Source organism: Gouania willdenowi, chromosome 11, assembly GCF_900634775.1.
Source record: "Gouania willdenowi chromosome 11, fGouWil2.1, whole genome shotgun sequence".
Taxonomy (NCBI): domain Eukaryota; kingdom Metazoa; phylum Chordata; class Actinopteri; order Blenniiformes; family Gobiesocidae; genus Gouania; species Gouania willdenowi.
This window is the reverse complement of record NC_041054.1, coordinates 29,514,964-29,587,052: the sequence shown is the minus strand read 5'-3', so window position 1 is coordinate 29,587,052 and position 72,089 is coordinate 29,514,964. Positions and strand designations below refer to the sequence as shown.

The 72,089-nt window shown below is 38.6% G+C and overlaps 2 protein-coding genes, 2 long non-coding RNA genes and 1 pseudogene across 6 annotated transcripts; 3 read left to right on the top strand and 2 right to left on the bottom strand.

Annotated features, from left to right (window-relative positions):
- Positions 1-518: 518 nt before the first annotated feature.
- Positions 519-636, bottom strand: LOC114472716 (uncharacterized; annotated as a pseudogene).
- Positions 637-22,576: 21,940 nt separating this feature from the next.
- Positions 22,577-24,308, bottom strand: LOC114472504 (uncharacterized). Of its 2 annotated transcripts, none has more exons than XR_003675127.1 (3): positions 24,036-24,308; positions 23,899-23,961; positions 22,577-23,821 (listed from the first exon to the last, which is right to left on the bottom strand). It is a non-coding gene; the product is annotated as an uncharacterized LOC114472504 (long non-coding RNA). The 2 variants fall into 2 exon arrangements; XR_003675126.1 differs by having other exon boundaries at positions 22,577-23,468.
- A 21,492-nt stretch (positions 24,309-45,800) lies between these two features.
- On the top strand, positions 45,801-50,472 carry LOC114472491 (homeodomain-interacting protein kinase 1-like). 2 transcript variants are annotated; one of them, XM_028461795.1, is made up of 7 exons: positions 45,801-45,911; positions 47,514-47,680; positions 48,116-48,307; positions 48,772-48,953; positions 49,067-49,304; positions 49,394-49,483; positions 49,820-50,472. In XM_028461795.1, exons 1-7 carry the CDS (start codon positions 45,872-45,874, stop codon positions 50,357-50,359), a joined length of 1,449 nt encoding a protein of 482 aa, XP_028317596.1. In that variant the 5' UTR covers positions 45,801-45,871; the 3' UTR covers positions 50,360-50,472. The 2 variants fall into 2 exon arrangements, with proteins under 2 accessions (XP_028317596.1, XP_028317595.1); XM_028461794.1 differs by lacking the exon at positions 45,801-45,911 and having other exon boundaries at positions 47,168-47,680.
- Positions 50,473-53,136: 2,664 nt separating this feature from the next.
- LOC114472505 (uncharacterized) lies at positions 53,137-55,325 on the top strand. Its single transcript, XR_003675128.1, has 3 exons — positions 53,137-53,229; positions 54,888-54,977; positions 55,213-55,325. It is a non-coding gene; the product is annotated as an uncharacterized LOC114472505 (long non-coding RNA).
- A 5,399-nt stretch (positions 55,326-60,724) lies between these two features.
- LOC114472496 (zinc finger protein 436-like) lies at positions 60,725-68,301 on the top strand. Its single transcript, XM_028461800.1, has 2 exons — positions 60,725-60,988; positions 66,978-68,301. The coding sequence occupies exons 1-2, from the start codon at positions 60,725-60,727 to the stop codon at positions 67,635-67,637; spliced, it is 924 nt and encodes a 307-aa protein (XP_028317601.1). The 3' UTR covers positions 67,638-68,301.
- The last annotated feature ends 3,788 nt before the right edge of the window (positions 68,302-72,089 follow it).

Here is a 72,089-nt window from a genome sequence, read left to right as displayed (position 1 = left end):
CACACTTTGAATTCTCCAAACCATGGCTGCCACTTCATTTTTACTGTACTGTCTTTATTATATATGATGTATATTCATTCTACCATTGTCCTGTCTTATATGTAATATTTAATTATACAGATTGTTTTATATATATATATATATATATATATATATATATATATAAACAGCTGTTAGACCATTTTTCAGTGTGTGTATATAAAACTTGTATCATTATGTCAGCTATTATTATATGTATTTTGTTAATAATAATAATGCATCAATTTTATATAGCGCTTTATCATCGACACTCAAAGACGCTTTACAGAATTAAGGCATTATTCTTTCACTCCACATTTAGTGATGGCAAACTACTATTGTAGCCACAGCTGCCCTGGGGCAGACTGACGGAAGCCATAGTGCGCCATCGGACCCTCCGACCACCACCAACACTCACTCACACACGACATTCATACTAATGTAGGTGAAGTGCCTTGCCCAAGGACACAATGACAGATACCACTGCAGCGACTGCCACCCCACTGTGGCACCTGGAATTCTCAGTGGTCTCCCATCCAACTACTAACCAGACCCAGACCTGCTTAGCTTCCAAGATCTAACGGGATCGGGCAATGACAGGCTGGTATGGCCATATCATGGATATATTCTGACTTTTTTCTTACTTTATATCTATTTTTATACATGTGTGTATATATATATATATATATATATATATATATATATATATTTATCTTATGTTTTTTTGTTTATTATTACTCCCACAAATCACACACACACACACACACACACCCCTGGATCTATGCTGTCGGGTTGTCTGTTCCTGTGTATTGTCTTGTATGTTGCAAAGCAAAATGTAAAAAAAAAAAAAGAAGAATTTTCCAAACCACTCGTACAACCTCCAACTCATGGTGTCACATGTTCAGATCCCATCAGCACTTTCTCAATGCTTTCAGCTTTGATCAAATGCTTTTTTACGTCTGCTGTTTCAAACATTTCCTTTTTGCTCATATTGGTTCTTACTGGTTCACTCTGGAATAATCTGAGCCCCAAAATATTTAGAGGCTCCTTCATCACATCAGTCATTACATGAAAAACACTTTCAATTGTTATCACAACATTTCAAACAGATTTGATGAATTTTCTCTTTGTGTTTCTGAGATTCTTCTGATTGGATAAATGTCTGGATTTATTGCTAATGAAGGGAAATGTTGGAAGCTTTAGTTCAACCAATCATCTTCAAGCTCTCTCAAATGGCTTCACATTTTGTTTCCTGTGAAATTTCATGTATATCTATAGGAAGAGCAAAGCACAATGTTCCCATTAGTGAGATGGAAAACAATCAGAATATAAGGCTGATCAGCCTGAGAGAAGAGGAAGAGTCAGACAGTGAGGAAGAGGAATGAGAGCCCACGTTTCTCAACATGTTTCTGATGTCAGTAGAGATACAATTGTACAAATTGTTGTGACTTCAGACCTTTGCTTTTCAGTCAGAGCTGTTTGTAAATGTTTCATCTAAGCTTTACACGACCAGGTTTTTGGGCTGATCAGTGTGTTTAAAAAACAATCACCGATGGCCAATCACATGAATTAGGGTGTTTTTTTAGGTCTAGGTTTCACTCTGTAGTGGATCAAACTGTTTACGTTGGACATAGTATGAAAATAGTTGAATCACTGTGACCAACGTGGACAGAAGTCTGCGTCTGTCAGAGTTTTAATAGCGTGCAGCAGCAGCTGAGTAATCACAGCTGTTGCTGCACTAGTCCGTATGGCTTCAAATGTAACCAAGTCCATATTTCTAGAGCAATATAATGTTTCACCTTATGGGGGCGCTGCACTTATTCCAGGGTTAGAAGCACATAAGAGGAAAAGCACTTACGCACACCGGAGAATGCGCGCAAGGGCAGATTTGAATGGGAACACCCACATTTCAGGGCTGCTCCACCCACAGTGCGTAACTGAGATGAAGGCGCGCAGTGACTGACTTAAGTACAGGGGGAGAATAGCGCACGGCCAAAAACATTTTGGACTTACGCGCATTGGAGAACAGAGCTCATAAAGAACGCTACGTCACCAAAAGTCTATTCCATGTTTTCCCTGTGACCCTGCCTGCAGTCACTTTGGCAGCAGGTGTATAGCAGAACGTGATAAAACAGCATTAAGAATAACGTGACGGATGAAGAATGGACATTAGAAAGTTTTTCAAGAAAGTAAGTATTGATCACTGCTGGTAGTAACAGTTAGTTAGCTCTAGCCCCAGCTAACGGCCAAAAGTCTCATGTAATTAACAAACCAAATGGTCCGTGTTAGAAAAATAAAACCTGGCTTGCACATTATAGACAAAGTTACAACGCAGCTACTTAGCTAGCTAGTTAGCCTGTAGTGCATTGTGAAGGTCCTGGTTGTTTATAGGGTTAAGTGGGTTTTTTTTTTTTTGAGGTGACTTCATTCTGGAAAATTCTGGAAGTAGATTTGTGTCTTTATTCAGTAAGAAAAGAAAAAACAAATATTTGAAACCCAAAGAATTGCATTTGAACACTTTTTTTTTTCCTTGATTGAAAATGTTTTTTTTGAATAAAGACACAAATGTACTACCCATAATATGGCTCAAATACAAAAACGATTACGTTTTCAATCAAAGTAAAAAGTGTTCAACTGCAATTACTTGGGTCTCAAGTATTGAACACTTTTGTTTAATTGAATAATAAAGACACAAATCTACCTCCATAGAGCATCAGCTTTGTTTCTCACTTTACGCATTGATGAGCTCAGGAGCTGAGTTCATTCACATATGATTATCATCAGTGGATAATAATAAAAAAAAATTCCCCCGTGACCCTGAAATAGGACAAAGCAGGTCAGAAAACGGATGGATGGATAATAATAATACATTAATAATATTCACTCCACCCTCCTATTGACCTGTAGGAGTCAGGGCAGAGGAGCACAGAGAGTAAAAGGAGAGACACCTTTACTGGAAAGGTGAGTAGGAGAGTAATGACTAGAAAGCAGAGAAAGGCCTGAACCAGATATTACTTTCATTTGATTAACATTTTTCAGGGCTTGAAATTACAAACATTTGTGTCCAATTTTGATCCGTGCGACTTCAAATTATTTGGGAACAAACAATTATTGTGTTGTGAACAAAAGTCATGGCATTAGCCTCCATGTTTAGTGCACTGCGTCGGCTGCATTCCTGGCTGCGTCAAACAATGCGACAGAAAAAACTTCACAGTCTTGCAGTCATGTCTGTCAGAAAAGACGAGCTTCAGCAACTCAGTCACAACAGAGTGATTGACAGATTCACTGCCCCTAAAAAACCTGACGGCATTCTTTCATCTACAAAGTAACTTTCAATTGTAGCCATTTTTTTTATTAATGCTGTTAAAATACTGTTACTGTGTTTGTTGTTGTTCTTCTCGATTAAAAAAAACAGACTGAAATTATAATGAATAATTTCTCAGTATTTGTTAGTCATTTGTAAAGTTTTGTGCTTGTGTGCAATATTCGCTCACATTCTTTGCATCTACTGTCCTTAAAACCTAGTGACGCCCCCACGGCTGAGCCCATCACATTAATTGCATAAAATGCAAAATTTCGGCCGATCCGATATAGTCGATCAGATCGGTGTAAAGCCGAGTTGTACGTCACTTTGGAAAAACGCGTGAAAATCTGAAAAATACATGTGAAAATTGTGGATCTATTTGTAAATATTTTTGAGACAAATCTCTCCTCATAGTCTAAAGCCTGATATATGCTACTGCACCAGGACTTGACGTGACGCAGAGGTGGGCCAGCTGTTAATTTTATTGTTTTTTTAGAGACTCTGACATGAATGCACATATTACTCTGTAGTTACTGTCCCGAGCAGCGGCTGCTGCTGTCGGCTCATCTCCACCACAAGCACACTCAGATCTCTGTGATCTCAGCCTCATTCAAAAATGTATAATTAACTCACCTTGAATAAGCTTCTCTTATCTTTACACGCGATTTATCCTGTCTGTTCTCGCTCTGTCTGAAACAGGTTTGTGTGTGCGGTGATGCAAATCAAAAGCGATCCGTTCCTTCTAAGTGTTTGTGACTTTATTCTGTTGCTTCTCCACCTTGGTCTGCCTTTTTCCGCTTGATTTTTTGTGTTACTGTTGTGCCTAACGCCGTTATGGGGACTTCTGCTGAAACGTCCGCAAGCACGTTTACTACCGATGGTCCCTGAACGCGCCTGACTTCAGTCGAGCAGCCAATAAAAAAGCCTAAAACAGCTCATGGAGCACACGTTTGTAGAAAGATCTCTGATTGGTTGACATCCAGATTTCTTGGAGTGTCACACTCCTGGATTTATAAACTTCATCTACAAGGCCAGGAGAAGGAAACGATATTCGCTGTCCACTCAGAACACTTTGGACAATAACTGAAGCAAACTCTCACATTAATGTTGGAACATTGTATGCTGCAGATTGCCTGACTGGGTGTGCCACAAACTTGTGATTATTACTGTGCTGCTATGGCTTACAAATACAAACCCTTAACCGTGTGTGTGAGTGTTTGTGTGTTGTGTGACCTCTGCCCTGTGTCCATCTGCAGCCCTCAGAGAAGCGTGGAGTTCTTATTGTCACCAAGATAACAGAAAGGACAGAGAGTGAGGTAGGAGTTTCTTTCAAACCTGCTACACTTTCCACTTCTGATCCTCACTGACTCATTCTGTTGTTTGTTGTGACAAATAGGAAAAACTGGTCCTCGTCCTGGACTGTGTTGCAAAGTTTTTCATCATTTTTGCAAAAGGCCACGAGGGAAGCACTAGCTGGGTGTGTATCCCATAATATCTCGCTTTCTAACACTACTGTATATACACTGTATGGCCACAAGTATACGCTCGCCTCCCTTACGCATATGAACTTGAGTGACATCCCATTCTGAAACCATTTTTCATGTGGCGTTATGTGGGTGAGCGGTTTGCTGATGTCAATGTTGTGGATGGAATGGTCCATGGTGGCGGTGGGGTTACGGTATGGACAGGCGTACGTTATGGACAACTAACACAGGTGCATTTTATTGATGGCATTTTGAATGCACAGAAATACCATGGCGAGATCCTGAGGCCCATTGTTGTGCCATTCATCCACAACCATTACCTCATGTTGCAGCATGATAATGCACGGCCCCACGTTGCAAAGATCTGCACACAATTCCTAGAAGCTGAAAACATCCCAGTTGTTGAATGGCCAGCACACTCACCAGACATGTCACCCATTGAGCATGTTTGGGATGCTCTGGATCGGCGTATATGACAGCGTGTTCCAGGTCCTGCCAATATTCAGCAACTTCACACAGCCATTGAAGAGGAGTGGACCAACATTCCACAGACCACAATCAACAACCTGATCAACTTTATGCCAAGCAAATGTGTTGCACTGCATGAAGCAAGAGGTGGTCACATTAGATACTGACTAGATCCCCCAATAAAGCCAAACTGCACATTTCTGGGTGGCCTTTTATTGTGGCCATCCTGAGGCACACCTGTGCAATAATCATGGTGTCTAATAAGTGTTATGGCAATTATTATATTCATCATCATATCGTCAAATGTGTGTTCAGGTGTACAATTTGTCATGTCTTAATACATGATGACTGCATTACTCTTTGCACTTTTGAACAGCTGAGTCATGTTAGATTAAACAGTACAGATTGTATTGTATCCACAGTGCAACTCACTGTGTCTGCTGAAGGCCAAACTCAAACTCACATGCAGATATAGACGGACACACACACTATCAAGGACAGATAACATTGGCGCCCAACCTTCCTCATAATATACACATCTTCATCATCCTCCAACATTTACACTGTTGGGAGCATCTGACTCCCTCCTTTTCTTTCTTTCAAGGTTGGGACCTTTTCTCATATCTGTATAAAGCTAAAACTGTGAAACTGTTGGGGAGTCATGAATATCCTGAGCTGGACACAGGACCTTTTGAACCATCCTGTTTAGTACCTGCTTACTCCAAACAGGATGGAACACTTCTTCTTTTTTACTCCTTTTTTATTTAGTTTTATAATAAATCTTTTTTTATAAAATCATCAATGCTTCGACTGGACTCCATCATTCAACCAGAGCATAAATCATGTCTCCAAATGAGGTCAACCGCAAATTTGCCGTGACATCAGTATCTTGATATGCTACACCTGTGAGGTGGGATGGATTATGTCTGCAAAGGACAAGGGCTCACTAACACAGATTTAGACACATTTGTGAACATTTGAGAGAAATAGGTCTTTTGTGTTTATAGAAAATGTTTTAGATCTTTGAATTCAGCTCATGAAAAATGGGAGCAAGTTTTGCGTTTAAATTTTTGTTCAGTGTAGAATTTTTTTTGTTATTTTTTGATAATGGGATTTTTTATGCTCTAGAGGCCATTTTTTGACATATCTTACTATTAAAAATTGACATTTTTTTTTGTTGATGCAGATTTTACAGCGTCGACCCCTAACAGAACCACAGCAGAGCCCCCCTGTATTAATTAATAATACAGTAGGTATTAGGTCTGTGTGTACGTCTGAAAGCATGTTTATCACTGTACTCATCAGTGAGTTAGTGACACACACTTTGAAATAGTTTTTTCTGCTGATTAGTGTTTATTCTGAACAGTAAACCTCTTTAATTTATAATCAACTATGTAATTTGGATTACTGTAATTGGACATTTCTTAACTTGTAAGGACTCTTTCAAACACAATGTTTTTATTTATTTTATTTTATTGACTTGATTTAAGTAAAATGAATTCTTTGTTTAAACCTCAACCACCTGCAGGCAGGTTAGCAACAGCTTTTTAAAGATACTTATTTACACTCTTTATTCACTATTAATGTTTTGTTCAAGACAACTTACACTTTAACTTTGTGATGGGAACCACTGTTTTTATTCACAGGGAGCAAACATTATGTCAGGAACAGAATCCATCACAACACTTAACAATGGTGGTAGTCATAGAAGGGTTCTGTGACCAAATCTTTGGCCCAATTCAGAACCAATTCGGTTCTGTGGCCGAAGTCTGAGTTTACTCCCTAAAGTCAGTTCCAGTAGCTGAAGCCGGAGTCTTTAATATAAACTGTAATTCTACTGCCTTGTCCTAGAGCCTTAGCACTGACCTCCTTCAAGCTCATTGTCTGCCTCTAACTCATACTCGGGTTCACTCGCGTCCCAGCATGAAAAGTAAACCTTTTCCAAATGCACTTCTTCAGAAATCAAACTTCCTTGAGCTTCGGCCTCTTGTGACATCACAGATAGGTTACTGGCATTTCCACCAACCCAAAATCGGATGCTGGGCAAGTGTGAAAATAACAATGTTTAATTAAAGATGATGGACCAACTTGTGTTGCTCCTTGGTATTCACGCTGCTCCCACTGCTGGTGCAAATGCCATTATTGATCATGAAATCTTTGTCCTAAACATTTTGTGGCTTAGGGGCTAGATTTCCGGTGGCTTACCGCCAATTCTGGACTGGCGTGGCATAACATATATATTTGGGACAATGCATCATCACAAAAAATTTAGGTGCTTTGATGCATACAATCAAACCAAAATGGCAATACTTAATAATATAGTAGCGATAAACGGCCCTCGCCTTTGCCGCGCCGCCTTTGTTGCGCCGCCTTTGCCGCCACGTCTTTTTCTGACCCGCCTTCACCGCGCCGCTTTGCCGTGCCGCCTTTGCTGCGCTGCTCTCACTGCGGTGCCTCTAGTTCATACAAAGACATAATATAACAGTGAATTTTATACTATCAATGCATTATTACTGATTTGTTTAGACAGAAATGTACTATTGAATTATAAACTTAGATATATTTATGATTTTTGTTGTTGTACTAACAAATCCAAGAATATTGCTGGAGTAGTAGTAGTAGTGGGAATAGTATTAGTAGTAGTAGTAGTAGTAGTAGTAGTTGTAGTTGTAGTAGTACTAGTAGTGTAGTAGTAGTAGTAGTAGTAATAGTTGTAGTAGTACTAGTAGTAATAGTACTAGTAGTAGTTGTAGTTGTAGTAGTAGTAGTAGTAGTAGTACTAGTAGTAATAGTACTAGTAGTAGTAGTAGTAGTACTAGTAGTACTAGTAGTACTAGTAGTAGTAGTAGTAGTCGTAGTAATAGTAGTAGTTGTAGTAGTAGTAGTAGTAGTAGTAGTAGTTGTAGTACTAGTAGTAGTAGTAGTAGTAGTAGTAGTTGTAGTAGTAGTAGTAGTAGTTGTAGTAGTACTAGTAGTAGTAGTAGTAGTTGTAGTAGTACTAGTAGTAGTAGTAGTAGTAGTAGTAGGAGTACCACTTCTCTAGATGATCTCCAGTGATTTTAAGCCCGTCAGTGAAACGCCCTAGGAGGAGTGCATTAAAATTCGTTTGCCCCATATTAAATTTTCTTCACTCTGTAGGGGGCGCTAACGTGCCAATGTCCGTTTTTCCACATTTGACGCAAATCGGAGTTCATATGTGCAAATGGGAGTTCATATGTGCAAATCGGAGTTCATATGTGCAAATGGGAGTTCATATGTGCAAATCGGAGTTCATATGTGCAAATGGGAGCATTTTCCAAAAATTAAATATTTTGTCATTTTTGCCCAATATTCATGGCTCAGCCCTGCAAACACCGTAAAAGTTATCTTTAGATGATCTCCAACGATTTTGAACCCCGTCAGTGAAACGTCCTAGGAGAAATGCCTTAAAATACAACGTGAGCGAAAAATGTAATTTTGCAATTTTTAATTTTCAATTCAAGATTCTGGACTTTCTGTGTATTTTTTGGCGTGGTCTTAATACATTTTTTTACTTGTCTTGTCATGGTCTATTTCTGTGTCAATTTTCATGATTCTACGATGAAATTTCTTTTTTGGCAATTCTAATCTCGTAATGCATTTTTGGCGTACTTGGGGGCGCTGGCACGTCAAATTTTTGCATTTTTAAAATTGGAAATAGCCAGAAATTAGAGAAGCACGTGATTGAATTTTGTTTAAATTGTTCAGACTCTACATAATGGTTCAGTGGGTGAAAAATAGGTGAGTTGGTTCTGACACCTGGAAACGAAGAAAGAAAGAAAGAAAGAAAGAAAGAAAGAAAGAAAGAAAAATAATCCAACCCAATAACAATGTTTCCCCCTTTTAGAGTACCATGAACTACACATTTTCGGAAAACACAGGGGCATGCCTACGACATGACAAGGGTCCCTGATCACTGACAGGCCTAATTAGGAATGGGGGCTTCCGTGGAAGACAGAGGTGGAGGGCCTCATCGTCCTGCTTCACAGCACCGTTGCGTGGACGCCATTGCAGAGCCAAAAATCCCCTCTGGGACTACGGGCATGTCCAGGATGTCGCTCTTCTCTCCGTCAGAGAGGCTAGCGAGGTCGAGCAACCGTGCTCTTTCCTGAAGCACCATAGTGCCCATAGCTCTCCCCGTGGCCTGGACTGCACATCGCTGGATGTGGTGACATATGTCCATGACGACCGACATCTCCTCAAACTTGGCTGGGTTCTGAGTCAGCCCAAAGTCCTCGTATAGCTCCATCTGGTAGGCCGTCAGCAGGGATAGGGCATTGAGCGCTCTTGTTCACCTTGTCAGTCAGGGCAGACTGGAGACGGTTCGTCTTGAACGGCAGGCTCGGCTTTCAGGGGGACACTGTTGAGAGTCCCGTTAGAAGGTTTGGTACAACGAGCGGCTCCATCGGAGGAGTCTTGAGCAGCCCGAGGCTCTCCATCGCCTCGCAGTCGAGGGTCGAAGCACCAGGCAACATGCTTCCAGGAGCGCACCACTTCCTCAAGCAGCTCAGGAAAGACGGGAAGATGTTAGCTTGTCGCACCTGTGGCTGCGGGGAGTCCCTAACCCTAACCCTAACCCTCGTAGCGGGACCTGGTGGACTTGGCTACGACAGTGGGCCAAGGGATGGCCAAGTCCAAACTGGGGAGAAAGGAAGCTGGTGTGCTTCCCTCATTGTACATTTTGTATTATTTTTGTAAATATCTATTATTATTATTATTATTATTATTATTATTATTATTATTATTATTATTATTATTATTATTAATAATAATAATAATAATCTTACTTTATCTTCTACTACTGTAATGTGTGTGTATCTGATCCTTATTTTTTTAACAATCTTTTACTTAATTATACACTTATTTAATGTTTATTCTTTCTTTCGTCTTGTTAAATGTTTTATTCTTCATTTTTCTCAAGTGGCTGTAACGTAAGCATTTTCCCCCTGGGATGAATAAAGGAATTCTGATTTCTGTTCTGAGAGGCAACAGAGGCAGCAGGCTGTGCTGCTCACGCTGGTTTGACGAAGATGTTGTGCTCCTCTTTATCCTCTGATATAAGGAGCTCAGAGGTGGCATCTTCCTTATCCTCGTAGTCCAGTACAAGGACGTCATCCTCGTGCGGAAGGACAGTGGCCAGGACGAGCTGGGAGCCCCAGCTGGTACCAGAGGCCACTGTAGTCTCCATCGGAGTCCCCTCTTCTTCAACCGTTGTGACGGCAGCGTTGTCTGGGGGAAGGTGGAGGTCAAGCGCAGACAGACTAGCTTGGCGTGCTCGCCGTCTGTGGAGACTCTGAACTGTGAACACCACACAGTGTCGACAGGCATGCTCCAGCCCGAGCAGACCTGGTTTGTGTCCCTGCTCGATATTTTGTTCCCGCATCCACAGAGTCGGGCTTGGGAGTCTCCAGACCCTCTGGTGTGAGTAGCCATGGCCTCCATCCCTGGCAGCAGGTGCGCAGGCAGGGAGTGGCGGTGGTTATCAGGATTAGTTTTCATTTTTTTTAAAACCCAAAATAGTTCCAAACTTCTGGCTTTAGCTGCGGCGGGTTATCCAGTGGAGCACCATCTGCATCTGCCATGTTTGCACTGAAAGCTTTGCTCTGCTATTGTCCGAATACTCGGGTTGAAGTAAAAATGTAAATAAAATAAATTTAGATTTTTATAAATGTTAATGAAATCAATCCAAAATCGATGAAATCAATTTTTTTACTCAGCTATACTTGGAACCAGTTTGATAAATTGCTTGCATACATTTTTTTAAATGTTTGAAAAGTACACTGACTTAAATGATCTTTTATCAATTATTCTCATTTAGGACGATGATTGAAGTAGGTGAATTGATTTGTTTTACTGGTAAATAACTTGAAAATAGTCTTAATGATCTGAATGAAAAAAATGTGATAAAATCACAATTGTGATTTCACAAAGAAAAAATTGTGATGGTTTTTTTTCCATATTGTCCACCCCTACGATAGATGGTTGGGAGCGTGTGTTGGATCTCACCTGAGTTTTGTTCTCTTTGTGTTTGCGGTTTACAGGCAGCTAGTGTGACGGCCCAGTGTCAGCTCGTCTTTTCAGGTTCAGAGTTTGGACAGAACGCTTTTAGTTAGAGAGTAGAGAGTGTTGGGCACAGCATCTAGTTACTACTCGTCTTACTCAGGTCTCTGTGCTGTTGACCAGCCTGTCCTGATGCTGCTTGTAAAGCGTAACCTCTGTCTATGTAATCAGATTCCATAAGCCCCCATCCTGTCTGTGTATTACTGAGCCCTGTATGTGGGTCCATTCCTCTCTGTTACCTGGTCGTGACACACACTCACGCACCCCTACAATGCAAATGGTGACTTGCTTTTTGTCAAGAGAATGCCATTGGTGAAGAGGCTTGTCACTCAAACATTACTGACCAATGAGGAAGCTCCGCCCACCATGGAACATTTGTGTCAAAATGGTTTAAGAAAAAAAAAAAGCTTCAAAACTTTTTTCACTTAAAAAAAACGTTTTTTTGGGGCTCAAGACTGAATCTTGTTTATTTTATATCTGATAATAACTTACATAAAGTTATGGTTGATAAATATGTCTCGGATTTTCTATAATTAAACCAGATCAAACTTGATTATTTAATCATTACTTGCTGAGAGTAGTACTAACAGGATATTTTGGTGTCACAATAATTACATTACTGTCTAATGGGACCAGCTTTGTCTGTGAACATGTGAAATATAATTTAAAATATTGCGTTTCACAAGTTGAATGAATAGTGACCAGTAGGGTGGGGAATCGTTTGGATTTGAAGGATTCTGATTTCGATTCCTGTTCAAAACAATTCTCAATTCCGATTCTTTGAGTTATGCAGGTCAACAGGTCACAGCCTTCACAGGAGAAATTTTTAATGTGAAAAAGCCTTTACACAGGCCATTTTTATTAATTCACTGAGTTGATATAGTTTAATTTGGTTGCTGTACTGTAGTTAGGGTATTCAATTACAAAGGCCCCCAACTGTAACTGTAAAACTTAAAGCTGCTGAAAGAAAACTACAAACAAGTTGTCAGCAGTCTAAAAAACAAAGAGCTACAGGTAGATGTGAAACAAAACAAAACAAACTCAAACCCTGCAGCAGTCATGTGACAAATCAATCAACAGTTCTAGTTGAGAAAGATTAAGTTAATTTTGGACGACTTGCAGCGATAACCGGCTGGTGACGACATAATCCAAGATGGCGGCAGCCCGGACTACAGCCGATACTATTTAATAAGAGCTTTAAAAAACATAGAAATAATGAAAAGAGTGGATGGACCGAGGCATAAACATGCGGACTTTCAGACAAACACACACGGACTTATTAAATTCTATACGTAAGTTCACAGTGCATTAGTGAATAGATCCAACATGGCTGCTGCTATGTTCTCTAACGTAGCAACAGCTACAGTCAGGATGACGGCGCTAGAGATGATGATGATAGAGAAACTTTCTTTTGAGGAAAAACAACAGCTTTTAAAAGATGGAGACCAACACCTGAGCTACCAGACCTTCAGCAAAGGTAAGGTCAGAACATTGTTGGTATTTTCTACAGTGAATGGAACAAAAGGAAGGATTGACTTTGTGGATGCTCCTCACTGAGGCTGTTCTGTGTTGTTGTTGTTGTCATTTTCTCTGTGTTTCTGTGTTTCCAACACAAACAACAGATGTGCTGCCGTGTCATGAGATGTATCTTAGAGTATGGAGGCTATATTAAATAATTGTTTATGTTTCTTTTATGGTGTTTTGCGATGATTTTGTTTGATTAACACTTGCCAGCAGAAACATATGAAATTGTCAATAGTGGTCTCGATTTGCAACGTGCCCATCCAACCCGAGTGATCACGGCACGTCACTGGTAGGGCCCCACAAAGCTACTGGGGGCCCCTGAGGCTCCTGTAGGCTACAGCCTCATCTGAGAATCAAAAATTGCTTGTCTATGTAACCAGAGGCGGGTTTAGGAAATCTTGGTTAGGGGATCAGACTCGAATTATGGTGGCACACTAAATTTTAAATAATAAAGCAACCATTTAAAATGCCAGTTAATAATACTGTTTACCCTAAATGATATAATGATTTTCAACATGGGCGTTTCCCCTATGTGTTAAAACAACAAAGCATGTTAAACATTTAAAGAAAAAAAACTTGCATGTGATTTGTAGTTAATGCTATACATTTTTTCAGTTTATCTGCGTGTAGATCAAATACCAGCTCTGAAGGTTCCTACGCAGTATAAAGGTTTAAATATCCATGCAATTAAAGTGATGAATGCATGACTATTTGTTTTAAAAGCATAAAATTAGTTTATCCTGACAAAAAACTATATGTATTTGTTAAGTTAACTCATAAGAGCCGACTGCCAAATGCCAACCACTGCAATCGAGCCGTAAAGGTGAGTTCACACCGAACGCGACTGTAGCGACTGCAGTCTCATCAATCGCCCCTGATGAGTCGCTTGAACATATTGGTGCTTTCCATATGATCACTCTATTGCTCCAGTGACGTGGTGACCAGGGAACAGAGTGTGTGCGTGTGCGTGTGCGTGTGCGTGTGTGTAGAGCCGGAGAGAGAGAGAGAGAGAGAGAGATCTGATCACTTCTTCTCCGGCCGTATGTTTACAGCACATATAGACAGCTCCGCTTTTACAGTTTAAATGATCAACTTATGGAGTTACTAAAGAATGAGTTCACTCAGAATGTAAGCGTATTCAAGAAGTTAATCGCTTTAATTTTGCGCCGATAAATTGAGGAAGTGTAGTACAGCCCTCTACTGCTGCCGTCTCTCTGTAGTGGGGGAGGGGCTGCTGCCTCGGAATTACAGACAAAGATATATAATATTCAATTTACATATGTACATAAAGAAAAAAAACTTTTACTTTAAACAACAGATTTAATGATTTAAAATTATCCAAAGTTTCCACTGCTCTTTTGTCTTATACTCCATGTAAAGAGGTCTTATATTAGTCTATTTTCTTTTTAAAGTGATGGAATCTTTGTGTCTTTAAACTCCAATTACATTTATGTTCATAATATCTTCCCTACAATATAAACAAGTTCAAAATATAACTAGTTTTTAGAGTTTGTGTCCACTGTATCCAGAATAATAATAATCTTTCTCAACAAGAACTGTTGATTGATTTGTCACATGACTGCTTCAGGGTTTGTTTGTTTTATTTAGTTTCACATCTATCTGGGCTGCAGCTCTTTGTTCTAAACTTGTGTGTAGTTTTTTTTCAGCAAGTTTACATTTTACAGTTACAGTTGGGGACCTTTGTAATTGAATACCCTATAGTTACAGTACAGCAACCAAAATTAAACTGTATCAATTGTGTGAATTAGGGATGAGTGATTTTGACAAAAAAAATTATCAAGATAATTTCCACTATTTATCACGATAATGATAAAAATCACGATAAATAAAAACTATAAAAAAAAATAAATAAATAAAAAAATCCCAACTTAGTGTAAACAGGTTTTTTACAAACACAAATAAATCTTAATACATCAACACTAGACACATTAAAAAGGCTACAATATCTGCTGACTCAAACAGCTCATGAGCTGATATTTTATGGAATATATTTGTGCATTTGGATCACTATTAGTGTTATTGTATGTAATTCATTTATTTCCTCACTTGAAATAAAATTATTATAAAAAAGCACATTAAAAGCACAAATAACTTCAATAGTGTTTTTACTGTTGATGAAAAATATTAAAAAAAAATATTGCGTTTCACAAATTGGGATGAATGAATAGTGACATTAGTTATTATGCTAATATTTATTTCACACAGCGTGTGACATGTTTAGCTTTTATTCTTCCATACAAGTGTTAAATCTGACCATAAACAAATTGATGGATCTGTGGTTTTATGACAGTAAGACGTGTTCTTTTTACTTGGTTTATTATTCCTTAGCTCAGTCTGTGCGTCGGTGTGTTAGCTTAGCATAGTTAGCTTTAGTTGAGTTTCCAGTTCATAATAGTTGCTACGGGTTCATCTCTGTCCCCGTGTTTGTGGAACTTTGGGTGGATCTGACGGAGGAACTTGACTCGGTTCCCTTTGTTGGATGGTTATCTGGTTTTAACCAAGTAGTGGTCCATGATGTATCGTAGCATAGTAGCTTCTGGTAGCTGTGACGAACACCTAGGGTTGCCAACCGTTCCGTAAAAAACGGAATCGTTCCGTATTTAGAAAAAAATGGATGCGTTCCGTATTAAAGTAAGAAGGAACGCCATTTGTTCCGTATTTCTGTCAGAGCCAAAATGAGCAAACATTAATCAATGAACGAGAGAGGACGTTTTATTTTGAAACTGCACAGTATGCCAATTTCCTACTCTTGTGTTTTGTTGTCACCAATGAGATACGGGCACTTACATTCCCACTCAGCTCATTGGTCAAGATAGGCTCACTTCCTTGTAAGGAAGATGTGTCGGCGAAACAGAGAAAAACAAAGCAGCATGGACGACACCGGCTCGGAGAATATACAAGATTTGCCAACCAGTACTGCTTCTACAAGCACTGACAGTGCTACACCTCCCAGGAAGAAACAAAGACGTTTACAAAAATATCGAGTTGAATGGGAAAAGGATCACGCATGGCTGGGGAAAGTGCATGACAATGAATATAAAGCAAACTGCATAATATGTCGGCGCGTATTTTCAATTGCCCATGGTGGCATTCATGACGTGAAACAGCATGCAAGTGGTACTGGACATGTCGAAAGACAACGGGCCAACCAAACAAGGGGAAGCCTTGACCGATTTGTTGTTCATCAGGCAACTCCAGAGGCAGATGTGGTAAGTACTTCTGGTTATAGAAACGTGCAATGAATAAATGTCAGACTCAGCATGTTATTGCCAGCGATATTACAATAGGCTTTAATGATAGTCTACAGTAGGCTATCATTAATATTTTATAATACTTTATAAATAAAATGTGATTGATTTATTGAATATAATTGCAATTGGTGGATTAATGCATAAAATGTATTTCCAAAAATAACTACAAATACATAGATAGGCTAATTGATGAGCACAAAGACCTTATACATTTCTAATAAGTTCAAACTTTTCATAGATATTTTCATATGCATATGCATATTTTCATGTGCAGACAGATATATATTAATTGCATGTTGGTAACCCTTGATGTAACAGAGTTATTGATTATTGTAACAGAGTTATTGAATATTAGTTATTCTGTAGATATAATATGCTTCTGTTTGTTAACCTGGGTTTAGTAATACACGTCGACTATAGGCTAATAAGATAATTTATTTTTTTCCTTCTTGATAGGTGACTGCTGCAGAGGTAGCTCATGTGTACCACACAGTCAAACATGGTTTAAGTTATAACTCAGCCGACTGTGCACTCAAGTTGATCACCCGAACGCTGAGTGACTCCAACATTGCCAAGAAGATGTCCTGTGGGAGGACAAAAGCTGAGGCAATTGTGAAAGATGTCCTGTCTCCAAAGGCGATAGAAGCTGTTATCAAACAGTTGAAAAGAGATGGTAATCCACTACCATTCTCTCTTCATACAGATGCCTCAAACAAAGGCAATCGCAAGATGTTTCCCTTGGCTGTACAGTTTTTCACACCAGAGAATGGGATAGTCAACAAAGTAATAGATTTTGTAGAAAATCCAGATGAGTCTGCAGAGGGAATAGTCAGATCAATCCAAAGCTCCCTTGACAACACAGGTTTATTCCTTGATCATGTGTCTGCATTCAGTGCTGATAATGCAAATGTCAATTATGGTGTCCACAATTCTGTCTTCACAAAATTGAAAGAGATCAACTGTGAGATACTTCGTGGCAACTGTCATGCACATATCATTCATAACACAGTGAGAAAAGCTCTGGACCAGCTTTCAGTGGATATTGAAAATATTGTCCTCAAAGTTTATGGCTTCTTCTCCATCTCTGCCAAAAGGAGAGAGTCTCTGAAGGAGTTCTGTGAGTTTTGTGATACTGAATTCCACGAAATCCTGCGCCATGTAGTGACCAGATGGCTGTCACTGAACCCTGCAATCACCCACCTGCTCCAAAATTGGATGCCACTAAAATCATATCTGATTAGCATTGGTGAGGAATGTCCAAAGCGTCTTCAAACATTGCTGAGGTTGAGAAAAGACGCTCCTGGACCAGAGGAGGAGGCAGACATTGTAGAAGTGTACCTTCTCTTTTGCAGTAATATCATGTCCTTGTTTGAGGAGGTGGTGAAGAAGCTGGAGACAAACGTAACTTCGTCTGTTGACCTTTATTGCATCATGGAATCCTTTCTGAGGAGACTAATTCAGAGAACAGATGATGGTTTCTACGGTTATCTCACACGACAGAGGCTCCAGCATCTCTCACCATCTGAAGCTGATGTTGCCAAGCAGGAGTTTACTGCCTTCTTAAACACTGCCATTAGTTACATCCAGAAGTGGTTTGACTTTTCAGAGGAAAACTGGCTTTTTCACCTGCAGCCCCTCTCTTTAGAGTCTGGGAAGATATCTTTTGATGAGATGGAGAAGATCACTGAGCGGCTTCACATGGTTAATAGGTAAGTTAGATACAAAATGCAAATGTAAACCATGTTTTACTATTGTTGATGATTATGAAAGTCCATACAACTCATAGAAATATTCAAATAAATACATGTATATACACACACAACTTTCTACACATATAATTAATTTAGTTAAATAAACTGCAAAATACTGTATAAAGTTCTGAAATGTGTTTTATTTCTGTATTGACCACCTTATGGCCTGTGTACCATTTATGACTAACACAACCTTTCTTCTCCTCTGAAAGACTTAACATCTCCATGGACAGCCTCTATGAAGAATGCATGACCACAAATAACCTTCTTGCACACCTCACCACAGTGGCCCAAGAAAAGGAACAGTGGCAACGCAAGGGAACAGCAGAGAGGTGGATGCAAGTTCTTCAGGCAACTGATCTCCCCAACATTCAGGCTGTTGTATCCTTTGTCCTCAGCATCCCATCTTCCACTGGGTTTGTAGAAAGGATTTTCTCCTTCATGAAAAGCAAATGGACAGATGTGCGGAACAAATGTTCCATTGAACTTATTAGGAGTGAGCTTATTGTCAGCCTCAATTATGACATGTCTTGCTCAGAGTTTTACTCTGCAGCACTGAAAGACAAACAGCTCCTTGCTGCAGCAAGAAGTCAAAAGAAATACCAATGGAAAAAGTAGGTTATGTACCACTGAGCTCTTAGGATCCCAAGGTCATTCACATTTCTGTTTCAATACAAATGAACATTCCAGGCATTTCAGGTAAAAAGGTTTTTTTTGGCACAGTGCAATGGTTCTTTGAAATTGTCTTTACCATTTTGTACATTAACAGTCCTGTATTGCACACTGTTTTAAGTTAAAGAGGACTATTTTTTCTTAAGAGAAACCTTTTTTGCATTTTGCACATTCAGTCTTCATATCCCACTGTTTTTAGAACACGAGGACAATTCATTATTTAAAGGAAAAACTTTTTGTTTCTGTTTTTTTTGTTTTGTTGCTAGTTTGCACATTTTACAAGCTTTTAGAACTATTCAGAATAATTTCTGTTACAGAAATTATATTTTTTCCAGTGCAATAAATAGATAAATGTTGTAACAACAATTTATTTCTGTGTATTCCATGGAAGGAGGGGGGGGGGGGTTACATGGTGGATTTGGGTGGGAGTTGTGCCGGGGGTCCTTGCTGTTGGGCAGGGGTGTTCCTTATTTTTTTTGTAGGGAGTTGGCAACCCTACGAACACCTCACACACACACAGACGGCTGTGTGTGTGGGGGGGCGATGGCTGTGCACACCGTGCAGAGATTCCGTAAACAACGGTCCGCTCCAGAGAATAAGTTGTTGACAACAAACAGGTAGTTTTGGCCTGTGGTACGTGTTTTTTTTTTTGGGCATTCTTGGCTAAATTGAGGGACAAATGGCCTGTGGCCCTTGCTAATTTCCGACATGGGAATTTATCGTTTAGGCGCCAGGCGCGGCCAGGGACCAGCCACACTCCCCAGCAGTCCAGGGGGCGACCCCCGCCGCACGCTAGCCCGAAGTGCCCCCCCACCCCAGCCGCAACAGGGAGTGGCCGGGCAGGAGAGAAGCCCGCGCCCGTATCAGGGCCAGCACAGGCTCGCAGGGCACCACGATACAACACCCTCTACAGGGAGGCAGCCCCGGACCCCCCGACAAGAAAGGACGCTATCAGTTCCAGCTCTTCTAATAAATAATTCAGTTTTTCTCATTCCTACTGTTGCTGACTATTGTTCTTTGTTTAAGTATCACTGGGTTAACGTTTTTCTAACTTTCTACACTACAAAATAAGTCATGAAAATATGTATGTTTTGCACTGATATTGGATCTGCCAATATGCAAAGTTACAATATCGGTATCATATCTGAAGTAATAGTTGTATTGGGACAGCCCAAGTTTAAAAAAAAGTGCAGAAGAAGGAGGAGCTCTCAGGTAATCAGCCAATCAGATTGTTCATTGCTCCTGCAGAACAAAGTCAAACCTCAAAGTCAAACTGTTTCCACTGAAGACCTTCATTAACAAATCCATGGTAATTTAAATTCTTCAGCAACAAAATCAAAGCATTTTCCTCCACATCATCTGATCTCTGAACTAACTGATTATTTTAGTCAATTTCAAAGTGATACACTGCAAAGGATGGATTGATTAATATTTCTAGATCCTTCTCGTTCATTCTGTCTCTTCCATTCCATGCTGATGTTACAGGTGAATGGAGGTGTCTGAAGGAGGATTGAGGAACCACTCAGCCGTGACAGCAAACATGGACTGCTCAGAAAAGGTGAGTGGAAATGAGTGGATAAAAGTCTTTCAGCAAACGTGGAACCAAACCAGTGAATGTGGAACCAGTGAAGGACACCTTTAAAGCTGAACATAAGCTGGAAATCTGGTGAAACATGTGACCTCCAATTGCTCAATGACACAGACAGGAAGTACAACAACAGATCAACCATAACATGATGAGCCCTAATAAGAATATATTCTTTAAGTAAGTAAGTAAACACTAAACTTTACCATCATATATATTAAAAAACATGACCAAAAACTCTGTTTTAACTCTGTCAGCAGTGATGCACTTTCAGTGTGAGCTCGTGTATGTGAGGGATTGAGAACGAACAGGGAGACAGGCAGACCTGATTGGTTAAAAAAATTGGATTGTTTTTTTTTTCCATTGGCTGAAGTTATTACAGATGTACAGCTGCTACAGTTGAAGGATTTTCTTCATTTTTTTTATTTTCTTTTTATTTATTTTATTTATTCAGTTCATTTCCGACATGGTTACAATCACAAAAATTCACTTTGACATACAGAGCAGAAATCACACCGTTTTTTTTTTGTCTTTTTGCATGCCGGAAAGGGAGACGGAAAAAGCAGTTTGCTTATCTAAATCCGTCCCCTGTTTTGAACACAGTAAATTTGACATCAAAGCATGTTTCTTTCCTGGTCGAACATTCTTATCTTCTTCATACCACAATTATGTTTTTTTTTTGTCCCTTTTTTGTGTTGGATGTGTTCTCATCTGCAGTCCTTGTTCCTGTTATTACTCCTCCTCTTTCTCGTTGTTATCTGTATCCCCTCGGGCTTTCTTTTCCAGGCGTTGTTTACGTTCCTCCAGCTCTCCACACGAAAAGTTCTTCTTCTTTCGAAGTACCTTGATATCCTCGGAAAGCCGTCTCAGCATACGATACATCAGAATGGCACATACCCCCATCATTAACAGGCCAAAGATTATGACCCCTAGCAGATAGATGTCTTCCACATCTTCCACTGACAGCAGAGAGAGACAGAGCATCTGGCTTCTTCCCTGTGCATCCATGACATATCCACTTGGGTATGTGTCTTTTGGACACGCTGGTTCGTGCTGTAGTGATCGTCTCTTCGTGAAGATTGAGTCGATGGCGTTCAGTGACCAGTTGATGAGTTCCATGTCGTCGCTGTTTTGATCTTGTATGCGTGTAGGAATATCCTCCGTGTCTTCTCTTTAAATCTTATCAGATTTTCGAATTGTTTTGTCTCTGCCTCAAGGATATTCCAGTGGTTGATAGCTTTATACACAGTACTGTTTCCATATGTTAGATTTAACCCTGTCTAGTCTAACCACATTATTATTTCTGAAGTCATAGGCTTTTTGTTTGTATGTGAAACGTTTTTGTATTTGATGTGGTAGTTTTTTTAAGTGAAGCCCTAAATGCGTGTATTTGTGTGTTGTAGTGTATTATTTCTTGCAGTTTTAGGTATTTTGACTTCTCAAATAAATCGTTTGTGTGCGTTGTGTGGTGCTTTATGTAAAATTCTTATAGCTTTTTTTTGTAGTTTAAATAATGTTTCAAGATACGTTTTGTAGTTATTACCCCATATTTCGGAGCAGTAATTTAAATGCGTTGCTATGAGTGATGAATATATTGTTCTAAGTGATTTGGTATGTAGGATTTGTTGAAGCTTCCATAGGATGTAACTGCTTTTGGCAACTTCATTTTTAACCATTTGTATATGTTTTTTCCAAGTCAGCTTCTCGTCCATCCACACTCCTAGTACCCTATATTCTTTTACTTGTTCTATTATTTCCATGTTTAGTTTCAGTCTTATATCTCCTGTTTTTTTTCTCTTTCTGAAATTGATGAATTTTGTTTTGCTAACATTTAGGGCTAATTTATTTACATCTAACCAAGTTTGAATTTTTGATAGTTCTTCATTTGTTGACTCTATTAGAGTTTTAATGTCTTTACCTGAGCATAGGATGGTTGTGTCGTCTGCAAACAACGTTAGTTTGAGACAATTTGAGACTTTGAAAATGTCATTTATGTATAAAATGAACAGTTTTGGGCCCAAAATTGAACCCTGTGGAACACCACATTGTATGGTTTGGCATTTTGATGTGTGTTCTTCAAAGTCAACATATTGTCTCCTATTTGTCATATAGCTTTTAATCCATTTTAAGGCATTGTGCTTTATTCCGTAATTTTTAAGTTTTTCTTCTAGAATATCATGATTAATTGTGTCAAAGGCTTTTTTTAGGTCCAGAAAAATTCCGAATACAAATAGTTTTTGTTCTAGTGCATCTCTGATATTCTCCGTGGTGTCAATCCTTTTTCAGAGAACAAAAGATCTTAATTTCTGTCAGGACATAAATACATTTTCAACCAAAAACTAAAAAGGTGTGTCTGGAGAAAATCACCAACCCTAGCTTTAATTTCAGGTATTCCAAAAAAAAAAAAACTGGTAAAAAAAAAAAAAAATCTTCATAAATGTCATTACTAACAATTCTTTATTTTCAGTGGGTTCTTCTGAACATGAACTGCCCTGAACATGAATGCAACATTGCCAAACATGAACATTTCTTCTGAACATGGCTTCTCTTGCCTACTTCCTTCTGCCAGAGACCTGGCAGCGCTTCCTCTCACATAGCTGAGCTACATTTGGCTTGTGCTCATCACCAACCTTTCTCTTCACTGCAGGCTTTGAACATGACATGATATCGGCTAATTGCTGTCACTCTCCTAATATAGTTTTTTTTTTTTAAGCAATAAAGTTAAAATCACGTGTTTAGCCAACCAGATGCACGGAGAATGTCATTTCTGCTTTTTCTTCCGGCGACAAGAAGGCGGATAATGAACCACTCGGCAGCAATTGCCTTTTCTTTTGCGCTCAGTGTTCATGTATGTTGTGATGACATGAACATAGTGACATTTGTAGATGGTAGAAAGTACCGAGATAGAGAGCGGGAAAAAAAAAGCGATCGTCAGTGGGGCATTTACTATCCGTCGGGACAGTGGGACATTAGCCGATTATAGCCGATATAAACCATGTGTAGCAATGCTTGAGGACAATGCCACCCTTGACAAGATGGGCACAACGTCCAGAATAAAACCCACAGGCAGAGAACGTGGTTCCAATCAATTAAAACTACGTTATAAACAATAATTAAAACAAACTAAACACAGGAAAACAGATGGTACGAGGACCTGCAAAGGAAAGAAAGACAGGGCTGGGGCTTACCACGACAGCGGTAACAAAAAGGGGAGGATCCAAACTCAACAACACCCGTGAGACAGCAACCAGACAAAGTGAAACACACGGAACCACCACCACGGAACCGCTGTCGCCTACAGGCTCCCAGCACCTGGCAAACAAGAAGAAAAAACAATCAAACATACAGAAATGGCAGCCCTCATACCATCAAAAAAACAAATGAGCACAACCCAAATAAACCATAAAAACAGCACAAATGGAAAATAAGAATGAACAAATATGTCAAAACTCAACACCTTGGGTTATGAAAACACAAATTATAAGAGAAGTAAATGATAAAACGTTGAATCTGCGGCTTTAAGCAGCTACTGTCCCAGGCACAGAAGGACAGAGTCACAGCAGCCACAGACACCAACTTGAGAATGTCACAGTGATGTGAATGAGATAAAGAGGAGAGCCAAAACAGCAGCGTGGACTCAGAAATAGGCAGCTGGCGACCACATACTGTAAAATAAACATATCAATAAATCAAGAACTAATCTAAAAGAACAACTACAAGTTTGGGCTGAAATTGTACTTACAACCCGGCTGTAATCACGCTGCAGGAGGAGGTAAACATACGGCTCAGACTCCACAAAGGAGGGCTGGAAAAGAGTTTTAAATTAACTTCTCCAGACCATCCTCCGCTCACCATAAGGCAGACAATCCAGCGACCTACCTGCAGGATTAGTACTGCGCACACACACAAGCTCCGGGAAGCAGCTCCGCTCCCAGCCACACCACTACAACGGAGGGAAACCGGGGTAAACACAGCGCCCCGAGGATCAAAAACAGTGCATACATACCTTGCCCCACACACACACACACACACACACACACACACACACACACACACACACACACACACACACACACACACACACACACACACACACACACACACACACACACACACACACACACGTAAACTCCGTGAAGAGGAGACAGAAGAAGAGGCCAGCTGGGTGCATTTATATGCAGTGCACTAATTACTGAGTGGCCGCACTGCCCCCCTGTGGTAGGGAGAGTAACTCCCTCTTGCCACACATGGGACGCAGCCACAGAGGCTTTTATTTTCTATAATAACCTTTCACCCTTAACAGCCACTGTTCTTTCTAGGGAATGCATTTAGTTTGGTTCCTTCTCTGTGTTTAATCTCTAACTGTTCTACAGGACTCTGGAAGCCAGAACAAAGTGACATCTCAACGCTCTCAGGACGAAGAAGCTCAGCCACAACAGAGAAACAAAAGTTCCCACTCCACAGAGCAACGAGTTGAACAGCAGAGCCAAGCTGGAGTTAAAGCTAAACATACATGTGACCAGTGTGGAAAGGCCTTTACCTTTAAATCAAACCTCAATAGACATCAACGAATCCATTCTGGAGAAAAAACATTCAAGTGTGATCATTGTGGAAAGGCTTTTAACAGGAAATCAGACCTCACTGTACATCAACAAATCCATTCTAGAGCAAAACTGTTCAGCTGTGACCAGTGTGGAAAAGCTTTTAACCGGATTTCTAACTTAATAAGACACAAAGTTGTTCATACTGGAGTTAAAAAGTTTAAATGTGACATGTGTAGAAAGGCTTTTGCTCAGAAGGAGCACCTGAAACGGCATCAGCTTGTTCACAGTGGAGAGAAACCGCACACGTGTGATGAATGTGGGAAGAGTTTCAATGATTCTGGACACCTCAGTCGACATGTCCTCATTCACGGTGAAATCAAAGCGTACAAATGTAAACAGTGTGGAAAGACTTTCACACAAAGATCAGATTTAACGATGCACATGCAGACTCACTCCAGAACAGAGTTGTATCGCTGTGACCACTGTGGAAAAATATATAAACAGAAAAATAACCTCACTGAACACCTGAGATCTCACACTGGACATGAAGTGTGTCCCTGTGACCAGTGTAGCAAAGTTTTTACAACATATCAACAGTTAAAATATCACCAAATCAGCCACTCATCAGAAAGACCTCATAAATGTGACACATGTGGAAAATCTTACAAGTGGAAATCTCATCTTAATCACCACCAACGTATTTGTGACAAGAATATGTTCAGATGTGATGAGTGTGGGAAGACTTTCAGAACTTCATCTGTTCTCCACTCACACCTCTGTGTGGATGGAGACATGGAGCAGGAATCATCTTCAGATCCCAGCGACACACGGATGGTGACGACACCTTCTGGTTCCAGTGTTGGACTGAAGAACCCAGAGATCAGGATTCACACATAAACCTGCTGTCAGCTGGAAAATGGACACCAACAGTTCAGAAAGTTGTTGATCTTTGAAGACCCGGGGTCTCATTTATAAAAGTGTGCCGAGGTAAGGACACTTCAGCTGGCGTACGATAAAAACCAGGAAGTCTGTAGGAAGTTTTTTTTTAACGATTTATAAACAAGGGCGGTAGTACGTCCCACGCCTTTTTCCGTTTATAAATCACAATCAACTCGAAAATTATCGCACGTGAGGATATTCGGTGACAGTGAACATTACAAATGATAGAAAAGCAGATTGTATTGTGTTGCCTCATCAGACTGTGACAGGTGAAAAATAAACGATCACACATAAAAGCGGAGGAGAAAATGTGTATCACCCTCCATAGGAAGAGTGTCTGTTCAACAGGTGGAGGAAAGGGGCGGAGCTCAGCTTCACAAAAAGCTGGAGGGTCAGTGGGGATTGGGGATCCCCTCTGTGTAACGGAAGTGGGACACACACACAGATGCACTATATACGTATGTGCGAAAAACATAGGATTAAACGCCGCAGAAGCTCGTCTTCCTCCCACTGGAGCCTCTTCCTCTCTCCCGCAGCACCTTGTCCTCACGGGGGGTCCTGCCTCTGGCTGGTCTTTGAAGATCCTCTCCCTCCGGTGTATCAGCCAATTGTTTGTCGGTTTGGTGCAATGATCATGTGATTTTGATTACAATTATTATATTAATATAAAACTGTATTTGTAGGCGCGCACGCGTCACTCACTCCCTGCGGGCGTCAGTATAATTTTTTGCAAATGCATTCTTCAAATAATTGTGTTGTGAAATGTTCAATGTGTTCGATTATTTCACACAAATTCTATCAATTTTACAGAGCTGTCTTTAATTTCAACCTTCCCCTGTTGGCGTCAGAGTTTCCCGTTTCTCATGATTTTGTGCGTACGGCAGAGTCAGAGCTGCCTTGGAGGTGCGCATATTATCTTATATTGTCAGGGTTTTTTTTTTTATAAATCGCAAACTTTGCTTATATGTGGAGTACGCTTTCTTTTGTACGTACACAGCGTTTATAAATGAGGCTCCTGGTCTGAAAGAAAATATCAATACAATGATCAGTTGGAAAAGAAGCAGGAAGAAGTTTCCCTTTGTTCAGTTTCTATATTTTCTATAGCTGCTGTATTCATACATGATGGTATACAAATAATAATAATTATTATTATACACTAATGACAGATTCTGCATCAGGGCTTAAATACTGATCAGTTTGGGGTCCAAAGGGCTGCAGATTATAGGAAAACCAGCCCTAGTTTGTACTTCCACCAATAAATGAAATGTAAAGTATGTAATGCACCAACAATTAGGGATGGGAATCGAAAACTGGTTCGCTCTGAGAAACGCCTCTCAGTAATCAAAATCCTAGGAATCGTTTGTTTGCTTGCCTGTCGGTTCCTCTTACGTTGGAAATACGTAACGATAAACTCCTCCAGGTCCTGTACATTGTGTTTATGCTAGCACCAAGTGAAGCTGCTTCCACCATATAGTTGTTTGCTGTCCACCGCGGAGAATCCACCTCCTCCACCCACAGCAGCGCTGTCCTCTGTGCTGTGTTTGTAGCGTCTCTGTTGCTATGCTACTGACGTCTGGGTTCTGTACACTTGCGCTAAAGTTGCTTCTTGCACTAACTTTTCTTCCAAAAACAACAAACTTCACACACAGCTCATCACCAGTTCATGTCCTCATAAGAAGTAATCAAACACGGAAGGTGCACTGGTACTGATTGTTGTCTTTAGTTTGCTCTTTCACACTGGTTCACACACACACACACACACACACACACGCACACACACACACGGCTGATGACGTCACATGTAACAACGGGGACGGCGTCTCTGAAGGTCCATTTATAGAAATATAATCAAAGGATAAACTAAAGCTTTACCGTTTAAATACATAACAATAAGTGCAGCTGTGCTTTTGATTAATATGTTATTTTTTACTGAATAATTATTTGTTTTATGTCTGAATTAGTTTTGGATCAAGTTGTTCAAGTTCAAAAGGAGCACTGTAAATATTCTCAAATGTTTGTAGCCAAAATGTGTCATATGTAATAATAATAATAATAATAATAATAATAATAATAATAATAATTCATCAATTTCATATAGCGCTTTTGTATATATTATTATCCATTGAAAACAATCTATACCTGGTGGATTAAAAGAGAGCTGATGTCCCTGCAGGGAATTAAAGAGACAAAGATAATATAATATAATATAATGTAATAAAGAGTTAAAGCAAACAAATCATTAGTATTATTTAATTCCCTCACCCAATGAGAATCGATAAGAGAATCGGTAAGGAATCAAATTGATATGCAGTATTGATATTCGAATCAGAATTGCTAAATTCTTATAAATTTCCATCCCTACCTACAATACAATAAGTGACAGATATCAGTCCCTGTTGGATCTTAGTGAGCAACTTTGCTTTAATTTTGTAAAATGTTGTGGAATAATTTTGGAAAAGTTGCAGGATTTAAAAAAATAAACGAAGAGTTCCTCCAACAATTTGTTTTGAGAATTCTACCATGTTGCCCAAATGGCGCCATCTAGTGGACAAAGTTAGTACATCTCCCAAAGAGATATAATTGCTGACAGGGGTGTGGAGATCACAGGTGACCCTGCAGCAGCATTCTCCCTCTTACTGCCATCATCACCCTGGCCATGCGTCCTTAGCATGTACGACTCTTTATGTTTTTGTGGAAAGCTCATGTTAACTTATTTATTTTGTTATAGAAACCATTGCTTGGATGGAATAAATGCTTAAATGTCTCCAGTTGTCCTCATCTCTTAAATTTGAGATACTTGGGTGGTCGACTACTAACTGCAAACCTGAAAATGTTTTAATAATTTGAGTTTACAATGATTCCCATCACATGATACCAGCATGGGAAAACTGTGAGCTCTGCCAATACTGTAGAGTTTACTTAAATACATTTGGTGTCAGAGGGACTGAGATATCTACAACTGAATTAGTTTATCATTTCTACAGTACTTTATGTTTTCCATGTCATTTTTACATTGTCCGGCAGGCTGAACTAGATGATCTAAAGGGTCAGATTTGACCCCCGGGCCTTGAGTTTGATATATATTCTTTATGGAAGACAGTCTATGATGTCCATCATGTGTTTGTATACTGTACATATTAATCATCTGTCGCCTTCTCTACAGTCTATAAAAACTAGTGACATTCTAATAGATGTAATAATCAGATTCTAACTTCTAGATGAATATAAATGCTGTTAATGCAGACCATCTTCATCCATGTACCTTTGAATCTGTTTCTTTTCTTTGTCTTTGTAAAGGTATTAATATTTGTAATGAGTATCTAATACGTCACATAATTATATTTTCTTGATTTTAGATGTGATTTGTTTCATGTAAAGTATATTTTACAGTTGAAATGAATGTGATGAAATGGTTCCTGACAGTGAAACTGCCTAAATCCTGTGAATGGATCATACAGTGTGCTGAATGAATATCAGGGGAAGGGGAGCCCAAAGTGTCCAAACACTCCCATTTTATCACCATATTTACATTTCTATCAACTCTGTGATTATAGCTCATAGATTTATTCTAAGTGATATTTGTAACTCTGAAATGTTGTTAAATCTGTTCTTTAGCCTGTCCAGCCTTTCTTTAGAGTTTAGTATTTTCCTGTAAACTCATGATAAAGTTCTTCTTAAATCTAACTTTTGATGTAAAGTTTGAATCAATGTCAATGTAAAGATATCAAATGTCCAGTGAAGCTTTGTTTCTTTGATTAAAGACGTGTTATTGTCTGTGCTGGATTTCATAGAAACTTATCAGAGAGAGGGAGAGCTTTTCATTGGATAGCACATCATCCTCCATCAAACACATGGTTCCATGAGAAGAACATGGAGCAGAGGTTCCACTAAGAACAGGAAGTGAAGGTTCCTCTGTAAACTTAGTAATTGAGTTACTATATAAGAACAAGCAAGGAAGATTACCACAAAATACTGGATAATAATCAAACTAATATTACATGAATATGGGGAGTAATGAACAGTGTTATTAGAGGGAGTTTATACAGTAAAACTTTACAGAAATCTGTTATTGATAAGGATATTGTCCTTTGTAACAGAAGTGAAGGAGCTGATCATTTCCATGGATTCTTCTCAGATTAGATTAGATCATCCTTTATTAGTCCCACAACAGTAAAACATTGATAAATAATTATATAAAAGTATGAAATAGAGCTGCAACAAATAATTTTCATAATGGATTAATCGGTAAATAAATTAATGGATAAATCGGATAAAAAAAACTTTTAATTTCAGACTCTTTATTTGTCCCATAGTGAATGAAGTGACTGGTAACCCTAAGGTAGTCTTCATTGGCTACATATATTGTCCATACATCTGCAACAGTTTGTTGGTTGTGGTCATTTCAGTTGTCCCTTCCTTTAAAGTTCTCTCCAAGAGCTTTGTAAAATGTAAAATATGTCATATATATTCGGTATTATTCTAAGTGGGAATTTTTGGTCAGGTTTAAACTAAAATCATTTTAATATTCTACAGTAAAAATGTATGAAACTTATCACAGTGACACTAGGGACACACATGGGGGCAAGCTGCCCTCTCCCGAAAGACGAGAGAAACTTCTGGCACGTGTGATACTCTGTCCCATAGTTGAAGCTGGAGAGCAAAAAAAACCTTGTTAAATACTGTTGTAAACTGTCTAGAAACGTAACATGTTTTACTATGAACATGTGTATTTATTTATTTATTTATTTATTTATTTATTTATTTATTTATTTATTTATTCAGTTCATTTCCGACATGGTTGCAATCACAGAAATTCACTTTGACATTCAGAGCAAAATCACATCATTGTTTTTTTTTTTGTTTTTTTGTCCTTTTGCATGCCGGAAAGGGTATGACTTAGAGTTTGTTCTGGTTGTTAAAAAATGCAGGGCTCAAGTTTTGAACTCAGTTCAGAGTGAGGGAGCGGTGTAGGGCGTTATTTTTGTGCCACATTTATGAGCAAATAATGCACAGTTTTGAGCACAAAAACATGTTTTACAAGATCTCAAAATTATATTTTGTGTAAAAGTGATAATTAATCACAAAACTATGGAAGCCCGTTTCCGCCACTAAAAAAAAAAATAAAAAATCACCAAGGAAAGTCATAATTATGAGAAAGAAAGTCATAATTATGAGATAGGAAGTCATAATTCTGAGAAAAAAAGTCATAATTATCAGTTAGTAAAGTATCTTTTCAAGGTTGGGTTTACTCAGCATATTTCTATGTGAATTTGCAAGCAAACAATGTATTTCATCATTTGTAAAGCCCCGTCTAAAGTAGTCTTAGATAGTCTTATCAGCCATCTCTCAGGACAAATTCTGATTGGCTGTTTCGGGAACCAATCCTAACGTCGTAAAGAAGTGACCCTAACACTACGTCACTCCCTTCACTCATTGTTCATAACACTGGTAGCAGCTGAATGAAAGTTTTAATTAATTTAAGTTAATGTCTAGCACAGACACAGACACACACGTAAGAGTGGGCTATATGGGGAAAAAAATCACATCATGATTTATTCTTGTAAAATCACCATCACAATTCAATTTTTTTCATTCAAATCATTTAGACAATTTTTAAGTTATTTACCAATAAAACAAACCAATTCACTTACTTAAAATCATCACCCTAAATGGAAAAAAGGAATAAAAGATCATTTAAAACAAGGTCATTTTCAATTTTTTATTTTTTTTTGTATGTTACAAATTTATCAAACTAGTTCCAAGTACAATTAACATCAAACAAAAGGGCTGACATGTTCTTATAGTCACACAGTCTTTTACTTTGTTTACCTAAAGTGGTGTAGCATTAGCATTAGCATTAGCAACACTTGCTACATAACAAGGCAGCATATCAGTCTAGTGGTTTCTATTTGTTATTGAGGTAATACACTCATGTTAATAAAATCCTACTTTAAGCAGTGTTTGAATCCCTCATTTCACACAGTTTAGACAATCATATCCTTTACAAGATAAAACGTTACTGCTTTGGTTACATTAGGCCTGGGTGATATGGACCAATATTAATACCTCTATTTTTTTTCCTCAAAATGGAAATAGGTGATATAAACTCCATTTATTTTTTATCAATAGTTTTGCAAGAAAAACAATAATGGGTCAAAATCAGTGGAGCCACAAAGACCCTTTTATTAATCACTCAGTGCCAATTGCCAGGCATGGAATTCCTCAGATTGTGCACAATGATTATGGACCTTGTTACATGTCCAGGAGGAAGAGGAAGTTGAGTGTGTGCAGACTGATGGGAGAGAAAGTTGGAGGAACTCCAAAATACAGTAAGAAATCCATGCAACTCTGACCCATAGCAAAATAATAATAATTTTGCCATCAAAAGCCCTGTCTCAGGGTTTTTTTTGTTTTATATAAGGAAACAATGTTAAGATGTCAGAGTTGTCACTAAAGCAAAAAAAAAAGCTTTAAAGTCGCTGACAGGTTTTTTTTTTTTTAGAAAAGGGCTTTTTCTCAGCTTTTTGCTCTGAAATTGAAGATTTGTGTAAAAGTTGTGTCAGGTTCTGTTTGGATTTAGCACTTTTGTTCTGAGTCTTTGTTTATTCTGTCTTTGTTTATTCTGTGTTCTAGTTTAACTCTTGTTTGTGTTTCAGGTGTTCCTGCTTGTGGCTCCACCCCCCAGTGATGTCTGTGTGCTTGGTTGGTGAATGATTAGCTCCCTCATATTTTCACCCAGGTGTGGCCCATTCCCTATCAAGCTTCCCTCACTATTTAGCTGAGTGCTTGGACACAGTATAACTGTGGGATCATTGTATGTGGGCTTCCCTCCTTGTTGCCTTGCTGTGTTTTGGGCCCTGCTCCCTGTATCTCCTGCCTCGTTGGATTTAAGTTACTTTTGTGTGGTTAATAAACATGGATTAGTTCAAAGAACGCTAAAAAAAAAAAAAGCCAACATACAATGGAGCAGTCACTGGCTGTGGCTGAAATGACATGGGCTGGTAAATGATGATCGCTGGGCACCACCACCACCACTTTGATCAGCCAGTGGTGGGCTAACCTCGACAGAGGGTGTATTGTGTGAAGCGGCCGAAACACCCAATGAAGTCGGGGCACACAACTGATGATGCGTTGTAGGGGTGGCGCCCTAAGATGTTTAAAAAAGTTCACCCCATCCATTATGCTGAATATTTAGGGATTTTTAACAAGTCCTATTAAGAATCTAACATTACAAAACGTTTGGAACGCTACGCTGCGCCACGTCAGACCAGAGCCTATTCAATGTTGAATTGCGAAGGTAAACAGTAGCGCTCTTTGCGGTGTAAATAAGTGTTTGTTTGCGCGTGCATGTGTGTTTGTGTGCGCGTGCTCACGCCAGTGTTTGTGTGCTTTGTGTGTGCGCATCTATGTTTGTGTGAAAATAGACCATCCTACCTAAGAGAAGCTGTCCCCCCACCCCACGCAAAACTCTGTGAAAATGGTCTCAATCGTTTGTGCTGTTAGTGCTGAAAGAATTATTGTTTGTGCTGCTTTTGTTTTTAAGATCGAACAAGTTTATTATAAGATGATGTCACTCAGCCCCCCACAATGTCCAAATTGAACAAAAATGGTCTCAATCGTTTGTGCTGCGTTAGTGCTGGTTTGTGAATGACGCTAATACTTTACATGCTCTGCATCTGCAATGCCAACAATATTAAGTTGTCATACTTTTCATCAAGAAAAACATACATTTCAATCTTTGAAACTAAATGAGGAGAGTAAGCATTAAGAGTACAGTTCCTAAAAGCACAATACTGACCTTACTTTACAGCACGGTGGCACTTTTATTTTCTTACCTGTTAACATGCTTGTTGGGTATTTTAAGACGAGGCACTATTCATTTTTCTATTAAACATTATTATTTATTATTATCTAATCTTGCACTAAAGTCTAACGTGAATTTTTTAAAGATGTATAGCTTGTTGATCAAGCTACGTCACAGAAGTGCTCTGTTTAGGGTTGAATGTTAAAATAAGGTGACTAAAAATATAAGGGACATCCGGGATCTGTTTTTTTTTTTTGCTCTTTATCTTTTTAATGTATTATAGAAGTATCAGATCAGGACTCGGTATCGGCCAATTCTCAAAATCAAAGGACTCAGACTCGGGGGCAAAAGAACCTGCTCAGGACATCTCTATCGTTTACTGTTAATGAAACACACACACAAACACACTGTAGGTACAGAGACGAGGCAGAGTTGCGAGAATAACAGAAAACACACCTTTTGTCAGTGATTGACTCGGTTTGGCAGTACTTCACGTATTCTGCAGTCATGAAATGAAATGAAAAAACTCTGGCACTTTTCGTCCATCTTGGTTCTCTCTTTGACTCGATCCACTGTAGAAACAACTCTTGTATTGCTCCGCAAAAAGTTGAAACATAGATTTCAAATTTTGTTGAAAAATGGGTATAGCGGGTATAATGGTCATTAATTATTATTGGTGATTATTATTTATCAATTGATGTGGCTTGGTGATGAGAGGAAGATAATGTGAATGTGTGTATGTATGTAGGTGTATATGAATGCATGTATGTATGTGTATACATATATGTATATATTAATTTTATTGAGACAAAGGGGTGAGAGCTATGCTTCTTCTCACTCCTTTTCGAATGTCATTAATTTATTTTTTCTGTGCTTCATTATTTTTTGCTTCCTCAAAATCTTGATCTCTATATTATGTTGTGGAAATATTTGTTAAATAGCAGGAAGCCTTGTACTATTTGCATATATGGAAATAAAAAAGAAAACCAATAGTCTTTTAGGGTGGGCCTTTTGTTGCTAACATTGCTGACGTTTCTGGTGAGGCGGATGCAAAGCAGAGGACGACAGTCTAACACAGATTTTCCGTTAGTTTCATTTACTTGTTCTGCCCATAGAAACATTCAAATTGTACCAAACATTGCAACATTTTAAAACTATTTTAAACTTATGAAATGACTTGTAAAATATTTATTAAATAATAAACTGCCCTAAAGGCAACACAGTCAGCAACATTCGAAATATAGACAAATATTGCCAAAGTTACAAAATCTCAGTATTGTGACAACACAAGCTTAGTGGGCTACACACATCCAAATACCAAACAAAAGAAATATATTATTAGTCAAACCTGTACACAAATTGCATCCAGTTAAACAGAGACATGTTTGATCTTGTGAAAATGTGTCGAATAGACTTCTTGCGCTTGCAGTTGCGTCACTGACACCTCCTGGAAAATACAATAATTAATGACAAAAGTATAAATTAGCATAGCTAACAAAGTGCATGTAGTAGGAAGTATGCACAAAAGTGGGATAAATACATCCAGGACAAATGAAAATGCATGGTTAGGCTAAGACTGGTTGGCGCTATCTTGGATAAATTGGTTGCATGTTTGCTGAGGCTTAGCTAAGCCGGCTGTGGATGTTTGAGATAAGTGGGCGGTCACAGCTTTCTGAAGAAGACCATGAATGGATCACGGACGCGCAGCTTCGCTTACACCTGCTGAACAACTGCTGCTTCTGCAGCAGGATGAAGAAATAAAAGACATGAGATGAAAAAAAGGAACAGCAGCGCTGCTAAAAAGGAAAAAAGAAAAGCTGGCAGACAATAGCCAACCGCCTTAATGCATAAATATCCCAAACATGTAGAATTAATAAAGTCAACTGCTATAGTGGAGTGGTGGCCTAGTGGTTAATGAAGCGGGCTGGTATTTGGAGGTTCACCGGTTTGAATCTCACCCAGACCATCACTGTGGGATGTTGAGCAAGTCCCTTAACCCCAATCCAACTGCTTCCTGGGTGCCTGCAATTGGCAGCCCACTGCTACCCGTTGGGGAAAATTAGTAAAATGCAGAGTATAATTTCATAACTGATGAATAAAGGTTACATTTATATTATAGTTACAGTAAAAGGAGGTGGAGCTGATTACTTAGATGTTTACTTTTTTTTTTAAGTATATCATAGAATAGAACAGATCTTTATTGATCTCCAGAGGGGAAATTCACAAAAAAAGGTAAAGTATAAGCCAGGATCTGAACTCAGGTCTCCTGCATGGGAGGCAAGAAATCTACTACTGATATATGTTACATATACAGTACAAGTGTTGTGTTCAAGACCACACTATTCGAGACTTGCCCGAGACCAGAATGCACCGAGACCAAGACAAGACCAAGACTTTCGGGAGCCGAGACCAAGACCAAGACCATAAACATTTTTTTTTCAATTTAAAAAAATATATAAATAAATAAAATTATGACAAGGTTCAACAGTTAAATAACATTCTCGCTTTAATTTCAGTTTATTTTAAATACATTTGATGGAGAAAAAAGGTGCCTGCAAAAAATTAACTAAAATATTAAAACTACTACTGCTACTGATAAATTCACAATTATTCTACATATTTGAAAACAATATTTTTATGTCAGCTGAATGTACAGCAAGTGTTTAAAAGTATTTCTGCCAAGAAATAATGATTCTTGATTCTGATTCTTTGAGTTGTGCAGGTCAACAGGTCACAGATTTCACAAGATCATTTTTTAGTTTGAAAAAGCCTTTACACAGGTTATTTTTATTAACTCACTTAGTTGATATAGTTTAATTTGGTTGCTGTAATGTAACTAGAATATTCAATTAACAAAGGTTTCCAGCTGTAACTGTAAAAGTGAAACTTTCTGAAATAAAACTACAAACAAATTGTCATCAGTGTAAAAAACATAGATCTACAGGTAGATGTGAAACTAAATAAAACAAACTCAAACCCTGGAACAGTCATGTGACAAATTAATCAATAGTTCTTGTTGAGAATTATTATTATTCTGGATACAGTGGAAACAGAAACTATAAAAAATAATTATATTGTGAACCTGTTTATATTGTGGGGAACATATTATATAATAAATGTAATTGGAGTCTAAAGCCACAAAAAAAACACCACTTTAAAAAGAAAATAGACTAATATAAGACCTCTTTACAGTTATTTGACTCATTCTGGGCTAGTGCAACTCTGCGGCGATGACGCGCTGGTGACGACATAATCCAAGATGGCGGCGGCCCGGACTACAGCCGACATTATGTAATAAAGCCTTAAAATACATGGATATAATGAAAAGAGTGGATGGACAGAGACATAAACATGCAGACTTTCACACGGACACACACAGACTTATTAAACACACACAGACTTATTAAACACACACAGACTTATTAAACACACACAAACTTATTAAACACACACAGACTTATTAAACACACACGGACCTCAGTAAACACGTAAACGGAACAGGCTTCACCTCTCGGCAGGCACTAGGACCCAGAAGCAGAGTAAGTGCGTCCCCTATCCAGCCTTCACAGGCTGTAATATCATCAGTTTATCATTTTACCAGTTGTTAGAGCTACTGTCTTTACCAGGGAGATATTATTTATTACTGGTGATTGTTTTCTGGAGTTTTACTGGGATTTTTACCGGTGATTAGTTCATATCTCCCTTGCGCTCCGCGGTCCAAACTGACACCGTAGTGTCATGGCAAATTTTATATTCATCATCATATCCTCAAATGTATGTTCATGTGTACAATTTGTCATGTTTTAATACATGACGACTCCATTAATCTTTACACTTTTGAACAGCTGAATCATGATTAAACAGTACAGATCGTATTATTCTCAGTGCAGCACAGTCTCTGCTGACATGCAGATATACACTGACGCACACACTTATCAAGACAGATAAAGACTGGAGCCAAACCTTCTCATAACATCTTCATCATCCTCCAACATTGCCACTATGGGCATCTGACTCCCTCCCTTTTGTCTCTCACTGTTGGGACCTTTTCTTATCTGTATAAAAAGCTTAAGCTTTGAAACTGTTGGGGCGGGGCGCGGCACTTCCTTCGGACGTCCGCCTGGACGGACGCTAATTTTGTTTCACTTTGTTCCACTTTGTATTCTTTTATTTAGTTTAGAATAAAATCATTTTTTATTAAATCATCAATGCTCCTCCTGGATTCCATCATTCAACCAGAGCAATGAATCATGTCTCAAATGAGGTCAACCGTAAATTCTGCCGTAACAATTGGCGTCACGAACAGGATCATCTTCTGTCCACCCCTCGGACAGAGACTGGAGCACGAACCATCGGTTGAACCTCAAACACCAATTCGGACTAAGGTAAAGCTGCCTTTATAAATATATATATATATGTAAATTTTCATTTACATATATATATATTCGCTCTGTGTTGATTTTTTTTTTGAACCAGTCAAGCATTGTATTGATTTTCAGCTTTGAGCTTTGATTTTGATCCTCAGCTGTTCTGTGTTTTGACGCAGTGAATAGCCATGAGAAAGGCTCAAATGGTTGAGGTTCTGTGCTTTTTAATGCTGTAGGTTCTCTCTGGTTTTCTTCGGGCTCGGATATTTTGTTTAGGTCATTATTTACTTTGGTTTTGTTCGGACTCCCACAGCCTGTGAGGTCCTGACCATAGATAGACGGGCAACCAAAGTTTCCAAAACATCCCAGCGGTGTCATGATCTGAGTTCACCTCTGTACCGAAAGAACCTAACCTAAATTGTGTTTCTGTGAATCAAACAGATGAACAACCCAATAAACAAATAATATATGCATACGCATATACAATCTTGGTATGATGTGAACTCAGATCATGCTTTCAGGCGAGTTTTACTTTTTTTTATCTTTGTTTTTATTTTGTTTAAACGTGGAATCAGATTTCTCCCTTTGGCTTGGCTTTAATGCTTTCATTTGGACGAGTGTCAGAGAAAGGGAGAGAAATACAGAGAGCCAAACACACACACACACGTCGCTGCTGTGTTTTTTTTTTTTTTTTGGACGTGTGAACACACACACACACACACACACACACACACACACACACCCACACACCCACACACACGTACAGAGAGAGAAAGGGAGAGAGAGAGAGCACACACACAGGCACGCGCACGGGCGCACGCACACGCCACACCCATCCCAAGAGAGAGGTGGCGCCCCTCACTGGCCAGTTTAGTGCACTACACACTTGTGACACAACATTGTGATTTCTCACTTCTCCCCTGCCGATAGAATAGTGCCATTACACACAGACACTATTTTTATTTTTATTTTAAATTTTATTTTGATTTCATGTTTGATGGGCAACACACACACACACACACAGATGAATACAGTATTTCATTTTATTTTATTTTAATATTACTGTTACCATCATTATCATTTTTTATTATTTAAATTGTTAGTTTCTGTTGGCTTTGTGGTTGTCCCCTGAAGAAACGACATCTTCAATGAAAGAATGAAATCACCTTCAACTCTTACGCTAATGGAATGTCAACATCATTCAAAGGACCAAGCATCAGAAGGAAATGGACAATCAAAGGTGTGTGACCTTTCAGGACTCAAGGACTCAACTCCCATTCAGCAAAGCAATGCTGAAATAACTCGCTCAGTCCCAAGTCAACTCTTCATCGTCTATGAATGGGCCGCATGCCAATGCTGGATTAACACATCCTGCCCCATCATCAAAGACTGAGAACCTGTGGGCGTCGGAGTGGTTGGACACTCCCCCACCAATGAGTTGCGAGTTAAATGCCACGACTACTGCAACAAGAAGTCCACCACAGCCTTTGGTGGTAGAGCTAAATCACTTTAGCCTTGAACTTTGGCATGGAGGGGGACAACTAGCAAATAGCCAACAAGCTTCTCCTTCGCACAATACTAACCCCTCTATCTTCTGACTGTGCACTAGATTATTTTGTTTTCATTTATTCTCTCACACGCAGACAGACCAGACATACAGTCACACACCCACATTCATAACTATGAGAAACACAGAACTTCACACAGAACCCTTCTGTTTGCCACATGAGATCAAGTGTGCCCATCATTTATCTTTGCTTTTATTCATTATGTTGCTCATTTATTTACACTGCTTTGGCCTTTATGAGAAAACAACAAACAAAGGGGAAGAAAATAGTGTTACTGATAAGGCTTTTCTTTCATTTATTTTCTTGATTGAGGGAAGGGCCCCCACAATGCAAGATATGGTTACATCCGCTGAAGACAGAGCCCTCTGTTGCCTCAGCTTTTGGAGCTGAAGTTTTAATTTTTATTGGCCATGATTTTTTTTGAGCTCACACGTTTTTCTCCTTTGTTATTTCTGAACGATTCTTCTTTTTCTCTTTTGTTTTTACTCAATTTCAGGAAAATTGAGACAGAGATTGAGGACTGCAGCCTCAACAAGTTTAAATTTTGACATTTTTTTTGACCGATACCTTCGTAAACAATCTGTACGTTACCCTTTTTGAAGCTGCTTGCGACAGACAGCCTAGTTCAACATTCATTGTTTTCATTTTGCGCGCTTCCCCCTTACCGCGTCGGACTGTCTGGCCGGCCCAAAGCCACTCGACAGCAGGGGGGGGGTACCAAATTTTTCCTGAGAAAAAATGTCCCATTAGTTGCTATGAGTACATAGGCAATTACTTTTCAAACAAGAAGTCCTGGTTTAATGTGCAGAAAAAGGATAAACCTTGCTAGGGAAAGCGCTCTTCGGGGGATAGTGGTCCACCTGATTTGATACATGCTTGGTAACCGAAGACCGTTCTGAACAAATTTCTACGTTCCCTTAGAGTGAGGGTTATTAGAGGTTGCGTGCTCCGTTCTATCTTAGAGGTGCCCAATAAAAGTCCTGACAGTTGTGCGAAATCTTCCCTCGGTTTGGTACCGAGGTTGAGTTTATGTGTTTTCCTTCAGTTTGGTACTGAGGTTGTGTTTTCCTTCAGTTTGGTACTGTTGTGAATTATTCTCCCAAACTCTTATTTTCGAGAGCGGTGGTTGAGCCTCGCTGATTCAGAGATTCTTTTTTACATTTCTGGAGACGGACGGCGGGTGAATTTCCCGCGGTTTGGTACCGCGGTTGAGTTTGTTGAGTTAGACACGGCTGTGCTATTCCTGCCTGATCAGCAGATGAGCAGACTGTCAGTACCACGGGCGATAATCTAAGACTCCGCAAAGGCGGAAGTAAAAAGGAGCGTACCTCTTAGTAATCAGACGATACCAGTAAAAAGCAATTAATTAACACTAAAAGGTTGCCAAGCATGAGGGGGCAATAAGAGCTCATTGACCCCGAGAGACGAGGTGGACTGGCTATCGCCATTGGTGGGTTAGATGAGACCTATATTCTACTTAGACACTATGCAGCAAAACCTTGTGAATGCATGGACGTGAAAATTGAGGCATGAACGTGTGCGGTGCATGAGTGACTGAATGATGACACGTTACGTATGCCTGAGAGAACCGCGTTGTGAGTGCGAATGTGCCGTGGACGTGTCATTGAGTGATTGACCGATGAATGGCTGTTTGACCACACATGTTCCTCTGTTTCACCTTCTTTTCCTCCTGGGTTTTGATGCACTTGATCTTCTCCCTGTTTTTGCCAATTATGTAGTGGGGTGTTCAGAAAACACTGCTGCTTGTTAAAAGAACTATGGTTTTAGGCCTTGGGCCTTCTAAAAAGTTACCAGGTTTTAAAGGTTTTTTCTGGGTGTTTAAAAACACCAAACGACGTTTTTTATATATGATACCACTTTCAGTGGAATGACTGGCTTTGACCTTGACTGACCTTACATGTTCAGTGTCCATGTTTTTTGTTGTTATATGTGTATACTCGTTGTGGTGTGCACTTGTCTACGTCTTCGTCTTAGTTGTTGTTATTATGTAGCTTTTTCCAAAATACAGGTCGCTGTAAGGAGACGAATTAGATCCAACTAAAGAAAAGAGATATTTTAAATTATCCAGTTAAGTCTTAATGGTTTCCTCTCTTTCTGTTTCTGAGTGTTTCCTAACAGAATGCCACCGCCTTCTCGACTCCGATCCTTCCTCCAGCCGCCATGCCTGGTCACTGCTTGTTATGATGAAGGATGAGAATTAAAGGGAAGTATTGTCCATAACTGTAACTGGGAAACAAAGGGGAAATAGATTGAAATAGACACGTGACAATATGACATATTGTGGATGTTCTAACATAATATCTATTCCAGAGACTACAGAGACTTCCAATCCAACTGCGAAAGTGGGGACAGATCTTCAAATTTCCAAAAGGAGTACAGTTGACCCTGGCTTTGACCTTTATGGCTGAGGAGAAGGAGGTCGAGGAGGTTGGAGGGCACAAAGGCAGGCGGACACAAGAGAGAGGAAAACGGAGACACATCCAAAATGATCAGATAAGTGATTTTCCAATGATATTTATCATATGGTTTTAAGAATCCAAATGTATTCTTATGTAAAAAAAGGGAAGGGAGGGGCCAACGTCCCTCTGATTTTTTATTTATATTTTATCATAGGAAAATATACATCAAACCCTCCAACTATTTTCTTCTTGTTCCACCAGCACTTAGCGTGCAAGACCATAAAACACCTTCACTGGGTTTAGACACTTTTAAGGGAAAAATTAAGTGTTCTCAACATTGGGTTGGTGGCCCAATCTGGGTCGCCTGAGATTTAAAAAAGGGTCCTCCTGAAATTCTTGATAATTGATTGAAATAAGTTTAAAGTTGAGTAACTTCCAAGCATTTAAGGAAGCTCTCCAAACCGTGCTGGGGCTCGTCACCCCTACGAATGGGATAAATACAGAGAGCAAAAGACAATTTGATTGTTCGACTCAACTTAACTTTAATTCTGTCTAACCTTAAAGGGCCAATAATCTCGCTAAACTCTGGTTCAGACACAGAATAGGAGACACTTTTGCCACCAATTGACCTTCAAAATTAAGTAAATTACATCTCAAATAATAATTATGAGGGAAAATAATGAAATAAATGAACTGACAAATTCAGCTCTATAAAAGAATTGCTATGTAATTAGGTGTGGAGTGTTAACATTATTCAGAATAAATAAAGGATAGAATAAGATTTCTCCTTCACAAATAAGAGATAGCAAAGAAAATGAAACAAACAATTTAAATAAATAAATAACATTATTTATTTATTTGGTTAAACTCATTTAGCTTTCTCACATCTCCATGTCTCCCAATTGTATGTATTCATCTTGAGAAGACATGTAATCACACTCCACACTTCTCCGTCCGACTTGCATGTCCTTCTCCGTCCGACTTGCATGTCCTTGTAAACAGTGGTTCTCAAATTGTTGCTTCTCACCAGGTAAGTAGATGTACCACAGATAATCACTGCAACTCCAGCTATGCTTCTTCTTACTCCAGGAAAAGAAAATCGAATTAATACTTCCTGCTTTTCTTTCAGCCTCATATTTTCCCACTCGCGTGCGAATGGGCTACAGAGCTAGCATGGCTAAAAGCTCACTAACCCACACCTAACCATTGTGTGATTGTGCAGCAGCACCTTTTAGGATCTGAAAAGCTCTCAGATCCTGACCTCTGACCTGTCTCTGCCTTCCTGGCCATACTAACTATTCATTTAGTTAGTTAACTAAACCTAACACCCCTAAACTTTTATTCTATTCTATTCTATTCTATTCTATTTTATTTTATTTTTTATTTTATTTTATTTTATTTTATTTTATTTTATTTTATTTTATTTTATTTTATTTTTTATTTTATTTTATTTTATTTTATTTTATTTTATTTTGGGTGAGTGTTTTTCCCCCCCACCCCCTTTTTTTCTGTCCAGGTACCAGCTAAAGCCTACCAGGTACCAGGTACCAGCTAAAGCCTCAGTAGTGGGATCGCGCATGTGTTCAGGTACCAGCCAATCCCAAGAGTTTTGTTTTGGTGTTTTTCCCCCTCTTCTGTTCAGGTACCTTCCGATCCCAAGAGAGGTTGCCAGGTGTGTGGAGACTACCCTTCCTCAGACAACAACCAATCATCTACAACGCCGACCGGAACGACCCACACGGCAGTGAAGGTCGCGGAGCAGGCAACATGGATCCAAGATGATTGCCGACACCAGCTGATGCTGAGACGGAGGCTGACCGAACAATGAAGGGGGAACCGACAAGGCCACTGAGACACACACACAAGAAAACTCTCTAGAACAAGGGCCTAGCTTTGTTTATAAGCCACACCAAATGCTCATAGCTAGGTTGAGGGAGGACAAGCTCACACCTAGCTGCAGGAATACAGTCATAAACCCTTCTGCTACGATTGAGGAAAATACTCAAGGTTCTTCACTCATGATGCTATTGGTTACCCCAGTTACCACTGAACTCAGCCGATGAAGACGAGTGATGTCCTTGATGCAAATGATGATTTTTGCTTATCTAGATGCAATAAAGGATGATTTTTGATGATTCATGCCATTAATAATAATGATGAAGAAGTTTATTTCCACATTTTTCTTGATATATCTGTGCCTCACAAAAGAAGAATATATCCAATGTATGACAATAACGATGCTAATGGTTAACCCTGACAGACAGCAAAGGTGGAATATAATAATTTTGTTTCTTGATTTGGTCGTTGAGGCGACCAAAAGTGGGGAATGTCATGGCAAATTTTATATTCATCATCATATCCTCAAATGTATGTTCATGTGTACAATTTGTCATGTTTTAATACATGACGACTCCATTAATCTTTACACTTTTGAACAGCTGAATCATGATTAAACAGTACAGATCGTATTATTCTCAGTGCAGCACAGTCTCTGCTGACATGCAGATATACACTGACGCACACACTTATCAAGACAGATAAAGACTGGAGCCAAACCTTCTCATAACATCTTCATCATCCTCCAACATTGCCACTATGGGCATCTGACTCCCTCCCTTTTGTCTCTCACTGTTGGGACCTTTTCTTATCTGTATAAAAAGCTTAAGCTTTGAAACTGTTGGGGCGGGGCGCGGCACTTCCTTCGGACGTCCGCCTGGACGGACGCTAATTTTGTTTCACTTTGTTCCACTTTGTATTCTTTTATTTAGTTTAGAATAAAATCATTTTTTATTAAATCATCAATGCTCCTCCTGGATTCCATCATTCAACCAGAGCAATGAATCATGTCTCAAATGAGGTCAACCGTAAATTCTGCCGTAACAGTAGCCACACACGTATGAGTGTCACACACGTCACTCAGTCACATTAAGGAAGGTTGTGGTCATTATAACAGGGTGGATTAAATAATGAATAAAGGACTGTTTTATCCCGTTCTTCTCCGTGTTATTATCACATTATAAAAAAGTTTAAAAATAGCAGGAATTAGTGCTGGTCTCGAACGGTCTTGACGGAAAATCCCGAGTCCGGGCAGCCCGAGTCTGAGACAAGACCGAGTCAAAATGCTTCAGAGTCCGAGACAAGACCGAGACCTTTAAAATTTGGTCTCGAGACCAAGACCGGTCTTGACCACCACAACACTAATATATATATATATATATATATATATATATATATATATATACAGTATATATTATTATTATTATTATTATTATTATTATTATTATTATTATTATTATTTTTTTTTTAATAGTGCATGAACTTTACGTCACACATTTTTTTAAACATCAACATCATAACTTTAATTGTCTGAGTTATTCTATGGAGGACCAAACCTGCCAAAATTGTAAATACTTAAATAAATGTATAAATAAATATTGGAATAAATATATACAATAATGAATAAATAAATGGGTGAATAAGTGAATAAAACGGAAAAAAGCTGTTAATTAAATAGAACATAAATAATTAAATGTCTTAAATTTATTGATACTATTATTTATTTATACTTTTTTCAGGTTTGGTCCTCCATATTATTAAGTCTTTTCACTCCGGTTTGTCAAGCCCCGAGAATTTCAAACCTCAAGCTCCGCCTCCTTTTTCTTCTTCTACTGTTTCTCTGTGAGGTTGATTTAACCTGAGGTTGCACTACTGCCCTCTACTGGAGGAGAAAAGAACTAAAGCCTTCGCCTGTGTGTATTTGGTTAGATTATTGAATTAGAACGGGAATAAACGGAAAATAAGCACAGATAGATGTCACTACATTACACCTACTATATCGTATGCACTTCAGAACGGGGCATTAGGTCATTAGCATAGGGCTTCTCCATCACAACGTGATTGTTTTATAACCGATGAGAAGTCGTATCTGATTGGCTGCAGAGGGCACTACGTCCTCAACCAATCAGGAGCAGGTATGAGATGAAAGCGAGCTGTCAGTGAAGACAGAGCAGTTGCAGTTAGTGAGCATTGTGAAGACAACTGTTTATGTGACTTTTAAAGCATCTGAGTGGAAAATGTCCCAATTTCTGTTCTCTGGAACTTCAGCTGCTGCAAGTAAGAAAGACTCAATGACAAACAGGGCTTTTATACTTTAGAGAGGGCCTTTAGACTGGAAAGTGTGTGTTATTACAGTGGTGTAGCAGCAAGTATTTATGTCTCCTCATAAAAATAGTTCCTGTATTTTATTCCTGAGATGGATAATTAAGCAATATCACACCAGAGGGAGTGCTGGTGTGCTGAAATATCAGCACTGGTGTAGATTTGATTGTTGTAAATATCTGTATCTATCTAATCCTTATTTTTAAAAGTCTTTTACTTAATTACTGTATACACTTATTTAACGTTTATTCTTTCTAACGTTTATTCTTTTATTTGTGATTATTTCTTGAGTGGCTGTAACAAAAGTAATTTCCCCCTGGGATTAATGAAGGAATTCTGATTCTGATAATCATACCAGTGCTGATATTTAACCCAACAGCACCACCTCTAGTGTGATATTAGCTGTTGCCAGGCAACACATAAACGTTTCCTAACTGACCGTTGACTTTTGTCTGTATAAAGTCCCAGTGCTGTTGTTGATCTATATCAGCAATTACGTTTTCAATTACCCATGTTCAATTACAATTAAATTAAGATAACAGTGAGCAGTATTTTTTCCCAATCACAATTAAATTACAATTATTTTTTATCCTCAGAAAGTCAATTACAATTGTGTTTTCAATTACTAAAGTCCAATCACAATTACTGAGCTTGAAATAAATAACCTAATAACATTGAACCTACCTCTTGTGTTAGCTTTCTGTTAGCATCTCTTACGATAACAGGTCCTAAATCAGTTAAAACACACTAAAAATTAATTTCTATCATCTAATTTATTTCCTATCCATTGGTTGCATTGTTAGGCTTCCTAATCAATGAAAATATAAGTTCTAATATTTTTGTCGTGGGCATCTGAGCCTTGTATGTGTCAGTGTACCCCTCAATTTTTATATTTTTTTAATGGTAAAATGTGGAAAAGCTGGATTTGAAAAATATTTTAATAATTGTTAACTACATATGTGTAAAACTGTGCATAAAACTGTAACATGGTTCTTTAATTTTTGTGTCAAATTATAATTGACAATTTTTATAGAATTTACATGGTAATTACAATTACAAAATTAAATTTTCTGAATTCAATTACAGTTTAATTACTCTTACAACAGCAACATAATTTTTCAAATGGGATTACAATTATAATTACACCAAAATTGTACTTAATTATCAATTACACGATTACAATTTTAATTGAGCCCAACCACGATCAGCACTCATGGAATGTGACGTCTCTTTTCCAATCAAATTACTAACTGTTGTATGAGTTGCATTGAGTCCCTTCCAGGTACCAAGTCCTGTTGGAAAATGAAATCTGCATCTTCATAAAGTTGGTCAGCAGCAGGAAGCATGAAGTGCTCTAAACTTCCTGGTAGACGGCTGCGTTGATCTTGGACCTAAGGAAACACAGGAGACCAACACCAGCACATGACATGGCACCTCAAACCATCACTGACTGTGGAAACCACAATACAATTATGGAGAAAATATGTTGTCCACTACAGACACATACACAGACTGAACTAGACTATACTCACCCTCTGTTCTTTCTTTCTACTGCAGCAGCTGAACTTCAGGTTCTCCACAGCAGCACTGTGGATTACTCCATCCTGGAGTGTGTTGGTGAAGGCAACTTTGGGAAGGTGGTCAAGTGCCAGAACCTCAGCAACAATGAGACGGTGGCTGTAAAAATAATCAAGGAGGGCTTTGAAGAAGATCTTGAGCATGAGGTACTTGTTTGTACCTTCTATCATATTTGAGGGCTTAGGTTTTGCTACTTCTAAACTCTATGAAGAATATTTTTTGTTATTAATGTGTAATTACTTCAACATAGCAATGTACATTTCAGGACTTCTGTTCTCTTCAATGCAATTTTGGGAATAAACATATCTATTTTTATTTATTCATAACCTAATATTCCATGTACATATCATATCAATATACATGTAAATGTAAAGCTGATTTACGCTTGTTTATATAGCTTTTGTACTTATTACTTTATATATTTATTCATATCTAATTCAACATTGAAAACAAACTTTGTTACCATTTGCACTTTTTTGAGATTTGCAAAATAACAATATAAGATGATCTAAGACCTGTTGGAACCAGATGATGTATTTTAAATCAAACTGTGGATTCTTCTTCTTTTTTTTTTTTTACAGATTTCCATGCTGAAGTTAATCAGTGTCCTTGATGCTGACCACACAAATTTGCTCAAATTTTATGAGCATTTTGTGAACATGAACTACAACTGCCTGGTATTTGAGATTCTGGACGTCGACCTTTACACTCTAATGGAAAACCGAGAGTGGGAGTACCTGAGTCTGACTGAAATCCGTTCTATTGCTGAGCAGGTATGGTTTATAACATTTGTTGTCAGTGTGTGTGTGTGTGTCTGTTCAGTGTGTGTGTGCGTGTGTGTGTGTGTGTGTGTGTGTGTGTGTGTGTGTGTGTGACCTTTTAGTCACAAATTAATGCAATATCATCCGACCAGCAGCAAAAAGGGGCGTTTTGGTTTGTAAGTGGGTACACCCCCTTTAAAGGCAGATACACCCCCTTCTTCTCACTCATTTTTGAATTGTAACTTAACGTCTGGTCTTGATCGGTATTTCATCTGACCAGCAGCAAAAGGGTTAGGTTAGGGTTAGGGTTACTTCTACTTCTACTTAGACTATGACGGAAGTCAAGTAGCGGAAATGATGTATTTTCAAACCCTTTCTTATTGGTTGGTGAAAGGCCAATCAGATTGGTGTAAAGCCTATACAGCAAACAGACAATGTTTATTCTAAACCTGTGTCTTCTGATCTTGTTTCTGCAGCTACTGGTGGCTTTAGATTCCCTGAAAGACCTTGGAATCATTCACACTGACATAAAACCTGACAATGTCATGGTGGTCAGTGGGAAGATCCAGCCATTGAAAGTCAAACTAATCGACTTTGGTCTGGCTATTACAACTTCCAGCATGGAGCCTGGCCTTGACATTCAGCCTCTAGGATACAGGTAGGAGGATTTCTCCTCACATGGCTTAGCTGTGGTTATGACAAACCTGTATTGTATTGTATTGATTTGTTGGTCACAGATTCTCACTCTTAACTCGTGTCCTTGCTCCTCAGGGCTCCTGAAGTCTCCATTGGCCTTCCCTTCAGCGAGGCCATTGATGTGTGGGGCCTGGGTTGTTTGCTCACATTCCTCTACATTGGAGAAAACCTCTTGTCTGTGTCCTGCGATTATCAGATGATGAAGCGTGTTTCAGAGCTTCTTGGTCTACCAAAGGACGACCAGCTCCAGGCCGGGGTTCACACCAGGAGCTTCTTTTGTGAGGCTGAGGGAAGCCCAACATGGCGATTGATGGTAAAACTGAAGTTTTTTTTTCGGCAAACCTGAGTTCCCCAAAGTTAAACTTTACAATGAACTTCATAACACTCATCTTGTTTTCCCAGACACCAGAGGAATATGAAGCTGCGAACAACATCGTACCTGAGGAGCAACAACGTTTCGTTGAGTTCTCTTCTTTGGATGATCTGGTTAATGTAAGTTTTGAATTAACATTTTCTATTTAAACATTTGTTTTTTGTCAATTTAAAAAAAGCAAGTTTTTAAGTTTAATAACTCTTAAAACATGGATGACATAGATTACTGTTTAAATATTCTAGATCATTTATTTGGAAAATGCTATTCATGATGAATGAGAAATTTCCTTTAAACAAAATCTGATGTAAATTCATGCAGTGTCCAAATCTATTCACTGTCCTGTTATTAAGTCTTGACTGCCATGAAGCTTGTGAGATATCCTGACCATAAACTACTCACTGATATGCCTGATGTGTGAGCTTGTGTAATAACCAGTGTCTTGTATTAAAATGCAGGTTCATCCAGGAGAAGAAAGTGGTGAGGCTGAGGACAGAAAAGCCTTTGTCGACCTGCTGAAGCAGCTCCTGCGCTTGGATGGAGATGAAAGGATCTCTCCCTGTCAGGCTCAGTTTCACCACTTCTTCACCACATCCCACCTCAACCAGCAGGAGACCAGCAGACACTATCAACCCTCCTCACAGGTTGATAACACAACCTGCCCTGCATCTGGTGAAGAGTCTGTTCTGGATCAAGCCTGTGTGACAGAATCAAACGATGGTGACAGACTGAATTTGGCCGCTACATCCTGGGATATGTTCTATGTGACTCTGCCAGAAGAAGAACTTTCCCTCACGTCAATCAGTTGTGATGCCTTGGTTGCAGAAGCTTCACATGATCTCCCTCCTGTAACTGATGTGGACCTGGTTTCTGTTCCCACTCCTCATACAAATGATCAAGTTCTGGATCAGTCTTCAAGTGGAGCAAAAAAACGTTCTTTGATGAAGAGGATTCGAAGGCTTTTCCGAAGAATCAAGACTTTTTTTGTTAAGAAGTGAATCCTTATACATGTAAAAACATATATGTTCAATAGTTGGTTTTAGATCATTTGGACTTTCACAGATATATTTTATATATTTTTATATTAAACAAATAAACATGTAAATATTTATTCTTTTGTTCTTGTTCCATGTTTGTGTTGTAGTTTAAGAGCCTCTTAATTTTATATAATAAGTGACTTAAACTGGAGGTGATCAAAGAACAGGTGGAAAACGCTAGAACCTTGGTGTTCTGATTGACTCAGATTTGATCTAACTGCTTATTGTTAGATTAAATCAAAAACAGCCTTCCACCACCGCTGCAGTTGGATTTGCAGGTTTGTAAATTCTCTTAAAATTTTTGTTAAGAACTAATGCTGAAACACACGCTAACACAAAACAATTTAGTCATAAAATTGTGACCAGTGACACCTGCAGAAGGGGCGGAGCCACGGTTGCCCTGACTTCCTGTTGTACTGGTCGCACTCCATCAATGTTGGGTGGAAATATGCCTGATCAGAATAAATGATAAACAAGAGCAAAACCTACACCAAGACCTAAATATCCTCTTTGTCAGATATATCAATGATCCTGATCATGGTACCATGATCATTCACACACTATTCCCATTAATAACCATACAGTAGGTCCAAATGTATGGGCATTAGGGCTGGGCGATATGGACCAGAACTCGTATCTCAATATTTTTTTCTCGAAATAACGAGACACAATATAAATCTTGATTTTTTTTCAACTCAATAAAATCTTACCAAAAAGACCATTATAGGTTAAATTTGCTGCAAAATGCCACACAGGCATATTTATTACTAAACAGCTACACAATATGTGCCATTTTTGGCATTTTTCTTCTAGGAGAAGCTAACAAGCTAATGTTAGTCCGACAGCAACATCACTGTAATATAACATGCTCTGTTAAAAGCATATTACTGCAGCGCTTCTCGCTCTCTCTATGTGCCACACACCTCCACAGCAGCAGCAACAACAACATGTCACTTACAGCAGCCACACGGAGGCTGCTGCGCACACATGAGCAACACATGCACTACAGAGTTCTACTGTAACAATTACAAATCAGACAATGTAAATCAAGCAGCAGTAATTACCTTTCAAGCAGGAAAGTCACCAATTCCATCTTCTACTCTTCCAGACCATACACTGACGCGCTCCAGCCCCGGGAAAGGGGCAGGAACTGTGAGCAACAGCTGTCAAAACAGCTGATCAAACACAATCCTGGCTCCGATTGGTTCTTTTTGCTCGGTCGCGGTGAATTTTGCCAAAGGCTGCAGGAGCAGCAGGGGGAACGCAATGAGCCTGTTTTTTTACACAAACTACTTGTTTCGTGTAAAGCTGTCCTTACATACTGTAGTGACAGCTTTAGCAAATATGACAAAAAGTCACTTTTATAAGAGTTGCAGACTGCACCTTTAAGCCTGTGACGGCATCCACCGGGTTATGGAAAAGTGAATAGGAAAAGAGATAAAAGGGACTATTCGGATGCATCCTGCATCTCAGTGAGTGATGAAAGGGAGTGAGATATTTCGGGATCACTCCAAAAGGACAAAGTCGAAAGAGCAGTAATGATTGGTGTACGGGCTGCACATCAGCTGAGGGAATGTGTAAACAACTTCCCATGATTCACTGCTGCTCATTAGAATCAATGCACTCGGAGCTCTTCTTCTCTCCTTAATGGCGTCTATACGAAACAGCAGAGTGGGAACTGTTGCACCCTGTGGCCACAGAGTTTTTTGGGTCACGGTTTTATTTATCATCTCTCAGTAAACAAAAGAGGTTTACATTGACTTTTTCAAAAAGTTTTACTGATTGCTAGATCAACCCAAATCAGCACAAGTTGACATTTTGACTGAAAAAGCTGCTAAATGATCCTGAATGCTTCACCTCCCATGGAACTCAATGGACTAAAAGGGGCTTATCACGTCACCAATGACGTCATTTCAACATGGCGGAGCACGGGATAAATTGCATTTAAAATGAATACCATACTTACTGTGGGTGTGACATTTTCAACACAACAGATATGTAGAAAATAAAATCACATCATTCTTAAAAAGAAATTAAATTATGTATATATATATATATGACAATATGCAAAGGATGAATACCTTCTAGAGGTAAACAAAGGAATGAAGTCAGACATTCTAGATTGTCTTGCAGATGGTATGTGTAAAATTACCCCATATCCTGAAAGTCATCATTATGAGATTGTGGCGAGAGCACTTGTGGACAAGCATCCAAGCTTGAGGGATCCTGGGTCTGCAGCAGGATGGTATTCGTGGGTCCATAGCCTTAAATACAAGGTTGGAAACTTCCGTCGTGACTTGGCAGTTGCTGGACTTCCAGAAGTGGTTGTGAATAAGCGAAAAGGAGGAGAGGCAAAAAGAAAAGTCAAAAAGTCAAAAAAAGGTGAAGTTCACTTTTGTCCAGGGCCAGAGGAAGGTGACAGTGAAGAAGTAATGGAGGAGAACCGTATGAAGACGGAGAGGGAAATGCTTAAAACCATCCCCGATTGTGACATGGTGGATGAGTTGATGGTGTCAACATTTGCCCAGCGGAGGAGAGAGATAGTAGGTGATGAACCACTACTAAGTGAAATTCGCAATGGATGGCCGGCATTGCTTCAAGAAAGACAGGTGATGTAACTGTTGAAATATTCCTGTTTTGTGTGCTTGCCCTGCATAAATAGTTTTGTATTATTCTAGATAAGAGCTGAATTCGAACGAGTTACTGCCCAAGAACTGCTGCCTTCATTTCTCGATGCACTTGTACCCCGACTGCTGGAACTCTACAAATCCTCAAGCAAGTCTGGAAGGTGCCGCTCCTTGGGTGACATTCTGACCTCCCTTGAGAAAGATGTAAGTATACTTCTCTAAGTAGAGATGGGTAGTACTCCGCTACATTTACATTATACATATTATAATATTGTATATATACATTTACATATATTGTACATGTACTTAAGAGAACAGATTACTAAGACTACTTGCAAAAGTAGTTACTTCAAAAACTTGAGTAAAAAATATACTGTAGTAACTTGTGCCACGATGAGTAAATTTTGAATTGGAAAAAAAATCTTAATTTTATGGGTTAAAATATTTGATTTGTTTTACTAATTCTAATTAATGTTTTTGTTTTTATGGTATTTTCTAGGAAAATATGACAATATTCAAATAATTTTATGTTCTATTTCTCATTTGTCACAACTAAAACATGAATCAAACTTTTACACTCAGTTACTCAATACTCAACACTCAAGTAAAATGTTCTCCCAATTACTTTTTTACTCTTGAATAATTATTTGGGCCACTACTTTTTATTTCTACTTGAGTAAAATAATTTTGAGGTAATGTTACTCTTAATTAAATATTTAGGCTGCTCTACCTACCTTTGTTCATATAAATAACAAGAAAGCATGCATGTTTTTAAATGAATAGGCCACCATTTTTACATACTGAAATATGTTCTTACCTTAGCTTAGACAAGTTCATGTGTACCTGTCTGGTCTTCACGCATGCCCTCAGTCACGTAAACACAGAACAGATGTGTTAGCCTTTCCTCCTCTCCTCTATTGCTCCAAACGAGGTGAAGATGGAAGCGACAAAGCTCTTCCACGTATTCCCTTTTTAAATGTGGATATGTGAAGTGTTACAAGATCCAAGTATAGTCACAAAAAATTAAACAATGTGGATTTTCTAAGCGGGTAAAAAGGGGAACTATATTGTAAGGCGTAATAATACCAGGAGTACTTCGACATCTGCACAGTATCTTCACTTTACTGTGCGGACGCCAAAGGTACAAAGGTACAGGTACAAATGAAACAGTGACCTATTCCTTTAACTAACTAATTACTCAAAATAAAAAGATAAACCTATGAATCGTTTGCAACCCGGAATTTTGTTGATTATTGAAATATTGACCAAATAAGTCATCTCAATTAAATTTTGTTGAATTGCATAGCCCTAGTTTGACTTCAGTGTAATTTGTGTTTGATCGGTTTAATGTGTTCTCAAACAAAATGTTGGATTCACCGAGTGCCACTGATTCGCAAAAATGAGTTATTGAATGAAGATGTATTCCTCTCCCTCGCTCCTTACAGGATCTTCTTGAAAAATGTTAGCAATTGAGGTATTTAAACTTTGCACATTCGCATTAACTTTGGGGTTGATTCCAATTTGTATTTTTTTTTAATTTTTTTCTAAGTTTTTTTTTATTGTTGTTTTTATTCATCATAAAATGTTTTGGTGGCATGTCTTTGTAACACAACTATACAATTTTGGTGGTGCAATGGTGAACACTTGTGCCGCACAGCAAGAAGATCCCAGGTTCGATTCCCAGATTTTCTTCGGGTACTCCAGTGTTTAAAACCACTAAAAATATGTACAGTAGGTTCCTCTCTGGGGCCATGATTCCCCAGGAAAAAGGGATTCTTAATCTCTGTGGGAATTACCTGGTTAAATAAAGAAGACATAAATTAAACAACTTAAGTAAAGTTTGTAATTTTTCACTTTTACAGAATACAAATGAGAGGAAGAGGATTGCTGCTCTGTTGGGACTTCCACTCTACCTCAAAGAAGATTCATCCAATGTTTTCCGGCTGTGTGATGTGAGTGCGATAAATTTGATCCAAATGAAGTTACGTCAATAATTACAACTCATTTAGAAACTTGTTTGGAGTATTGTGTTATATTTAAAATAATGTTTGGAAAACTATATAGAGGTAATTAATTAACAGTATTCATTAAAGAAATGTAATAGATTTTATTCAGTCTTACTGAAATCAAAGTATATTTTTTAAAACGTAACAACATTTAAAGCATGTAATTTTAATTTTTCTTTAGGCCCATGGTGACCATCTGGATGAAGCGTTGAAGGGAATGGAACTTGGACTGCTGATTGGCTACGAAGAGGAGCAGGATGCAGTCCCACATCAGGTCTTTGACGTTGCGGTCGTCGTGGAAGAAAGAGTGTAGCATGTGGTGTGGCAATGCTGATGGGTGTCATCTATGCTGTAAATCTGGAATACCCATCAGCAATGAAGTACACGTTCGAGTTTCTCCAAAAGGTCGTCATGAAAATCAAGCCTGAACAGGCCTCTGCCAGGATACATGGACTCCGCAACAAAATATTGAGGTGCAAGATGTGAATTTCTCTGTTTTTTAAATGCTGTTATTTTTTTTCCCCCCACTGTTGCTCATTTTTTTGAGCCATTTTGAACACTTCAAATGTTTTTTAGTGGGCCTGTTTATTGGTTCGTCTTTGAAAGTTTGTTGACTAGTTTTAATCCCTGGCATTTGTGGCCTTAGTGGCACTGCAGGGGTGCCTTCAAGCATGTGTACAACACAAGTAGGCCTGGCACAATAAGAAAACTTTTAAGTTTGATATGTTGAGGCTACAAAAAATTGTGATAAACATTATTATTATTGAGAAGCACTTGAAATTAACTTAATAATTGAAGTCCCAGTAATCCGTCGTTATAAAACTATGTATTAACAAATATTTGAAAATAAAATTATAGTATAAAAAATAATTAATGTAATGACAATAAATGTCAAGCCCATAATTTAATAAATCAACATAGTAACTATTGTGACAAGCCTACACAAGTACATAAGATGGATTTACATAAAATGTGTTTGCTGAAATGTTTTAAAATTTGAATAGCTTTGCAAGATGTTGTCATTTGCTACTACACTTGTTCCATGTTTTACTTTTCTGGAAATAAAAAGCGAAAATAAAACGCTGTGACTATTTGATTGTGAATTGCATTTACAAAACCTAATTTTGCATGTCAACAGAAATCACAAGTAGACATTCTTTTTACTTAGAAGTGTCTGTACAATTTCTGCCATGAACATTTATGTTCATCTAACATTTGACTGTAAGTGGTGCCAATATTGAAAATGTAGTATTGTGTGTCCAAGTAGCAAATAAATTTGGTTGGTTCAACTGCATTGAGTGAGTTAAATGTCATTCATAACTTGACCTGATATGTTGAAAGACGTCAAAACATTGTTTTCTTTTGACATCAGATCATAAGTTAAAAATTATTTCAACTAAGGCTTGTGAGTTTAAATAACTCATACAAATTCATTAATATGGAGAAGCAATACAAGTTTACTGTTTGTACAACATAACATGCTAGGTGGTTTAAACTGAAACTGTTGAGTTGTAACAATTTCTGGCAATGATTTATGAACCATTTATAACTTGCTTGTTTCAGTTGATTGAAGGTGCCAATATTGTTTCAATGAGCTCAAATCTTTATGGCAGAACCTTAACAAAGACTTTTAAGTTGAACTACCATATTATTTATTACAGTGTAAAGTCAGATTATTCTGTATCTTTTCTGACTTTTCAGTGTTGGTGTTTAATTAATAAGGAAAATATTCATAATAAACCATCTGCCTTCTCACTTTCATTGCTAAAATATTGTCTTTTTATATGCTATTTTTGTCTTTATATATAAACTATGATAATAAAAAAATATTAAAACCAAAAGTCAATGGACAAATTAAACTTTTGGCAGTCTATATAAGTCCACATGTAATTCACGTTCTGACCGATTCGTACAGCCAAAAATACGGCGATAGTACACAAATTCCTCTCAAAATTCAGGATTTGCTGGTTTGTGTGCTGTTTGTAAACCGGCTGTTTACCTCCAAGATGGCGACTTCGGGTTGATGACGTGCCGTGAAAACCCTCTATAATATTTGGCTGAAGAAACATGTATAAAAACCATGAACATTCTGTAAAACACTCATTTCTCACAGCACTGACAGCAGAGCCACAGCAGGGATAACTTTATCCTGGTTGTTAACCTGCTCTGCAACAGGTTAGCTGTAGAGGCTTAATCACCATGGTTACTTGCGTTGCGTCTGAGCCTTTTTTGTGTCAGTATACCCTTCAATTTATATTTTTTTTAAATGAAAAAAATGTGGGAAAGCTGGATAAGCTGTGATACATATTTTAATAATTGTTACATATGTGTCATTGTTCCCCAGTTTTGCATTAAATTACAATTGACAATTTTTATAGAATTTTCATGGCAATTCCAATTACAAAGTCAATTATCTAAATTCAATTACAATTTCATTACAGTTACAACAGTAATATATTTTTTTAAATTACAATTATAATTATGGCATAATTGTAATTAATTACAATTATAATTTACCCCAACCCAGGTAAGACGCACTAAGCATTATCAAGGAAACAGTTTTTACTTCACTCATGTAGCTCGAGGCTTCAATACATAAAAAAATGCCTGTTTTACTATTCCACGTTCTGCTTGTTTGCATGTTCTACTCAAATACAATATGTAATAATAATAATAATAATAATAATAATAATAATAATAATAATAATAATAATAATAATAATAATAAAATTGACTAAAAAAATGTTAGGTAAAGTTACCTATCATTCACAGAGGCTATCTTCTTCTTCAGTTTCATTTTATGGTGACACCGGTTGCACTGACCTGCCCTCTCAGTATCTTTTTCTTTTGGAGCCATTCAATTAGTTTAAGGTGTTTCTTTGTGGTTCTTTTGCCTTCTGTCAGCTCTCTCAACTTGGTTGCTAACTTTAACCCACGCATGCTGTGCTCCGAACATGAACCGTTCAGCTAGTTAACTCCTGTCGATTATGAGTATATATGCGCATGCACATATATACTCAATCGCTTTCAGTATGAGGTAAACTCACTCCATGACACCTGTGCGCTCTAATGCTGCATTCATTAAATCTCGGAACTCTGGGTTTCCGCATTGAAAACTCCCATTTCTATCTTCAAAGCGTTCCAGACATTGACATTAGATAATGTTTTGTGATGTCAGACAACTGATTCTCCAAGAAGTCTCTGAATTTCCCGAGTGAAAGCACCGACATTTTGTCAGTGCACTTTTTAAAGGGGGAGGTCAAAAAAGCCGGATTTCTTTCTTTAATACCCTTAAAGTCATGTCTGAACCTTTGTTACTCTGCTCTGAGCCTGGGATCAACCATATCTTGTTTTGCCGTCGCTTGCCAAACGCTGTCTTACTGATGGTTAAATGTTTGTCTGAGACAATAGAGGCCTTTGACTACATCACTAACAGTTGGATCACAGTTCACACTCATTACAGTTTGGTGGATATCATGACTGACTTATTCTTCTGCAGCTCTGTCTTCCTTGGTGAATACCTCTACATTGTGGGTGGTGGTTTAAGATTGTTGAACCCCTTTCACAAAGTGTGGAGGTTTCACCTAGTCACACACATTTGGCAGGAGATGTCACCAATGCAGGAGTCACGGGACTATGCAAGTGTTACAGTTCTAAAGGGATGCATCTACGCTATGGGAGGCCTCAAGGATGTTAATGGTACCTCACTCAGAACTGCTGAATGCAACCAGCTCGACATCAACCAGTGGACGTTCATTGCATCAATGAATGAAGAGAGGAGCAACGCCAGCTGCACTACACTGAACAACAAGATTTACATATGTGGAGGATGGAGTAATAGAGTACTGAATACTGCTGAGTATTACAACCCAGACACCAACCAGTGGACACTGATCACTCCCATGGGAACACCTCGATCTGAACTTGGGGTCGTTGCATATATGGGCCAAATTTTTGCAGTTGGAGGCAGAGATGGCTTCAGAGATCTGAGGTCTGCTGAGGCTTATGACCAACACCTGGCACAATGTCCCTGAAATGGTCCACAGTCACAGACACTTTGACATTGCAGTGATGAACAAGCAGATCTTTGTTGTCGCTTGTTGGACAAAAAAATTTACTGAGTGCTATGATTTCACTACAAATACTTGGTCTATTGTATTTTCTGGCAATGGACCGCTGCTATGATTTTGCGAGTTGCTGTGTGAATTATACCATCCTACAATCCAGCCATTTCTCAAAGCTCCACCTCCAAACGCGTCCCCACGGTGCTGTTGTGTAGAATAAAGGAGTGGTGGGTTCCTCCAGGACACGTTGAGTATGTGGCAGTCATCTTCACAGATTACCTGAACGTTGATGGACTCATTTTTCCCATTCATTCACTGCATGGAATCTGCAGTTGGAGCTTTAATGTGCACGTGGGTTCAGTCAATTACCCCAACCGTGTTTGGCACACCAGTGTTGCCATGGATACCATCTTTACTTCTCTACAGCACTGTTCTCCATAGGGGAATTTGATGTTTGCCCATTTGTGCTGTAATGACATTGAAAACTTTAGTGATGGCATGGTTCAGAGAAGAATGACTAATTTAACTAATTCTGATTCTAAACTAACTGACTGACTAAGGAAACTGGTTTCATAGTTGATCATTTTCAGTTTTGAATTAAGAAAAGTCCATGTTGTTTTATTTCACTTACATGCTCATGTGTGTTTGATTATAAATAGCGTTAAATTTAAGATTATAAGTATATGAATGATGGAAATGTGTTTGTTTCATGGTTATTTAGTACATTTAGTCAACTTTTAAATCCAAGTTAAAGGCACTTTTTCTCTACTGCGTACGACTGAGAGGGAGATTTTAAATCGTGTTTTTGTTGATTTTAAATGTTTTTACTGCTGATCTTAATATTCTTATTGATCTTTAAACTGTTTAATGTTTTCTGCTGCACTTTTTAATCATGTAAAGCCCATTGAATTGCCTTGTGTATGAAATGCGCTATACAAATAAATTTGCCTGGCCGCCTAACTCATGAGCTAATACCTGTTTTTTTTTTTGTTTTTTTTACCAAAATCAGAGGTAATACATTTTATAATATAATTTATTTACAAAATAAGAGGAAAAACATGATCAACGCCTGCTTAAATAATTGATTTTGCTGTTTTTTTTAATAATAAATAAACTTTTTTTTAATAAAGTAAGAGAAACTGTAAATTTAAAATGCTGTACAGTGACTTTCCTCTCACTGATTGTACAATATTTCTTCATTAGATCATTTTCTATTGTTTCAGAGAACAAACCAATCCAAATTTAATCATAAATGAATTTCTACTGAACAAATTTCCTCTTTAATCCATTAATTCAACCACAAACCAAATCCTTCAGGTTGTAACTACTTTATTCACTCTTAAATCACCATTAAACACGTTTATTTTGATGGTTCGGTCGATAAAGTTTTTTTTAAAAAGTTGGTTGTGACGTCAGCACAACAGTTGTGTGTGGTTGCCAGGTTGAATATATTCCGTTGATTGTGAGATTTTAAATAAGTAACTTAGTGAGCAAATAGTGAATAAAGGTGGTAATTATGTTGACATTTCGATGATGAACGGATGATTTTTTTGGGGCATTTCCGTGGATATTCAACATATTTTATGCGGGGAATCGTCGGCTGTATCTGGCAACCAGACAAAGCTGTAAATGGCGGGCGGACAGAGCTGGATGATGACTGAAGAAGAAGAAGAAAAAGAAGAAATATTATTTTGGGAAGTGAAGCTGGGTGAGACGGACAGTGATGATGATGATGATGATGAAGGCTGCAGGAGGAAAGCTGTGCTGGAGGAGCTTCGTCATCACGACCATCTGTGGGACGGAATGTTTGCTCCAAAGTTGGAGAAAAGCTCCAAAGAAGAAACGGAGGAGTTTCCGTCCTGTGCCGCAGATCAAGGTTCTGTGAAGGAAGAGGTTAGAACACTCCGTGTGTTTCCATTCATTCACTCACTCACTCACCACGTTCATCCGCTGTTACACACACACTGGAGACTAGTTTAACTGGTGACCCACTTCCGTTCACTTACATTCAGTCAGAAACTCATTCTACCAAAGTACTTTTTGTTTGATTTGTGAGCAAAATCCACACAATCAGAATTTATTTATTTTTTTGACACAAAATGAAAAACGGAAATTGATTGGGTTTAGTTCATGTTTGCCTGTGCTATTGAAAGTTAAACGATGTTAATACAACCACTACTGCATCCGTATAAACATAAATTATCAATAAAAGTGCTGATTTTAACACAAACAAAACCTTCTCATCAACATGACAGAGTCAAAAAATAATCTGTCACCAAAATCTTCTTGTCTGAACATCAACTAAATCAAATGAACTGAGTCAATCACTATGAAACTTATAGCACAAAAATTTAACTTAACTAACACATGTGCAAAGTCTGTTGAGAAAAATAAAAAGATACAGATATGTTTGTGGTGTATTGTAAGCAGCTAGTTAACTTGCTAGTTGTTGTTGTGGCGGCTAAACTAGCATGTACTCAAGGGGATCATGTCTGCGCTGAGTTAATGCGTAAAGGGGTCCGCTGACGACTAGGTTTCTTTTGATAGTTACTGTGATTTTAAACATAAGTTGTTGTTTATAATGTAACGTACCTAGCAACATCAAGTTTGTTTCTGTGACGTAGGGCCCTATAAAATTCTGTTTTCCACTTTAATTTTTTTAATTCCCTTTTTAAGAAATATTTATCATTTTATCAGGGAGATACAATTAAAAGGTAGATATAAGTTGTAGTGACATGGATTATTCTAATTGCTCCTTTTTCATTATTTATATGTCATATAAAAATGTATGAGAACAGCAGTAATGTCACCTAATTTTCTCTCAGGTATCAATGGTTTACTGATTCTGATCAGGCTTATTGATTAGGTTTTGATCAACTTAGTTTAAATAAACCTAATTTAAATTATCTAATCTTCCATAGCTGATGAGAAGTTGTTAGAATGTAACATTGTAATAAGGTTGTTCCAACGGACTTAAATTTTGTAAACCGGAAGTTCCCGCTGAAACTATTGTACTTGAGGTAGCTTGCTGACTGTGAATGTGTACCTATAGACACGAACAAATGGCTGGAATAAAAAGAATTAAAGGACAACACGAACTGAGTTATTCTTAGTTAACCAGACACAACAGTTCGAACACTGTGCAGGGGAAGATGATTTAAGCTGATCACGTTCTCACGGAGCCCTGTGATGCTACACGAAAAATGGACGGAGCTTTTAGGGGGAGAGCGTTGCACTTAATAAGCGGTCCCAGGAAACATTTTGAAATGAAATCCACATTAACTGGCTAGCTGTTGTTGTAGCGGCTAAACTAGCATGCACACAAGGGGATCATGTGTGCGCTAAGTTAATGCGTAAAGGGGTCCGCTGACGGCTCTGTTTCTTTTGATAGTTACTGTGATTTTAAACAGAAGTTGTTGTCCACAATGTGTCGTTTTTCATGGGAAAAATGAGGTGCGTCCTATGGATAGTGGGTTTAGTACGTCCTTTCAGATTTTTATGCGTCAGGGACACAGGACACGTACCGAGGAACATCACTGATACTGTGATCTACAGTATCAAAGGCAGCTGTCAGATCAAGTAAAACTAAAATTGTGTAACGACCAGAATCAGCAGTCATCATCATGTCACTAGAAACTTTCAGAAGAGCAGTTTCAGTGGAGTGGATTGATCTAAAACCAGTTGATATTTATCATAAAAATCATGCTGTTCCATGTATGAGGTTAGCTGCTTAGCAACCACTTTCTTGATTTTAGACATGAAGGGAAGCTTAGATATGGGCCGGTAGTTTATAGGCTCCCCTGGATCAAGATTGGGTTTTTTAAGAATGGGGTTTATTATAGCATGTTTAAAGAAGCTGGGGACTGAGCCAGATAAAAGTCAAAGGTTTATCAATTTTACCACCCAAGGACAGACATCAAAAACATTTAAAAGCAATGACGTAGGAACAATGTCTACAGTGCTCGATGAGACTTTCATCTTTCCGACTAAAACCTGAACATCCTGTAGGCTGACAGGAGTGAAGGAGGACCATGAGCTCACAGGGGCTGAGGCAGTGCAGAAGCTAACCAAGGGAGGAGTGATGCTAGCCCTGTCTTGTACTTGGTTTACAAAAAAGTTTTTAAAAAATTGTTACAGTCCTCCTGTGTGTGTACAGGCACATGGGACGGTGAGGGTGCAACAAGATTTTCAATAGTATTGAACAAAACCTTGGGGTTTCTCTTATTTTGCAAAACAAGATTAGTGAAATAAGCAGAGCGGGCATGCTTTATTAATTCATTTAGCTCCATTATCTTTTCTTTTAAATGGAGTCTATGCACCTGTCGTTTAGTGGTTTTCCAAAACCGTTCCACTTTCCGGCAGCTTCTCCTGAAGCTAAAAATAGCACCATTCATCCATGCACAAGGTTTCTTATTAGAGCCTGGAGTATTTTTAGCTGGTGCTACTGTGTCCAAAACAGTCAAACAGTGGCTATTGAAGTTTAACATAAATGTCAACATCATCACAACTAGCAACTGTAGTTGGGTCGAAAGAGGCAGAAAACCCGCTGATTGCTGCTTCATTAAGAATGTGTCTCCGCTTTATCACATTAGAAGTAGTCTGTACCAGTGTGATTGACAGATTAAATACGATACAGCAATGGTCGCTTATTTGTAAGTCTTGAATTTCTAGATGGTCAATCTTTAAACCAGAAGAAAAGACCAAATCTAAAGTATGACCTTTAGTGTGTGTTGGACCTGACACATGTTGCACAAAGTGGAAAGAGTCCATAAGAGATACCAGCTCAGCTGCCATAGGACAATAGGAGTTATCAACATGCAGATTAAAATCACCAAGGATTATAACACTCTCCAGTTTAACAATAGATGACATAAAGTCAGAGAATTCATCTAGGAATAAGTGAGCAGGACCAGGAGGTCGGTAGATTAAAACACAGTAAAAAGAGTGTTCATTTCCAACCTTACACGTCTGGAGCTCGAAGGAGTTGAACGTGTTCATGTCCAACAGTCTGCAGCTGAAAATGTCCCGGTATACGAGCGCTAATCCTCTTCCACGTTGCGTAAGCCGTGGAGTTCCAAACGCGGAGCAGTCCGTAGGGCACAGCTCACTAAGATGAATGTACTCGTCCTCCCGTTGCCATGTTTCCGTAAGGAACATCAGATCCAACCCGCGGGACATGAATTCAGGAGGTGAGATTTGTTGGGTAGCGATATAGCATTCTGCAAGCCGAGGCGTAGAGTCACTTCCTCGTCAGCCTGTGGAGAGCTGCGGCACAGCGGACGAAGCCACCCGTGATCCACACCACGATACCGGGGACGGCGTCTGTGGAGCAGCGCTTCGAGCGGCAGGTGACGCAAGCCGGAGACCAGACGCATGGGAGCTACAGTCTGAATCCACCATAATCCATGTGATAACTGGCATCCAGGATCAGTCCCAAGATTTGACCTCCAGAACGCCTTTATCCTCAACAGGACTCCACCACGTTTACCCCAGTATCACGGAGAATTGTGATTGGCACAAACGGTTCCTTTTATTATAAACGGCTTGTAGTTCGCGTCCACCAGTGTGTCACTAACACATGAAGTGTCAGTAGGTTTTAACGGAGCAGGACGCACAAAACTCTTTGGAGATGATTTTTAGGACTTTTTGACTGCTCTTTGCGTAAAAGAACGGGGCAGTTAGTGATCAAATGTCCGGCATCACGACAATAAAAACACTTACGGTTGTTAGTGATGTTGCTGCTGCTGCTGGCAGCGCCGGTGTTAGAGCGCAGCGCGGCTCTGTGCGTAAACTTTGGACTTTTAACTTCAGCGCAGGCGACAAGCTCACAGTGAACTACCGGAAAAGAAACACAATGGGTTAAAACAAATTCATCTGCCAGTACAGCAGCTTTTGCTAATGTTCCCACCTTCTGTTCATTCAAATAAACAAGTTTTTCAGGCAAACATGATCTAAACTCCTCCAACAGCGTTTACTTACGAAGCTGCTCAAACATTTCCACTATACTTGCTGTGCACAATTTATCAAATTAAATAGTCTTTTCCCTGGCAAACTCTACATACGTTTGGCTTGCTGAATTTTCACAGGAACAAAACTTTTGCTAAGCTTCTGTCACTAACATATGAGCACGTAAAACTGTGGCTTTCACCACGTCATAACATAAACTCTCTCCTATTGATAGGGCCAAACAAACTTCCTGTGCTTTCCCTACTAACTTGCACTGGAGTGCTAAACTCCACACATCTCTCAGCCAGTTCAAAGTGGCTGCTATACCCTCAAAGGCTTTAAAATAGCTGTCCACCTCACTCTCTCTGAACTGTGGCACCAAGGTGATAAGACAGCTTACGTCAAACTGATCAGCAGGGGAGGGGAGCGTGTTACTCACAGGCGGTGTGCGTGGGACAGGAGCTTCCAGCTCCATCATCCTCAGGCGGAGATGCATGAGCTCAACCTCACAGGTTTTCATCTCCATCTCCACTTCATGCATGCGGAGGGTCAACTTTAAGTCCTCTGTATCTACACCTGCCTGGATCAGTGTAATCAGGTTTGCGTATGGCAGGGTCGCCCGCTCGGCAGCCTCCGCTCTGGCCACATCCCTAGTTCTGACATCCAAGGCTGACGTGTCAGTCTCTGCTCCCACTTCCTCCTCCACGCCCGCAGCGCTGGTCAGCTGAGACGGTGCCTTCACCACCACACCTTTTTCTATTAACTTATTTGCCAGACAACTCTTGATTTCTTTCTTAGTAGCATATAATGGAATAATTAAAAAAAAAAAACTGGTGATCAACATCCAACTTTGGTACACCTATCTAATTTATCCAACAAGGAAGTCCACTGTGAACTCCTCCATCACAAAACTGGAGAAGAGGAAAAATCAGCCTGTTAAAAATATGAACAGCTCCACCCAACTACAGTAAATAATTACACTTAAACACATTCAAACCCAGATGTTTAATGCAAGAACTAGATGACAATCCCCCCAAAATATGTTACACCCCTGGTCTAGGGTCTAGGAACATAACATATTTTAAAAGAAACACAGGAATTTGTATAAGACAATGGTCATTTATTGCTAATAATTGTACAACATTAAAGAACCGTTAACCACAAAAATAGAAGCATAGACATCAGGGTGAACCAAGGCCAAAACAACAAACAAACTACTGTATAAACCTGAACACAAAATCACTTGAAAAAGGGAACAAAATGGCAGCTCACCCCTACAGCTTCTTTACAAATAAAATAATAATTCCGAGTACGGTTCTAACTTAAAGCGCTGGGTAAATCAGGTAAACACACACTAATACAGAACTGAGAAAACTGGGTAAACCAGTGACATTGCACAGCACAAAGCCAGATAGACACAATGTGGACAGCAAGCAAGGGAGAGCCAACACAACCACTACTGCTCTCCATCTTCTTCCAGGTTTGACAATTCGTTTATAGGGCCACCCCTGGTGAGAACCAATCATCTTCCTCTGTGTGTTGGCCAATCCCTGCTTACCTGTTAAATGAGAAAAATATGTTAAATTGTAGAAGAGCTCTTATTCTCCCACCAACACAGAAAACAATACGGAACAAGTTTAATGTAAATAAGCTTCAATGCCTCTTAATTTCTAACTAAATCCCTTCATTTGATCAGAGACATGTGCTAATGTCCATCCACTGAGCTGTGGAGGCAGTGATGCTTTGGTCAATGTTTTGCTGCTAAACTTTAGTTCCTGACGTTCATGTGGATGTTCTATTGTGGTTTAGTTCTTACTGAAGTCTAATGCTATGTCAGATTCATCATTAACAGCCACTGTTCTTTCTAGGAACACATTTAGAAACAAATGTTTGTTTGGTTCCTTCTCTCTGTGTTTAATCTCTAACTGTTCTACAGGACTCTGGAAGCCAGAACAAAGTGACACCTCAACGCTCTCAGGACAAAGAAGCTCAGCCACAACAGAGAAACAAATCTAAGAGAAAAACTTCAGCCACAGAGCAAAGCGTTCAAAAGCAGAGTGGAGAGAAACTGCACACGTGTGATGAATGTGGGAAGGCCTTTCCTCAGAAGTTCACCTTATTACGGCATCAACGTATCCACAAAGAATCTAAACCGTACAGATGTAAGGAATGTGGAAATACTTTTCGTCAATCTGCACACCTCAGTCAACATGTACTCACTCACAGTGGAATCAAAGCGTACAGATGTGAACAGTGTGGAAAAGCTTTTACACGAAGATCAGATTTAACGATGCACATAAAGACTCATTCCAGAACAGAGATGTATCGCTGTGACCACTGTGGGAAAATATATAAACAGAAAAAATACCTCATTGAACACCTGAGATCTCACACTGGACATGAAGTGTGTCCCTGTGACCAGTGTGGCAAAGTTTTTACAACATATCAACAGTTTAAGTCTCACCAAATCAGCCACTCATCAGAAAGACCTCATAATTGTGACACATGTGGAAAATCTTACAAGTGGAAATCTCATCTTAATCACCACCAACGTGTTCATGAGAAGAATTCTTTCAGATGTGACGAGAAAAAATAAATGTGCTTGGTTGAATTCTAAAAAAAAATTGGTTCACAATTTGATGACCGTGGTAAAATGTGGGTCCCAGGGTGAGACCAGCTGAGAACCCCTGATGTGCATCATGTGTTTGTAGAGAAGGTGACTAATTATTGTATACAGTCTATAAAAACTAGTGACATTCTAATAGATGTAATAATCAGATTCTAACTTCTAGATGAATATAAATGCTGTTAATGCAGACCATCTTCATCCATGTACCTTTGAATCTGTTTCTTTTTGTAAAGGTATTAATATTTGTAATGAGTATCTAATGCGTCACATAATTATATTTTCTTGATTTTAGATGTGATTTGTTTCATGTAAAGTATATTTTACAGTTGAAATGAATGTGATCAAATGGTTCCTGACAGTGAAACTGCCTAAATCTGTGAATGGATCATACAGTGTGCTGAATGAATATCAGGGGAAGGGGAGCCCAAAGTGTCCAAACACTCCCATTTTATCACCATATTTACATTTCTATCAACTCTTTGATTATAGCTCATAGATTTATTCTAAGTGATATTTGTAACTCTGAAATGTTGTTAAATCTGTTCTTTAGCCTGTCCAGCCTTTCTTTAGAGTTTAGTATTTTCCTGTAAACTCATGATAAAGTTCTTCTTAAATCTAACTTTTGATGTAAAGTTTGAATCAATGTCAATGTAAAGATATCAAATGTCCAGTGAAGCTTTGTTTCTTTGATTAAAGATGTGTTATTGTCTGTGCTGGATTTCATAGAAACTTATCAGAGAGAGGGAGAGCTTTTCATTGGATAGCACATCATCCTCCATCAAACACATGGTTCCATGAGAAGAACATGGAGCAGAGATTCCACTAAGAACAGGAAGTGAAGGTTCCTCTGTAAATTGAGTGTTCCATCATTAATAAGGCTTTTCATTTAAATGTAGTGTTGTATTAACATCTGAGACAATGAAATACTTCCTGTTTTGGTTCTAGAAGAGTATGAATTATTCTCAATGAACAGCACTGATTAAAAGGGGGTGGAGTCTCCCTGTATGTGGACTCAGAGTAGAGGTGTGTCCAGATTAGGCACATGTCTTCATGTGGAAATGAATATAATATGAAGTTGTATATACAGAACACCAGGGTGGTGCATTGACACTTTGAAGAACACATTAGCTGACCTGTTTCATAACTCTGATGATTCAATAAAATACAAAGTGTTTTGAGTGATTTCAATATTAATATTATGAATCCAAGCAGACACATAAAGACTTCTGATGTTATACATACAATGTACAGCTGTGACCTGTTACCAGTCATTCTAAAGCCAAGCAGAATCACATTAGACACTGACACATCCATCATTAAGAAGTTTCATAGCATCAAAACATAAGACAATGGTGACCATACCTCCGCCATCAGCGATTGAGGAAATTGTGTTTAATAATTTGGATGGTAAAAGACACATAACTAGATGCTATAACCTACTGGCAGGCTGTTCAACAGAATCAACAGCAGATCAATTAAATGCTTGGAGAACGGATACACAAGAAGACATTAGTGATGAAGATTGGAGGATGGCGTGCCTATAAGCTCAGAAATAATCAACACAAGTTTAAAACGACTTAAATGGATAACAAGAATCTACATAACCCCCGTTATACTCCACCGTATATCTCCTGATGTTCCTGATGTTTGTGTTAAAGGTCTTAATATATAAAAAAAAAAAAAAAACTTTAATTCATTGTTTATGGGAGTGTCCTAGGATTCAAATTTTCTGGGGTAAGTATTTGAATGTTTATCATGCATGATTGGAAGTAATATTTAACTGAAACCAAGCATTTGTATACTATACAGAACCACCATTGTTTGGAATGTGGAAGAAAGAGTTAATGAGCGGCCTTGGGCTGGAAAAATGATCATATATGATTAGGGGTAGACAGAGAATTTGTTGACGTTTGGGATTCATTTATGTCCTTCTTGTCTAATAAGTCGTGTGTCACTGACTGAAGTGAAAATTGTTCATTCACCTAAATTGATTTATTTCTATCTTGTGTTTTTTTGTTGTTGTTGTTGTCTGAAGTGATTGTGACACCATGTGAGGGGATGTTTGTGTTGTATGTTTTGTAAAAAAAATGCAAAAATGAAATAAAAAAATTGTTAAAAAAACAAAAAAACCATGGAATTTCACCGCCATGACCTTAACACTAATTACACTAATGGGGAAATGTTTTGTTATCACTTCAACTTAATTTGAAATTCTCTCCTAATTTGGGTGTTAGATGACATAAGGATATTTTTGTGTCCATCAAGCATTAAGAAACAAATGTCTCAGCAGCAGCAGCACTTACAGCAGCCCACACGGAGGCTGCGGTGAACAAACACATGCACCACAGAGTTTTTGAGTAACAATTACAAATCAAATATAATGTCAATCAAACATCAGTAATTACCTTTCAAGCAGAAAAGTCACCAATTCCATCATCTACTTCTATAGACCATACACTGTAAAAAAAAAGACGGCGCTCCAGCCACCGGAAAGGGGCGGGAGCTGTCAGACAGTCCATCAAACAATCTTGGCTCTGATTGGTTCTTTTTGCTCGGTCGCGGTGCATTCTGGCAATCTGCCAAAGGCTGCAGGAGCAGCAGGGGGCGGGACTCAATGAGTCTGTTTTTTCCCACAAACTACTAGTTTGATGTAAAGCTGTCCTTACATAATGGCAGCTTTAGCAAATATGACAAAAAGTCACTAGGTGTTACAGACTGCACCTTTAAATCTGTGATTGATCTTGTGGGTCTTATTAGGACGTGCACTTAAGCTAAACACTGTCAGCTGGCTCGGCTCAGCTGGGGAGCTTCAAGCTGAGAAGAGTTTGATGAAATGGTAAAAGCCAGCATGGTCACAGACAGTTTAGCTGAACCAGCTAAGTTTAAACCATAAGCCTGGCTTTACTGACAACACTTTGATGAAATACCCCCCTGGTCACAAGTGATAACGTAGTAATATATAATGACCAATCACCAGCAGCTGGCGCCCAGCAGGAGAACGCTACTGGGAGGGGGGACAAGAGTTCCTGCTGCCCTACAAAATAAAACCCCAACCTGACACATAGGAGGTGAAATAACTATTATCAAGCACAGTGGAATCAATGAAAAAGTATATAATGTGTTGTAACTGTACCAGATATGATCATACTAATATATATATATAATAGATTTGATTAATGATTGCCTGTAGATAATGATCTTGTGATGCAAGTATCTCCTTTTTTACCTGTAAACCTATAGATAGTTAACTCTGACCTTTTACATCTACGAGGATGTTTATTGTGCCCATGTTTTCTTCCTGGTAACACACTGCACTGTATTTAAATCTGGACATTGTTATCAACCTGTGTTTTACCATTTAATCAGGGCTAGGAGTATACTTTGGTATGCCCCCTGCTGGTCATATATTAAATTAAAATGTTCAAAGCAGACGGTTTAATGTTTTCCAAATACAGATATTCATTGCAGTTACTATTGCCATAAACAAATGTTAATGTTTTTAATAATATTAAATTAAAGTTTGCTGAATGCTGTTAAAGCTAGAATCCCCACTATAGTGGAGCAAAATGAGGCACTTCCAGTTCTAATGTTGCAGTGGATCAAAGTATCATCCATGATTCTGCAAACACATTTTGGATTGGTCAGAAAGAGACTGTGCTTAATGTTGATTGTGTGGAACCCAAAGTGTTGTTAGAATAAGTCAAAGCACAGTTTGATCCATTCAGTGGCAACAGAACTGAACATGCGTTTCATGTGTTTGTAGAATTGGTGTCATTTTTGGAGGCTGAACATTTACAAGGACAATAATGTTAAAATGAAGATATGATTACCTTTGTACTTGTGATTTCATTTAATTTTGTTGTTATTGCCTTTTCATTTGCTTGATATTTGAACAAATAATGAATAAACAAAATATATAGTTATTAAACAACTCTTGCATTTGCCTTTTGTTATTTGTTTTATACTTTACAACTAAGATTTAGATATTTTGGATATGGAGTTTTATGCACATTTTGTAAAAACATCCTCAACACGTGGATAATGAGTGGATGAAATTGTCAAAGATAACTTCCTGGAGAAATGTATTGGTAAACATATAGATCTGTTGTAATTTGTCAATAACAAGTTTGTTAATAACAAACTGATACAGTGATGAACTGAAATACAGTGTAACTGCATTTGTAGGTTGACCCATTAAACTGATTATTTAGTGTGTGTTTGTCAGTGGACAGCATGGGATGACACATTGCTACACCTTATCATACCTTTATTATAGACAATAATACTTTTAAAAACTCTAATACTAAAACATGGACATATGTCTTCTGACAATGTCTCTGGAATGTGTGATGGTAAAGTACAATGAAACTGTCTTAGTACTGTGTGTGTGCAGTGTTGGGAGAAACTAGTTATTTTTGT

Bases quoted from the DNA above. Each gene is read 5' to 3' on its own strand.
- LOC114472491 (XM_028461794.1), top strand. From the start codon at position 47,384: ATGGCACCTCAAACCATCACTGACTGTGGAAACCACAATACAATTATG. The intron at 47,681-48,115 runs GTACTTGTTTGT...TTTTTTTTACAG, and splicing joins AAGAAGATCTTGAGCATGAG to ATTTCCATGCTGAAGTTAAT. The intron at 49,305-49,393 runs GTAAAACTGAAG...TTGTTTTCCCAG, and splicing joins GCCCAACATGGCGATTGATG to ACACCAGAGGAATATGAAGC.
- LOC114472496 (XM_028461800.1), top strand. From the start codon at position 60,725: ATGGCGGGCGGACAGAGCTGGATGATGACTGAAGAAGAAGAAGAAAAA. The intron at 60,989-66,977 runs GTTAGAACACTC...ACTGTTCTACAG, and splicing joins AAGGTTCTGTGAAGGAAGAG to GACTCTGGAAGCCAGAACAA.